Source organism: Myripristis murdjan, chromosome 9 (genome assembly GCF_902150065.1).
Source record: "Myripristis murdjan chromosome 9, fMyrMur1.1, whole genome shotgun sequence".
In the NCBI taxonomy this organism is placed as follows: Eukaryota; Metazoa; Chordata; class Actinopteri; order Holocentriformes; family Holocentridae; genus Myripristis; species Myripristis murdjan.
Genome location: NC_043988.1, coordinates 5435573 through 5507661, shown reverse-complemented (window position 1 = coordinate 5507661; position 72089 = coordinate 5435573). Strand labels below are relative to the sequence as shown.

The window sequence follows — 72089 nt, the reverse complement described above, 5'->3', positions numbered from 1 at the left end:
CCTTTTTGACCTCCTTCACTGATCACCTTGTGCAAAAAAAAAAAAAAGAAAGAAACGTTTATTTATATTTAAAAAAAAAAAAAAAAAACTCTTGAAAGGAAGTATTTAGCAGTGTACAGTTTGTACTTTAATGTGATGGCATTATCATTACAAAAAGATGTTTACAACAGCTGATGAACGCTAGGACCTGTTTATGTTGACTCAGTGCAATGACCCAATGCATTAGAGATTAATTTCAAACAATTCCAAAATTAGCCAGTAAACAAACAAATAAATAAATGAATAAAGATGGTAGCTACATATATCATTTTATCATTAATAAATTATTACCACATTATCATATCATTATCAAGAACAAAGGTTAGGAGAAATGTGGTGCTAATTTGAAGAAACAGTAGCGATAATAAAAGCACTGGTATGAGATAATGGCTAACAATAGTCTCCACTGCAGCCTCATTTGTAATGATTATATAACAATTAATTTTATGATTACTAATGTTTGATATACTGACTGATATACTGATGGTTTAAAATGCAACATATAGTGCCTTTAATTCAAAATATTCTTGAGCCATTTTTATCGTAGCCTAACTGGAAGATCAGCACAGTGCACAACACATCACAAATGTTAACAAAGCCTATTCTCCTTTTGAAATCCAGTTGCATGTGTATGATGTTGCACACCCTAACAGAGTGACCCCACCAGCTGTGAAACACATAAGCTTTAGATGTGAAGCACAGACAGCCCGGACAAAAGCGTGACTGCAGCAGACTGCCTGAATAGCCTCTCTTCCAGTGGCGTAACGCCTGACGTTTGCCTGCTCCGATATGGATCAGGCTGCAGGAGTAATCGGACCTTATCAGTTTTCCTTTTCCTTTATCAAGTTCCTGCCTGTAGTGATGGATGCTGGGTGTGTTTCAGTGGAAAGAGCTATTGTTTAGTACATGTCACTTTGTAGCTGTGAAAATGATTGCTTGTGTGAGAGAGATGTCACAAGTGGCCGAGTATGGAAACAAATAGAGGTTGACCAGGGTACTGGTCTGCCTATGTGGCTGTGCGGACAGGTTCAGTCCCCACAGCACCCAATGAGTCTATCAAGATACAATGTCAGTCTATAAATATGTCCAGGCTAAGGCTATGTTCAGATTGCAGGCAAATCAGGTTTGTTTCTCAAATCAGATCATTAAGACAGACTGTCCGCACTGTGATTAGTATCCATTATAATTTTGTTATCTCATTTCAATGATGTATTATGTAACTTGTGTTCTGTATACACAACATCTGTCCTGGCGGAGAGATCTGTCCGCTGGTGCTCACCCTGAGGTTTCTTCCAATATTTTCTCCTTATTAAAGTGTTTTGTGTTATTTCTTATCTGATGTGGGGGTCTAAGGACAGAGGATATAGTGTTGCTGTAAAACCCCCTTCAAATTCATAGGCAATTCATAGGCAAATTCATAACTTGTGATATTCGGCTATATAAATAAAATTTACTTGACCTATTTTGCAAATGATCAGATTATGCTTGTGAGCCCAGACATCATCAGCCTATCTGAATGGGTTACTGTGGTAACAACGTAGGCGACAGTAACAACGTGTTTTGGAAAACCGTGTTGTTATGTCATTTCGTGTTGTTTTTTGGCATCCTGACTTAGACTTTCTAAAATCTATCTGGATACAATCTGGATAGGCCAAAAAACAGATCTGGGCAGGCAGTCTGAACAAAGGCAAAGTGACCTTTGACCTGTTCCACCTATTGTAAGTTGTTCTGGATAATAATATAAATTGGATGTAAAATGAAAATGTGGACTGTTACAAACACTTTATTATGTAGTGCCTTGTATGGTGATTCTCTAAGTATGCCGTAAAAAGGAGGTTAATTGATAGGACACTTTGGTCTTGGTAGTCAGCATTATCAGGCACTGATACAGTAAGGCAGAAGAAATTGACTGAGGTCCAGTGAAGAATCATGTTCTTTTTCAGTGTGATCAGTGTTCACTGATCTCAAATAGAAAATGTCACTATATTTGCAGATGATCCCTCTATGTATTTGGTAGAAATCCAAATCTTATATCAGTAAATTCAGTGAAGAATTGATCAACAACAAACTAATATTAAATTGTTAATTTTTTTACTTGCATTCTTTTCATTGTGCCTTATGCAGGATTTGTTATTTCCTTCTGTATCAACTGAACCACAACAGAACAGGATAAAGTCAAAACTAAATGTTCTTTGAAGTGACTTTAGATCAGGGTCAATAACTACATTAAAAAACTCAGTAAAACTTGAAATCACTCATTTAATTTTTCTTATTTTTAGTCATTTAATTGCTCCATAATGTTTTGGGGAAATTAAGTTTTTATTGAAAGGCTAAACCTATCCCACAGTTCTACCAGCCATTAAATAGCTTTGTTGTGTGACCATGACCTAAAGAGTCTCGTACAATCTCATAAGTGACTCTGATGGTGCACGCAGGCCTTCCAACCCAGTAGGTCAAGCAAAACACTCTGAGGAGTATTATGACATTTTCCCATGCTGTACTCTCAGCAGCAAGGCATTTCTTCTGAACTTGAACCAGTGCATCCAATAGACAAGGGGGCTCATATTCTTACAAAAATGTCCTTAACACAAATAAGTAGAGAACATGGTCATTACAAACTTGGTGCAGACTGCATTTTCATATGAGGCCAAATGCATTTTTTTTTTTTATTTATTTGTTTGTTTATGATGTTTAAAGGTGACATCTTAAGTACAGTACAGCATGTGCTAAAATATAGATCACAAACACAGCATATAGTACAAGTTAAGTGATCATAAAACAAAACATATTAAGGCACACTTAATTCATTTGACACATTGCAAGTTAAGTCAAGCCAAGAGTGCAACCAACTGATTATACTCAGGACAATTAATTACCAATATAGCCCCCTCCTCCTCCTACACACACACACACACACACACACACACTCATAAACCAGGCTCACTAAACCTGCTCCAAATATTCAAACTGAGGTCCAGGTAGATAGCCACCTCACATTTATCATGGCAAGTTTAATTGTATAACACATTTCAACAACATGGCAATTCAGTGTGCTTTACATAAGACATAAAAGCAACATAGGGAATAACAATACATTTAAATACAATTAAAAAAGATTAGAAAAAGCTACAACAAAAAAAGACAAATAAAATAGGAGTGTAAAAGTTACTGTGCAATGTAAGATATTAATCAAAAGCTTCAATTTTAATTTAATAAAAGGCAGAAAACAGAAAAGTCTAGATTTAGAAGTGCGGAGAGTTGCAGGAGACCTGCAGTTTCCTCACTCCGTTGCTCCAGATATGTGATGCATAAAAAAAGAAAGCTGCCTCCCCATGTTTAGTTTTGACTTTGGGGACAGAAAGCAGACCAGTTCCAGGCAATCGGAGACGTCTGGTTGGTTCATAACGTCGCAGAAGATCAGAGATGTATTTTGGCCCTGAACTATTCAGCAGATAAAACAGATGGGGAGGGTGGAGGTTGGAGGTTGCATTACTAAGGCAAGCACAGTTAGACAATCCAACTGAATATTCTAGATGAAAACTCACCACTCACTTGCCATTATTCCATATCTAAGATGTGTTTGATAAATACTGACACAGGTGCTCCCAGCAGGCCCATTCTGACATGATACAGCAGGTGTTATCATATTAATGAAGGTTCTGTGCCATTTAGGTCCAACAGAGCCAGTTCATACTGTCTCACAGGAAAGACTCTGCTACACTTAAACCGGATTTGATTAATGCCATTAGTAACACCTGAGTTTACCTGCTATTTCATTTCACAATGGCTGCTTTGAAAAAGATTTATTGCTCAAGGAGTGATAACTTAATTAATGATTTTACTTCCACTATCAGCCTGTCACCGTCCAGAGTCCATTCAGTCTTAGTACACTTTCAAACTTGCAGTACATGGGTCATGCACTCATTGCCCTATAACATGTTATCTGTTTGCCACATTTTACCCTCTAAGCACTTTCAGCTGCACTGTATCTCTTCTCCAGTGTACTCCCAGGACTGTCATAACCCAGAGTGGTGCTATCACTGGGAAAGATTGCACCTGACCAGCCTAGATAGTGGCAACCCTTGGAACAGCACCAATAGCCACTCATTACATCATACATTTACTGTACTTGGCTGCATGTTGACTTGTTGAGGTGCTTTTGTGCGCAGTGTTAATTTTTACCAAGGAGGGAAAGAGTGCTAAAATATGCTCTTCAAGGATAGGTGGTGAACTATTACTTGAACTCTTAATGCTGAAATTCTACTAAAGTTTATAGGAACACTCCAACGTTTCGGGCAAAACACCCTTTCTCTGACCTACCTAAGCTGAGACAAGAATTTCAACACCATTTTTACATCTGTGCATCCACCGGTTTGGTTCCTTTGGGAAGCAAAACGTTGGAGTGTTCCTTTAGGTGCATCACTACATCATTGAAATAACTGCAGAAAAATCAAAACCATCCATGGCTTATTCTGTATTGTTTTCGATGTTTATTTCATTTGTCCCCGGGTAAAATTTCCGGCAAATGGTGCTGGATTGACTAACACCACAAAAGACAGGCCTCAATCAAAACAGTCTACTCTATTTGTTCATATAGTGGGGCGGCTTAGCTCAATATATCACAACAATCGTTCATTTTGTGATAAAAGCATAAAATTTGGTAGATGTGTTGGTGGATATATTTCAAACAAATCTGGATATTGGGCCATCACAAAAGCGCCCCCTAGTGGCCATAGCAGGCATTTGATTTGTTAAAATGAATAAAAATATAAAAATGATTCATTAAAATATTTTAAAAATGTAAATACACATTAAATTAAGAAAAAATACAGTTACACACACTCAGTTTCTCAAGCACTTTCTGCCCCCACCACCACAACCACCACTGCAAGCCAGCTAGCCAACGAGCTAGCTAGCATATAGTCAGGCCTGAAAATTGAAAAAGCCCCTTAGAAAACAACATGGTATGCATTTTTGAGGAAAAGCACTTTATCTGTTGTTTCTGTATGATTATTTAATGCTGAATCCATTTCTGCTGTATGCCAAGCTGTAAAAGTTACAATTTAGTCATAATTATTGATTAATTAGCATAATTATTGATTAGTCGCCCAAAGTTATAAATGGCTATCAGTTTCCTATTTGTCAATATTCTATATATGATTGTTTGGTATCATTGTAAAGGGGACCTTCTCAGCTTTCATTTAAGCCCATGGATGTCTCTTTCTGACAAACACAGAGGTCACATGACCTCCTTAAACCATAAATTACACACATTTTCCCACATTTTTCGCCTAAACTATATAGTTTCTTTTATCCCTGTGGGATCAAGGGATATCAAGGACCCAAAAGACAACAACCACAATACCTAATGGACTTTGAGGATTCAGGAAATGTATGATATACCCATACTATTTCTTTGTGAGAGGTTATTGTGAGCCTTAACATAGCAGTAACCGGCTCAGGCCCATTCACCTCCATTCATTCTCCAGCATTACGTAAAAACAACCTCACCAATTGTTTACTGTAGATATAATGATATTATTACTAATACAAATGTAATAATAATCAAAGGCCAGGTAGACATTTTTCATCAATTTAATTAATTAGTAAAAATTAACTGAACGTGGCCACTAATTATTACAAATTAGTGGTGTCAAGAGATTAAAAAAATTGAGAGATTAATTAATTATGATCTGTAATTAATTGATCTAATTAATCTCTTTTTTAATCTCACCTAAAATTGCTGAGAAAAGCCCTGAACTTGAGGTAATTCCCTTTAAATTCATTACATTATTGTAGCAGATCAGTCCGATGCGGGTCGGGGGGACGACCCCTCTTTTTCAAGACCCTTTTTTGGAAAAAAAAAAAAAAATTATATGGACAAAATCTTGTTTGAATAAAAAAGCCACCGGTCGGCATCAGGCGAGCCGGCCGCGGCACCGGGTCTGGTCTGCCGGATCTGACAGGTGAGCGGCGCACACATAGCCTACTGCCATATCAATTTTTGTTCATACGCGGCTGCAATGACTGCGCAATGCGGCCATTTGCCGGTAATCGCGGCATCAGGCGAGCCTACCTACTGGTTTACATATGCACAATACATGTATATTTGCTTAGACCCCCAATATTAGACGAGGGCGTTTTTTCAGGGCATTTTCAATGGAAAAAATATCGTCTTATATTCGGATAAATACGGTAATGTATTAACTTCGATCACGCAACCTTTTCTTCCACCTCCTCTCCTCTCCTCCACAGTCAGACACACACACACACACACGAGTCGCGACACCCCCTCTTCAACATGCGCTGCCTGTTTACAACGGACTCGGACTGTTGGGGCGGGTGTTAATCAAAACAAACCAATCATGTCTTGACCTCTTCACAGGTTGCTGGCCTCTGATTGGCCTGGCCTGTCTCTCTGACTTAAAAAAAAAAAAAAAGATCAGACTGGTGAGGCCAGCCGGACCGGACCGACAGCTGATTGGCCTGGCCGGCGACCTGTTTTTTAAAAAAAAAAAAAAAAAAAAAAAAGACGGGCAGACCACCGGGCCAGTGACAGGCCGGCACAAACACAATGACAGCCAATCAATGTCCACTTCAGGGTGTGACTGACCATTGTTTTCCACCCCCAACAACTTAAGCACAGGAAGCCCAACGCCTACAAACCGATTTTATAAAAAGTAAAATTAGAGATTAAAAATTAGATTAACTCGATTAAAAAACATAACGCGCTAAATATGACTGTAATTAATTAATCTCAATTAACGCGATAATTTGACACCACTATTACAAATATGGATGATAATGATTGGATCAAAACAGCAGCTTGGTGAAGGTCCGGAGGTGAATGACTCCACCATCATGGATGCAGAAGTGTTCTTCTGCAAATTATATGGTGCAGTCAACACAAACAACATCACTGAAGTCTGTTTGGACATGTTTGTCAAGAGCATGACCATAGAGAGACTGCCACCCACCAGAGATGCTCTGGAATTTCACATCCAGCGTGTTCACTTCCAGACTTTGGTCTGGCGGCAGGCCCACTTGCAGTACCCGGTGCTCCCACCCCCTGAAAATATGGGATGGAAGATGGAGGACAATGCGCTTGTTCCTGAACTCATGTCACTGCCTGCAGTTCCAGATGCCTGTGAGGAGCTAGTGACCTGTGGCTGCACAACTGGATGCCAAACCCATGCACTGCATCTTGTCAGTGCCGAAAGTCAAGTGACCTTTGCATGAATATGTAATGCACTGAAGAAGAAAAAATGTGATCACAAAAAAATTGTAATGCACTGCTGTTTTGATCCAATCATTATCATCCATATTTGTAATAATTAGTGGCCACGTTCAGTTAATTTTTACTAATTAATTAAATTGATGAAAAATGTCTACCTGGCCTTTGATTATTATTACATTTGTATTAGTAATAATATCATTATATCTACAGTAAACAATTGGTGAGGTCGTTTTTACGTAATGCTGGAGAATGAATGGAGGTGAATGGGCCTGAGTCGATTACTGCTATGTTAAGGCTCACAATAACCTCTCACAAAGAAATAGTATGGGTATATCATACATTTCCTGAATCCTCAAAGTCCATTAGGTATTGTGGTTGTTGTCTTTTGGGTCCTTGATATCCCTTGATCCCACAGGGATAAAAGAAACTATATAGTTTAGGCGAAAAATGTGGGAAAATGTGTGTAATTTATGGTTTAAGGAGGTCATGTGACCTCTGTGTTTGTCAGAAAGAGACATCCATGGGCTTAAATGAAAGCTGAGAAGGTCCCCTTTACAATGATACCAAACAATCATATGTAGAATATTGACAAATAGGAAACTGATAGCCATTTCTAACTTTGGGCGACTAATCAATAGCTATGCTAATTAATCAATAATTATGACTAAACGGTAACCTTTACAGCTTGGCATACGGCAGAATTGGATTCAGCATTAAATAATCATACAGAAACAACAGATAAAGTGCTTTTCCTCAAAAATGCATACCATGTTGTTTTCTAAGGGGCTTTTTCAATTTTCAGGCCTGACTATATGCTAGCTAGCTCGTTGGCTAGCTGGCTTGCAGTGGTGGTTGTGGTGGTGGGGGCAGAAAGTGTTTGAGAAACTGAGTGTGTATAACTGTATTTTTTCTTAATTTAATGTGTATTTACATTTTTAAAATATTTTAATGAATCATTTTTATATTTTTATTCATTTTAACAAATCAAATGCCTGCTATGGCCACTAGGGGGCGCTTTTGTGATGGCCCAATATCCAGATTTGTTTGAAATATATCCACCAACACATCTACCAAATTTTATGCTTTTATCACAAAATGAACGATAGTTTAGCTATGCCGCCCCACTAATAGGCAAACAAATAAAGGAGTCCAGATGGTGTGCAGTCCTGCTGCCCCTATGTTCAGCACCCACTGTTGTACTAAGTAACTCAAAAAATAACTCAGTTGCAGTAATGAAAGCAGACCCCTCCCCGTCTATGATAGCACGAAATGTACAAATGCAGTGTGAGAGGAATGGATTGCAGAAATAACATAAATAAGCATTTGACTATATTTCAAAAGCTTGAATTATACTGTATGCAGGGTCAAATATGTATAAATATCATTAGCTTTTATCTGCATTACATTAAAATGGGAAGCATCTACAGTACTGCATGAAGCTGTTAGCGCTATAAAACATGAACTTTACACCCAGGGCAAAGGGGGAATCCCAAGCAATTGTAGGCCAACATCACACATCACAGCCTCAGTATATGTGGGGGCAAACACAGGGGACTTTACAATGTGGTCTGGTTGCCAAACGGCTTAAATTGAAGTCAGGTCCCCAAAATAAACAGTCAGACAAATAAATAAAAAGAGAATTGATATATAAATAGGAGCTGAGGTCTGCTATTGTTGCTAGGTCGGAGTTTCCTTCTTCTCTGGGCCCTGGATCAGCTGCACCTGCAGGGCAAAAGGCAGGCGGGGGGGGAGGGTGGGTGTAGGGGATGGTGGTGGGTGGCGGCGGGGGGGGTTGTCGTGTTGGGGCAGGACAGGACAAGGGAGTGAGGGGCAGAACAATGGCAAAGGCCTTGTGGTGGAACTGGAGCGAGACAGCATGTCTGCAGGGCCGCCGGCCGCCCGGCCCCAGGAGGAACCTCCAGCGCCACACAGGAAAGGGCTTCTCTAGAGCTGTCTAACACACACACACACACACACACACACACACACATACACACACACACTGATACAGACAAAAGCGAACAAAGAAGACCACCCCATCCTGGCCAAGCCCTTGACTTGACTCTGCTGTAACTCCAGGGACTCATCCCACACAAATCCAAAGAACAGGGTGTCCGGTCAGCGCAGGCAGGGAGGAGGACTGGACAGAGTTACAGAGGCAGGGGTTACAAAAGGTCAGAACATTTCTGACCGGAGCAGGCCCTCCGATGTACTCACGTTCTGCTTACACAGCGCTGACTCTCAGGGTACTGGGGATTAATACAAGACAAGGCCCGTTTTTGCCGTTCATCTCATGTTAAAGGTAAACATTACATTTGCAATATGAAACAGCACAATCAGTGACGGGTAAAGTGCAGTATGCCCTCCCTCTGGTCATCACCATGTGATATCACAGCTACCACTGTATCAATCAAATACACTGCTGGAAAAACATTATATTTTGATGAACTCTTTGATGCACTGCAAAAACTCCAAATCTTACCAAGATTATTTGTCTTATTTCAAGTCAAAAATGTCTTATTCCTAGTCAAAATATCTCATTACACTTAAAATAAGACATGATCACCTCAGAAGTAACTTGTTTTTAGACAATTGTCTCTTGTTTCAAGTGAAAATTTGCTTGAAACAAGTGAAAATTTGCTTGTTTCATTGGCAAAATGTGTTTCTTGTTTCTAGCTAATTTTCACTTATTTCAAGTGAATTTTCACTTTTTCCACTGTCAAATTTTGCCAATGAAACAAGCAACTTTTCACTTGTTTCAACTGAATTTTCACTTGAAACAAGTGAGAATTGTCTAAAAACAATTGACTTCTGAGGTGATCATGTCTTATTTTAAGTGTAATAAGATATTTTGACTAGAAATAAGACATTTTTGACTTGAAATAAGACAAATAATCTTGGTAAGATTTTGCATTTTTGCAGTGTGTAGCTTCAGTAGCCCCAAGATGTCGCTGTTTTATGGCTGCAAATGTCTTGTGCATCATTTTATACACATTTCCCTGTAAGCGGGACATATTTGGTATCTTTGGAAACATAATATAAAGCTCTGCTGTACAGAAATGACAAACCCGCTGATGGGAAGAGCAGAGCTGAAGTGGTTTTTAACATAACACATCGGTTTCATACTGCTCATTGTTATGTATTCTGAGACCAAATGTTATATCAGCCTAAAAGGTGACTATACTGAGCTAAAGCTACACCATGCCATTTCGCCAGTTGGCAGCCAAAAATGGAAGAGGAGTAGCTGCTTGAATTTTGAGAACTTCAGAATCTAGGAATCCTTTTATGTGATGCCAGTAAACTGCACACATTATGTGCATGTTTACCAACGGCGGCTGTGTGATACTTCACGGGGATGAGAGAGGTAATTGATATCATGGTGAGTTCACTAGGAGCGCTTTCTTCTGCTGTTTAGGATACAGCTTGGATTTCACTCTCGACTCTTAACAGTGAAAGCGCCGAGCACAGCAGAACCTAACTAAACAGTTTGCACGTGGGACATTTAGTCTTACAGCCAACCGAGCACAGGGGTAGCGCTTCCTTTTTCTTGGAAAGTCAGTATTTTCTCACTTCAACCATTTATGGTCATGTTTTCCATCTGTTGGTGTGTGGTCAAGATGAGTTTGTCTCCCAGATAATCTATTTTTCAAATCAGTACAACAGTGCAACACTCAGGACAGGAAGGATGGCTGTAGCAATACCCAGCCCAGTGCTAAGCAGCCATATTTTGTTTTTTTTGCTTGGGATGTGGATGAGGCGTCAACATGCCTCTGCGGTCTCTCAGTGGGTCCTGGCCGGGCGGCAGGGGTCACCTCCAACGCAGGCCACTGACGCAACACCGGCATTGTTGTTAACATAAGGCCGGAGCAAATTACCTACCCAAGCAAGGGCAAGCACGCACAATGCACTGATTCATCCAAAAACAACAAAGAGGGCTGTTCTCACTCCATGACATCTGCAAAAATGACAAACGGTGACAACAGATGTGCCAAATTCCAGTTATCCCTCGGCGACGCAATGTAATGTGTTTGGTTTTCAGTGCGTTTGTGTTCCACTATGCTAATCCGGATGATGCCACCACACAGATGGAGCTCCTCAGGGAAAAACTGTGAGTCAGACAGACCGGCGCTTCAAAGACAAGCCCCATCAGTCCCAGTACCCATTCTTTTCCTACATTCCACCTCTTCTCACACATTCGACCCTCTTCCTGTATGGAACCTACCCCGCCGTAACCCTTTGACCTTTGCTGTGTCTCGCGTCACCGGCCAACCAGCTGCTCTTGACACATGGTGGAGGACTTGAAAGGGGGCGGGACAGGATGCCCGCATGCTTTGGACTGAACCATCAAATGCAGTCGATGGCTATTGACTGTGAGCCAGCGCTGAATGCAAGGGTGCTTGAGGGCTCCAGCAGATCTGAATGTGACACGCGGAACAGTCATTCATGGCAGGCTCTGCTTTGACTTTGGCTTAATGACTGGGTTACGCAGGGGAAGCCAATTTAATGATCCAAATAACAGAGGTATTGCTCGGCAAACATAATGCACAGTTCAGTGACTTCTTACCAGAAAGAGAGTGGACACTTCTTTTTTTTTTTTTTTTTTTTTGCTTTACTGTGTAGCTCTTTAGTTGCCATTTTCACTGTTTTACAACCATCTTGTCTTTTAGAGTAGAAAAAAGCCTCTGAATGATGATCACTTACCTGTTAAAGTTAAGTTAACTTGATAAACTTAACATGTTCCAACTTTAATTTACCAGCATTCAGTAGCTGGCTGCTGGTAATTTCTCTCCATGGTTGTTATTAAAAGCTTAAGGGCTTCTGGAAAGAAGCAGCTATGAGAAAATGTATTTTCTGGACAGATAATAAATTGGACCATAAGGATATACACAGACAAATCTTGGATCGCCCTCTGACGCTTTTTTTTGTCAGGAAAGCTCCAACAGCCTGGCTTGATTTAAGATAAGCTAATTTAGGAATCAAGTTTATATGACAGGTTTTTGTTAATGTGAGACTAGCCAAGTGTTAAAGAGCAGAGTGTTCCGGTATTTCATCAAATGGGACACTGAGTCATGTGTAGGGCTGTTGATTTTATAGCAGGATCTTCCCAGCCTAACGCTGACTAATCCTAAGCCTTTGTACAGCTCATGCTTAGTTCCTCATCAGGCACTCACGGTTTGAACCGGTCTGCACTGGAATCGGGTTGACTGACACTCCCTGTGCTGCGATCAGCCGCCTAAAGCCCCCTGCTTCTTACTACACCTCTCTGCACGGGAACAAAAGAAGTTTGATTTTTAACCCTTCAGGACACAGGTCACATCACTGACTGGCTAAACAGCCTGGAACCTGGTTTCTCCTTGTTTTGCCAGCGGTTTATAAATGAGATCCTCTGGGAGAAACATGTGAATTCTCTCTCACTTTTTATGACGTTTCTTTTTTTCTTTTCATTTTTTCATTGAAGACGGTCAGCACAATGCCTCTTTGAAGAGCTGCGAATTTTGTCCAGTCTTTTATCTTAGTGTCTTTTCCTTTACCATTCTACCAAGCGTATATCAAACCACTCCATTTCTCTGTATCTTCCTGTCGCTGTGGTAACGGTCCCAACACGGCAGGCCAGAGGGCTGTCTGCCACAGCGTCTGTTGACATCAAAGCATTTGCTGTTTCTAAGGCTTATGAAAGGCAGGAAGAGGGTGGGAGAGGACAGGCCTGAGTCAAACACATCTCACCACCGCCAACACAGCCAAGGCAGCCAAGACAATTGCCTTAAATATTTAGCTTTCTTTTCCTTAACAATTGGATAGCCTTAAAGGGGAAAGGGGGCCAATAAAAAGCCACCTGGTGCAAGATATATGAGCCAAGAAAAAGACTGTTTAAATGATGAGAGTAAAAAATAGACTTCATGTGTAACATGAAGCAGTAACTAATCATACGGGTTGACAATGGCCTCGGTGTATCAAATACAAATCAGTTACAGTTTCAGAAAAGCCCTTATTAATACTTCTAACCAAGATTCATGCCAGCCAAAAAGGTAGATAAACATAAACTGAGGTGGGTTTCTATTCCACTACATCCCAAAACACACCCTTTCTCAGTGATGTTAGTAAAACCTGACACACCTATTCAAACATCATTTTTGTTGTTCTCATAAAACATGGTTTTATATATATATATATATATATATATAATTTTTTTTGTCTTGATCTGGATTAAAAAAATAAAACTGGATTTTGAGGCTTTAAAATCATCTCCATTTTGTATTTATTGCTTTATTATTATATTATTCTTTTATTATTCTTAAACATTTATTTTATATTTCCTTTGTACAGCCAAGCCCTGCCTGAGTTTGTTTTAATGACAAAACAAAGGTCAGGATAGAGAGTGTGAGCATCTGGCTGTCTACAGTGTGGCGTAATTAGTTTCTGGCGTCAGCTCACAAACACGCTTTTCAACAGCAACTAGGTGATCATTCACCTGAGAGTTCACCACCCCAGGGTGACAGACACCTGAGATTCCTCTCTCTCCAGCATGCGAGAGCCAGGTATGGTCAGATGTCAGATGACGCATCCACAACAACCCAGGGAACTGGTTTGAGCCGGCAGAGGGACTATCAAAGCAAGCAGATTAGCAGGCATCCACTCAACTGATCTGTGTGGCTGCAGCTATAAGCCAGCCGCACACGCCCAACAGCCAACAAAACACTGTTTAAACATGTTCAAAAGGTCTAAAACAGGACGTGAGGGTAATTAAAGGTTGCTGTGATGGATGGGTAAATGTGTGGTTTGTGCTTTTTGCTGTGTAATAAGACGAGAAATGGTGGGTAAGGAAGGGGAGCCCCCACTCTGGTAGGCCTAAACCCTGTAATGCCACTTAGACAGCCGCTTATCTAGAGAGCAGGGATGATTAGATACACTTCAACACAAACACACGGCTGTGCGGAGAGCCATCCTCCCCCCATACACACACACACACACACACTCCACCCCATCCCGGGCCAAACTGGTTTACGCCGGTCTTGGTGAGGCATATGTTGCTGCTGAGAGGGAAACCCAATGAAGGTTAACCACATCCATGCGTGAGTAATTTGACCCCTTCAAACGTCCTTTGCTGCGTCAGAATAAAAGAAGAAGAATAATACACAGATGGAAATGTGCGTACCATGTGTTTTTTTTTTGTGAGAGAAATAAACTGTATCCCAGTCCTGGACTCCTTGACTCAGTAGTCTGCATTTTAAGTCACTTATTCAGACACATCATCTGTTCCACATTTTATTGTTAAGATGTATCTTGTTTGTAATGTTAGAATATGACATGCCCCCGTCAGTGTAAACATGTCAGTGCCATATTATGATTTTGATTGGTTAAGGCTTAGGGCCCCCTGTTTACGACCGACACAGAGGTCACAGCTTCTCAGTTAGATGTCTTAATGTTGTCATATGGCTGAAAACAAAATCATCATGAGAGGTCATTTAATCTTAATTAAATCTTACAATCAGATTTTTAGAAAACCCCATCAGTCTGCCAGGGGAGAAAGATACTTTCACTTCTTTACACTGCAGGTTCACTTTTTCTTTTTGCGATTTTCCCCCCATTCTATCCCACTGACGTATAATGACAAAATACAAAACTAAACATCCTGCCAAGATGACTATTTAGACTCTTGCTGTGCCACTGTATCATCTGACTGTTGCAGGTCAGCAGGACTGTACCTGTGTATCTTAATGACACCTTAGTTTTACTTTCTTTGGTAGGGTAACCTGACAGAAGTCATAATTAACCCCAGACTACCTGGAAAACGAAATTATAACCTGTAATAACCTCACTGGATGATAACTTCATGTAAGATAATATGATCTACAAATAGAGCTCCTTACAGTACTGGCTCCTCAAGAACTGCATTAAAACCATGTGAATGATGAAAAAAGAGAATGGGGACAAAAGAGGTTTCAGTTTATGTATACAATAATTTATTAAAAATGGCAAATAGGAACATTTCATAAATGCACTGAGCTATAACAACAAAACACATTAGTGGCCACTAATGAATAGTGAGATTATAACAAGGTGGAGCTGATAACAGAGAGAAGGCATGTTTTCAAAGGACAGGCATTTGTAATAGGCATGTTCTTCGGCACTAGACAGTCATTGTAGCTGTTCTCCAGCATCAGCAGTGTAATGTGCACCTGACTGAGGTGCGGCTTCAGAGTCACACATCCACAGGAATGCATCTTTGTTATCAAGTCTCAGGGAGGACGCTCGGGCCCTTCGGATTCCCAGTCATTCCATTTTGCTCCATGTGTTCACTTTGTATCCACAGGGCAGGACGCGCTGCTGTCACCTCCATCATCCACTGTAGTGACATTACTGTTGGCATCCGGGCGGCCGGCTTGACTTTCACGTCCACACCTTATCGATGCTTCTTTCCCCGGCGACAGGTGAGCCTCGGGTCACCTGGTCATAGCGGGAGCGCATTCACATTCAGCTCATTCGGAGCTGAGAGACAGAGAAAGGACACGGAGAGGGAGACGCAGCTCAACGCAGCCGGAGCAGCTGCCGGACCATGCCCGCGATCTGGAGGAACTTGTCCTTCTTGCGCTGCTTCAGAGCCATCAAAGCCTTGGCCGTCTCCTCGGGGTCCTGTGTGTAGGAGAAGATGCTCCTCACCCTCTCCTCCGCCTTCATGTCGCCCGTTTTCTGGAAGAGACGCATGAGCGCGTCCTGGTTGACGTTCTCGAAGATGTTGGCCACGGCTCTCTTGCGGTGCGCCGTGTCAAACTTGTTGCCGTGGACCGAGGGGCTGACCCGGCGGCATTCGGAGTGCACGTAGGTAGACATCTCGCCTCTGTTTCTCCGGTGGTTGCCGGTGTGTCTCCTGGCTTTCTCTGGTTGGCTTGAGGCTGCTCCAAATGTGGCCCCTCAACTCCGTTCAGTGCGCACTGCGTGGCAGGAGCGGTAGAGGCTGAGTGCATGAAGGAGAGCCGAGGCTGCGGGTTTTTATAGGGCTTGCTGTGGGAGGCTTGCTCTGACTGACATCACCAGTCGTAGTGTAGCTTGAAACTGAGCCAGGCGCCTCCCCTCTCCGGTAGCTACAACAATGCCCAACATAGCGCCAGCAGGAGCGGCTGCAGCTTTCCAATTATGCACGGGAGTGTGGACGATGAAAATGTAGAAAGCTCATGTCTGCTGGCTATTTGAGCGAAAGGAAGCATGCACTTTGATATAAATACAATTCACTACACGCTAAGCACTGCAAAGTCCCTGCGCCTAATATCATTTGGCACTAAAACTCACTATTGAACAGCACATTTCTGCTGCAATGATGACGAAGATTTAATTATTAAGTCAGTAATAAAATATATTTATATAGCTCGACAAACTATCAGTTTTTAGCCTAAAATATTGCTTCTATTTTGTTTGATGTTTGTTCTTCATTATAATGAAAATCAACACTAACAAATCTGGAGTCACTTTGTCTAAGACATGATAAGAGCCACTCCTTGCTGTAACACACAGTTCTATACTATGTGATAATGATAATAATAATAGTAATGGAACTATAATATGCACCTGCTCTTTAAAACATGACAAGTTTAGGGAACTGACTCCAGCTGGCACACAACATGGAGAGGCTCATCTGCATGTTCTGGGCTGTTTTTTTAGTGCAGTGGGTCTCTGACTGGTGACTGAGGGCCCCCAGGAGCTCTGGAGTGGGTTGCAGAGGGTCCCCGGCAAACATGGAATAGTTACAATTAGTCATAATTTAATGCACCAGAAATTATCTCACATAATGTACAAGTGCAGCTGTTATAACCAAAGTTTTTAGCCTTCACTTCCAGTTAAGACGCTTCTGCCAATCAGTATTGGATCAGCAGCACCGTTCCTCCCATGTGGTCGTGTAGGACAAAAGCTAAATGAGTCTGAATTAAAACATTCCTCTTTTGGTGGGGGGGGTCTGTCATATTAAAATGTTGGTGAACCCATGGACTAATATATTATGTGCAAACTATCCATAGTTTTTTTCTGCTGAGTATTTGGAATAAACAAAACATGCAATACATAAGGTATAATATGTGACAAGTGACGTACATGTCTGTAATGTATGATAGGTACATAATCCCAGAGGCTTCATCAGTTCATCCAGTCCGCACTAGTCTGACTAGTGCGGACTAGAAAGGCCAATGCGCATGAACTGATGAAGCCCCTTGGATAAGAGGCGAAACGTCTTCCTAAGACAAATACAAGTCCAGTTGCCTACGATTCAATTTTGCCCAAAGAGTACGATGACCTGGATAAATGAGAATATCCATAGACATAATCCCAGAGAAATAACAAATGCAGGCTAATACATCAGCTGGCACTCAACGTCTGGGATAATTTGACTCATTTGGTTCTCAGCGCTGAATCAGTGCGTAAACTAAGAGGCGGCTAAATAAAGATGTTTTCTTCCAGGGAATTCGTTCACTCAATGAGTATTTCCTCCTCTTGGGATTTCCAGCCTCCACAGAGGCCGTGGGTCTGATGTATATTTAGTTTTTAGTCCAACTGCTAATGCAACCACTACTACCACCAATTACTGCTTCTACTACCACCACTAATAAGCTCTAATTTTAAAGTGCTCCATGCTGTAGCCTGTTTCTTGCTCTGGTTACTCATGTTGGTGCCTAAAAAAAATGCGTTTTACTCACGATTACTGTAACAGCAACTCAGCCACAATAGATTAGATCTCCCTATTCCAGTTAGCACTCCAAAAAATATTATTTGGTCTCCAGTTTTGATTCCAGAGCGGAGGGAAGGTGACTTGTGTTTACAGAAACTCTTGGAGGGAGGGAGGGGGGGCAGGCCCAGCGGTCCAGCTCGACTGATCCGTGGTGATAAGACTTAAAGGCGTTCCCCTTCAAGACGCGAGAACGTAAACATAAACATAAACCTGGACCGTGACACCTTCGGTTCTCTTGCTCGTCCAAAATGTCATATTTGCCTTATCAATCTTTCCTGCGAGCGCTATTAAAGTTGCTAGGCCGAGCTCACTCCCATATATGGAAAAAGAAAGACAAGAGCCGTTGCCTGAAGTGCGTCAGGAAGTGTGTATTGTTCTCAACAGCTGCCTAGATTGATGTACCCAGGCATGGCATTCCCGGCATGTGGCATTGACTTACTGTGCTGAGTCGAACAATAACCCAGAAACCCTTGCTGAGTCTCAGCTGAAACAATACCCAGACCCTCACTGACGGCTTTGTTTTCCAGATCTGTCTGAACATCGCACCCCCACAGGATACCTGTCTGCCCCGCGGTGGCATGGCAGCTACGCCTGGAGACAGAGAATCCTAATGCACTTCCGTAAGGACAGTCGGTCAGGGGAAAGTGGCATATTTATGACCTCAGGGGTTGCTCTGAGGCTCCAAAGACGAGCAATGCACAATGAGATGTTGCGGCAGGGGAGCGGAAACAGGAGCCTTGAGCCACTGACCATAGTCTCCTGCAACACACCGAGCAGCCAGGCTTTATCATAACAAAAGAGATGCTAAATTTAACCGGGGTGAAAGGTTCTGTCATCCGTCTTCCTCTTGGGGAAGGGGCGAACCTCAGGAGGCAGTAGGTTTACTCCCTTGAGAATCCTTCAAAGATAAGGCTCCTTTTATAGACACTGAACATCTCACCTTGGCTAAAATTACATAACCTCAAGGCTGGCGATGTGAATAAATAGACCCTAAAATGTCTCTCAAACAGATTCCAGGTCAAAGATATGAACATTCATGGATAAAGACAAGATATGTTTATTAATAACTGAGGAATGTTGCCAGCTCTCGGGAGTTGTCTTGTTTAAGTAACACAGTCAACGTCCAACACGAGCTATCTTAATTTTGCTGCGTCTCCCCTCCTGTCATCTTTGTTTATTGCAGTATAGCTCATGAAGTGATAAAATGTGATAAGACATATCTAACATGTTAACAGTCTCCGAGACAAACCCCAGAATTATTTGCAAATATCTACATTTGACCCAAATCTGGTCTCAGACTAAATTTGCAAGAGACAAAATGCTACAGTATGAATTTAATCACACTTGGTGACAAAATGCCCCAGCATGATATACTGATAAGATGCCGAAATGCTGCAAAATGATCTTTGACATGCATATGGAAGAGAATTGGAGCTGTACAGAATGTGCCAGCCTCTAATTCTCTTAACAATCTGTCCCGTTTGATAGTGAAGAAAGCATTGATTATAGAGCCATTATTGCTTATCGCTAATGGAAGTCATGTGAGACACACTGATAAGAGGACAGGTCAGGTTAGCAGAGCTCGCTTTAGTGAACTGTAGGAACAAAACCAAGTCCAGACAGTGTTTCATCAATGCTGCTGTCCTCAGAAAAAAGCTTTGCGATTGCATTGCTAGCCAAGAGAAATGAGTCCACATTACTCACAATGCCAGAAACTAGATCCCAACTCAGTCACATTACTTCTGTGTCCCCTCTCTCTCTCCATTATTATGCTCTTTTAAATTAAAAAAGGGGGCATCAGCGTGGCCTATTCTATACCTGAAAAATCACAGGTATAATCCCCAGAGCAGCAAATGTGTGTCCATCAACTGTCTTACCACATGGACGGAGACAAATGGAGTTTCATTCCAAAATGAGACATCGCTCATTGTAATGATATTGACAAAATGACTTGTTAGGACAAAATGAAAACACTGTAATACACCTCTTAAAGGGTGAGATGATTTAAGCCAACTGCAGGATAACATTTTGAGACTCTGCACGGATACTAAATAATGAATCCCAGGCTGGGATTTTCTTATTACAAAACGCACATGTTTTGGGAAGCCTCGGTAGCCGCTTGCCGCTGGAAATTGTGTAATCCGAACATGTCCCAGATATCTCGCACGATATCAGCGTTTGAAAGACGAGGCAAGCAGAGAGAGCTTTATCAGAGGAACACACTTTTGGTGTGACTTTGACCGGTGATTCACTGTTGATCCCATAGCTGTCTGGGGTTTTGAATCTATATAACGCAAGGACAACATAGAGAAATCTTGATAAGCACATGGCATCGGTGCAGGCAGCAAGGGTTTTATGCGGGGCACAACAAAGAATCCTTTGCCAAAACTAGATGTACACCAGGGAAACAAACAAACAGCTGTTTCAGACGATGGGAGCACAAAGCTCAGTGGCAGCAAACTGAATTAAATGACGCATTCCATCGCAGTGGATACACGCCAGCACTGTGCCATATCCTGGGAACAGTAATGAATCCCCCATGACCGTGTGTTTACAGTAAGGGACTGCATGCCTTTATGGAGGCCTGTGTGTTTTTAATATCTGACTGCGAGTCTTACAGGAATCTATCACTGGCAGCAATCACCCAGCATGTGTGACAGCCTGTTTAGCAAGTGGCTGCTTATGTAACACGGCGAGGAAAGGACATTTGGAGAGATTGGGAGTCCCTAGGGGATTGTTTGTGTATGCATGTGTGTGTGCGTGTCTGTTTGTGTGTGTGTGTGTGTATTTTGTTTATGCATTCAAGGGTTTGTGTATTACACTGATTGTGACCACAGGTCTTGGTGTTTCTTCTCCAGAGGTAACAGGGTGCATTCTTACAGTGCACCAGACACATTCCTCTTAGATGTGAAGCATTACTCACATCTAACTGGCACTGTTATTGTGTCAGATTGTTGGACAATAACACAGGGGGGGATTTCGGTATTCATTAGGGAAAAAAAGAAAAGAAAAACAAAAAAAAACAAAAAAACACCGGATAATGTTCCATTTGTGGTGGTAACAATCCAGAGTTGTAACCACTAATCTGCACCAGGCTTCTCAGAAAAGCAAAAATTGGGTAACAATTTCACTTGAAGGGCATCGTGTGGCCTTATAAGCAGAGATTAAAAGCCCATCAGAAACAAAGGCAACTTTTTCACAATACATTACATAACCGTCAGAAAAATGACTTTGAATTTAAATTACTGTTATTAACAAACACATGCTCTATAAGGCGTTCAGCTCCCTCCAGTTTTTTGGAGCATTTCTCACCATTAGTATGAACTCGTGCTTGAAGTATGACACACACATGACTGCACTGAGTAAAATGATGTTAAAACTTGCGAAAGGCAGTGCAAGTTAAGCATTTTTTTTTTTTTTTTTTTTTTTTGATTGGGGTGGTGTGTGGTGGGGGTTTTTTCACAACCCGCTGGTTGTCTGGCACACATGTCTGGTGAGACAGCGCAGCACAATAGACAAGAGACTGAGGCAGGAAGGCTGGCACGCAATGCACAGGGCAAGTTCATGTTTCCTCCGCGCTCTGCTCCCCCCCCCCCCCTCCCTCCCGCTGCAGGGCCAGGCCTGTGCATGCAGATTAAATGTCTGAGCATCGCGCCCACATGGGCACCCAGTCAGCGCAAGGCAGCATTACACTGAAACCGGCTCAATCCGGCTGCCGCACAGCTCAAGGCTGGCTGTGCTGAGAGGGCCAACCTACATCTGTCTGCACGATGCTCCCCCGGCCCTTATCTCTGCCGACACATTCGGGCCCCACAGGATCAGGTGGATCATATTAGGGTCAGTCTATGGGCTATATAGGGGTGGCGGGTTGGGGGGTGAGGGAGGGCAAGGGGACATTCCACCAGTAAGGACCAGTAAGTTCATCTTGTGTAGCCTCCTTGCATGTTCTAGTTTGATGCATGAATGCTTAGAGCAAAGAAAGAAAAAACCCTTGAATTGTGGATAATAATGGCGTTTTGTGCATCAGCTGAAAATAAATCGGTGCAAGATGTAATTTATTTACTTAAGTCTCTGCATCACCAAAAAATGTATATATATATATATATATATATATATATATATTTTTTTTTTTTTTTTTTTTTTTTTTTTTTTTTTTTTTTTTTTTTTTTTTCCTCCTTACAGCTTTTTGCCACCCTACACCTGTAGCATGTAGAGTCACTCACCATTTTCCTTTGCTCCCTCTTATCCCATTGGTTTAATGACTCCCTGCTCATTTGTTTTCAACTGAGGCTAATCATTAACATCGCGGTGTTATAGAATATGTTTATGAAGACATAGGGTTACACATGGCTGGTGGTTAGGGATTGGACATGACCCGCGCGACAAGAACACTGTCATATCAGTGCAATTCAAAGCTCAAAAGTCAGCATGTGGATCAAAACAGCTGTAAAAGACGTGCATAGGCCTGCATACGTTGCTGCTGTCTGTTGTTTATCATTAGCAGAACAAGGCGGAGTGGCAGCCTTCACCTCTGGGTGAGGTTACCTTGGCTGCACTGCAGGTGACAGCTTACCAGCAGCTAGCTCAGGTGCCTCGCTGTCGCCATGGTGATGCAGGAGAGGGCAACAAGGGAGGGAGGAGGGAGGGAGCGAAGGCGGGAGGCAGAGAATTACTAAGGTTGTTTGGGTCACCATAACACTGCAGCAGAAAACAAGAAGTGACTCAATATTCTTGGTGGATTGTAATATCCTGTTCTACTGAACGCATGAAGGGACGATAGGAGTGACTCTGCATGTTTAGCCTAAATCTGCTACAAAATGTATCTCCTTCATGTTTCTGCTAAACTTTTCCCAAAGTAAGCAGCCGTATTTTAGAACTCTGATTATTCCATTCATATTGATATTGATTGATTGATTGATTGATTGAAACCTTTATTTATTCTCGGAAGACAGTTGAGGTTTCCCTCTTTTACAATGCCGCCGAGATACACTTTAAAATACATCAACAACAAATAGGGTATACCTCATACATTATAATGACAGGAAATACACATAATAAACAGAAGAAAGGGAAATACACATAATACACGTTAATAAATAAAGTTATAAAACTGGCTTATGCAAAATTAGGAATGCACCTGGACTTCAATTAAAACAGTAAACACAGTGGCTAGTGATAATAGAGTTAAATTCTGCATAAGTGGGTAGACTTTCCAGTTTTAAAAAGCTTTGGAGAGCATTCCAGGATTGTTCATATCATTTTTCTTACCTTGTATCCAGCCATTGTTTTCTATTCATTTGATTGCAACATGAAAATGAACTTTCAGAGACTTCAAACTTTCTTCACACCAGTATTCCATCACCGTAATAAAGTCGTCCACATGAGTTCTCCTAAAAGCAGCAGCACTGTTGTGTTTTGATGGTTAGAAATTGGGTGGAGTGAAATGGTCCCTCCGCCAGAAAATAGTCCTCAGGGAAACATATGCTTTACCCAGCGAATCATTCATTTTGTGGTTTATGAATGGGGACGACTTCGTTTGCTGCAGAAGTAGAACATTATAAAGGGGATGTTTCAACCAAAAATTCATATTTGAAAATGGAGGGCTTTTTTTTATGTTGTGAAATCTTTAGCGCCCTCACATAGTTTTCAAAATGATTTGTTGTAATGCAGAATATGGGTAAGTTGTAGTAAACAGGCCAAACATTCAAATTCACTGGTATAATCCTTTAACAGTTTGACTGAACCTCTCACTGCCAGCTGGCTGGAAAGCCAATTCAGAGCCACAGTCTTGCCTAATCTTTTTATAACATTGTGTAACTGCATCCAAAATTCAGTATTCAGTTGTCTATGGGGCACCCTGGAAATTTTTTGCCCCAAGCAGATCTGCCTTCTAAAAGATGTAATTACAATGAGCAGCTCCAATTAACATCTCACACCCCCTGAAAAAAAAAGAGCATTATACCCTTTTAATCCCGTCTTTTTATAGTCTTCATTTCTTTGGAGGTGGTCCTCCCTGAGTAGTCCTTTATATTCCAGTTAACATATTCACACCTGGCAGCTGCCCAGTCCAGCCAGTTTTTCACTGTTCACTGTCCAATGCTGGTGAAACAGCTGGTGGCTAAGTGCAGTTAGTCTTCTGCTCCCAACCCGCTGTCTCACTACATAAGTGGACGGATGTAACATGGTCAGATGTGCTGACCCCATATTAAACCAGAGTGCAGCGCAGAACCAACATGGACTGATGGGTTTTGGTCCAGCGCCAGGTAAAGGAAAGTGCTGGCGCCGGTCGACGACAAGCCTATTGTTCCTCCTGGCGGGAGAGCAAGGTCATCTGGAGCAGGAGCCTTGATAACTCGCAGAGAATATACACCCTCTGAAAGGATATGTCATGTTCTCGTCTGAGGAGATACATTCGTGTGGCGATAAAACACACGTTAATGACAGAAGTAACGGAAATGCAGGGTTGGAAGGAGTACAAAATGTCTACACATGTCCTGTCACCTCGCTGAAATTTCACTTAAGCAGAAATAAATGACTGGTGTAAAAATGTAACCATAAAACAGGGGTCATTCAAAATCTGCCTACAGTAAGAATCACTGAGAAAGACGCACTTAAAGCAAAAAGACATGTCACATTACCAATTGCAGAGGCAGATAGGACAATATCAACGTGATACTTCACCTTTTTATATTCCAGGAATGTTCTAAAAAATATATGATTTTGAAATATATGATATCAGTATTGTCTTAAAAAATATGTCCATTCCAGTTATTCAGTAATGTTATTAAACTGATGTAACTTTTGCGACTAACAAGTTATCTAGTAATACTAGCAAGGTGAAGATGATTTTTTTTTTTTTTTTTTTTTGTGAGAATTTAGTGAGAATTTAGAAGCCACCAGTTCCAGTCACAGGATTGGACCTACCGCTGAGGCTGAGAGGAAAACACCACTTACGCTAAATAAAACACCTCTCATTTGCAGTCACTGGAGAGATGAATTATATGGCGAGTCATACTGGGTGAAAGGTCGGGAATGTCCTGGTGCTTTAAGGAGGCCGCCCTGCCGCTATTCAGACGGTAAGATGATGCTCTACGCTGCAAAAGAAATCATGTTTACGAGCGGCTCACTTGACATCATTTGGTATAAAAACAGCGAAAGGTCAAACCATGAACCAACACAAAGCTCCTTCACAGCCCAGCAGAGCGTTTTACACAGCCTGCATCTTTTTAATAAGATAAATGTGCCACCCACATCAGTGACACCACAAATGCACTAAAGAAACCACCCCATATTAAAACCATCGAGCCCACACTGCTGCATTGAGTAATAGTGATCGAACTGGATGGATTTAACAGAAAGGGGAAGTCTATGAGCCGGTCTTGTAGGAAATACTATGAGCTCAGGGAGGTTTAGCGGTGCTTAGCGTGGCAGCTTGGATGTGGAACTGAGAGCCGCGGCGAGTTTCAGCTCCCAGCTGGTTCAAACCGGTCAGCCGGCGAGAGAAATCAATCTTGCGGATGACTTAACTCCCCACAAGGGTCTTGGATATCCATCAGGCCACGCTACACAATAGAGAAAGCGGGTCAGAGAGCAAATATCAACACCAGGTAGAAAAAAAACAGGCGCTGAGGAAAAAAAAAAAAAACACACACACACACACACACACACACTTAAACCTTGGGCCTGTTGCACTGGCTTGAACCGCTTCGTACCATAGCTGACAACAACAACAACAACAACAACAAAAGAGAAAAGCAGAGAGAAAAGAGAGTGAGTGTGTGGGTGAGAGATAAAGGAGGACAGACGCAGAGAGAGAGAGAGACAACACTGAAATTAGGTCAACAGTCACTCCAGCCCCTGCAGCATTAGTCCACTACTCTACGCACTTCAACACTAATGCAGTCATCAGGTTGGGAATTTAGCACCAACTAGAAGAGACTGGTTCTAAATGGATGTTTTGCAGCAGAGGAGGCATCACCCTCCACACTCTGGCAACACGTGTTGCAGGCCTAAATAACAGCTGTGTGTGTGTGTGTGTGTGTGCAGCTCTGTCCCTCATCGCCGAGCTGTCAACAACATCTTCTCTCCAACCAAGATGGAGCAGGAATATGAACACCACAACACAGAGCTCACATTTACATTTACACACGTGCTATTATACAACTGTCAAAGACTGATTGCAGAAAAGAGAAGGCATGAGAGCAAAACAAGTCCAAGCACATGCCATAAATACAGTGAATTTTCAAATATTTGGAAAGCTAATCCTTGGCAGAGATGCACTGCAGAAGTGGAGTGTTTTGCACAAGCGCATGATGGGATTGCACAAAAACTGAAAAACCATGCAAAAAAATAAAAAGACGGACCTACCCACAGTGCAGCCCGTACACTGCTACATACTTACAGCATGTTTACAATATACAATATATCGATGCATGCAAAGAGAAGGGAGGAAGATATCAGCTGGAGGACAACGTAGAGAGGCTTATCTGTTTCTTTTGTTTTTTCTAATCAGTGTTGCTCTAACTGCGGTGCAGGGGGCTTCTAAGCATCCATAAGTAGAAAAATGGAGAATTTCACTATAAATGAATTCACTACAATGATCGCAAATAGAGAATGTGGTCTTTTACCTTGGAAAGAAGAAACCTGTAATCTGGTGAAAATTATAATGCTAAAAAGCAAATAAATAAATAAATAAATTTGAACTGTAAGGTGAAGGTAAGTCAAGTGGCCAGACATTGCTATAACTAATTATGCATGTCATTTTTTTTTTTTTTTTTTTTTTTTTTTTATTTTGGTCATTTGTGTAATTTTCCTTTTTTTTTTTTTTTTTTAACCCATTCTCTGTTTATTTATGGGGACTGTGCACTATTGGCTTAGGATGGCAGTGATCATCTGTCAACTGAACTGTTTCTTGTTGTCTGAAATGTGTACTCATCTACAGTGTTTAAGTGTTTGTTTGTTTGTTTATCTACAACAGCAAGCACGTATGCCCAAGACAAATTTCCCTCAGGACAATAAAGTTGATTTGATTTGATTTGGTTGATTTTTCGTGGGTGGCATGGTGTATGCCTGCGCCTGCTGGGCCACCATAGGAAGACCCTGCAGCCACCTTTCCATCTCTCATCATCATCAAGGACAGCCTGGCAGCAGAACGGACTGCACTGTCCCTGGCAGGGCTCCATCAGCCACATGGTGTGATGCTGCTGGACTGTTTCTATGTGTGCAATCAATAAAGTCACATTTTTCCACACAGGGGCAGTCAAACATTCCAGCTGTCCTGACGCACCCGGCCGGCCCTGCAGGCCAATCAGCCCTGAGCGTGGGTGGGCAGATGCGCGCTGAAGAAAAATCCATGTGAACAACTGATTTAGTCAAAATTCTAAATGTTTTTTATCCTCCAAAAATGGGGGAATAAGCCAACAAGGTGAATGAGTTCTGCTTGTTTACAATACAACTTGTTCCAACTTTTCTGGAATAAAGTGGGATCCTGATGCTGGCTACTTTTCAACATAGTGACATTGTTTCTGTAAAACTGCAGAAACTGGTATTTTCTCACCGTGATGTGTCTTTTTTATTTTCTCTTGTTTTAACAGAAAACTTTGAGACACCAGAACACCAGACCAAATGACTCTCCCACAGAGCTTCTTTTTGCAGGGTGTTGGAGCCGACCACAGGCAGCTGTCACTCACTGCAGCTCAAAACCTCTGTGCTTATTACATGAAGAGGTCGCCCTCTTGTGGTGATGTTGGAAAGAGGAAACCCGTAACCATGAGAGGGTTTGACTCCTGCATGGGAGGTGGATAGGTGCATGCATTTTTTTTTTTTAACTTATTTACTACTGATTTTATGTGACTGATTGTGCTGTTTTTTACTGCTACTGCGGCAGAATCAATTGCCCCTCGGGGACAAATAAAACTATACTACTAGTTCTATATGTGAGCAGGGAGAGTCTAAGGCCAGGTCATGTGTAATCACTGGCTAACTAAAACTCATATCTGCTTCAAGGCTTCCAAACTGAAAGTGAATTATGCTCCTGATCTCAGAGGACTGATATTATTATGAGATGGAAATGAGAAGGAATATCTGAACCCCAAAATGTTGAATAAGATGAGCCAAATGTCAAAGTCCTTTAACTCAAGAGTTAGTTCCCATTGTATATCTTTTTCACTGGAATTCCTGGGAAAGAGACAGTGTAATCAGCTTTTGCTGCACTACACGGAGGCAGTTTTACAGAAGCAACACTTTCCACTCTCTACTCCTCAGTCTCTCAGGAAGAAACACATGGAGGAGGAGAAACAGTAAGATCTTGAAAGATTTGATATATTCAAGTAAGAAAATTAATTTAAACCATTAAAACCAAAAGAGTAGGGTTTTTTTTTCTGCCTCATTGCACAATATGACCAAAAACCAAGAGTGGGTGCTGACAGGGCTGTTGATCGATACCAATGACTCAACTACGTCTTGTGTAGGAGGACACTGGTTTTATCAGTGTTGCTGCAGTTCCCACTGGTTGCCAGAGGGGGGCGATAAACTCATAGATTGAATCACATCAGAACAAACCACTATGTATAATGTTTCAATGTCTACTGGTCCACTGGTGTAAAACTGATCCAGTATATTGAGGACTACCATTACAAACTGGTGCCTCAGACCGAGAACAGACTGATAGAATAGAATAGAATAGAATAGAATAGATCTTCACTGTCCACAAGCAGAAATCTGTCTTGTGCTTCACAAGGGTTAAGAGAATAGTAAACAGACATCCAACAGCAAATAAAAACATCATGTAAAATAACGCTCTACTGCACAGCCTGTCTTTCAGGCAACAGAAAGCCTTTTTCTTGCCCATGGCCACAAATAATATTTTATATTTTCATTTTGTGCACCAAGCAATATTTATATGATGGTATGATGAAGGGAGGAGAATTGCAGAGTTTAGCAAACTTAAATGATAAAAACTGTATGTTATAAAACATATTAATGTTCAAGATGCATAATGGATACATTTTTATTAGTTTTTGTTCTGGTTGTCTGTTTGTAATAAGTCATTTTTATTTCACTGACTCAGGGCAATGTTATGCAGCTGGGACTACATTTCTGGGTAATATTGTGCTCAGTTGAGAACAGGTCATTTTTTGCAATTGTTGATCTTTTTTTTATTACTATTACTTATTTCTTCCATTCTGTAAGATATTGAGGACAAATAACATTTTCATAACATTAAATAAATGTTATGGAAATGCATTATTTTCCTCCCTTTTTTGTTATATTTTGGGGTTCTGGTGGTTGGGCATGCAGTTAAAAGAAATTCATAACTTCATTATGAGAGGTCCCAAACAAGATTAAGAATAAATATGGCATCATACTTTTATTCCATAAAGACTGTCTGATGAAGGTCTGAGGACCAAAACATCACTACAATAAATATTTAATGCAAGTTATTCAGTGTGCGGGATTCCTCCTCCTATTCCATAAAGAAACAAAGTAGAGGAATAACATTAAAAAAAGACATTAAAGAAGCATTTGTTTGTTTTGTTTGTTTTTCTCAGGTTATATGAAAAACATTGTATTAGCTATTGTAAGTTTTTTATCATGTGATGCACATTGTATAATTTGATTGTTTCTTAAGCAGCTGCTGTAAGGTGTATGTGCATTGTGATTTATGAACAATCACATAAAAGCAGTCAAATTAAATTTGAAAAAGCAGCAAATAAAATAAAACGAAAAAATACAATAGAATGAATAAGAAACTAAAACAGAACATTTATATCATCGCATAGGAACAGCACATGTACACATGCAGCCTCTGAATTTCAAGCATTTGTGTGATTTAAGCATCCTTTACGCGCAGTGCTTTTTTCAGCACACATTCCTAGCTGCTCCTACAACTGTGTAGCGCCTCCCAGAGGGCAGCAACTAAAACTCAGCAAACAGCAGGTGCAATTTGTTGTGCCTCGCATCTGGCCTCCTCCTAATAAACACAGGACAAATGTGTTTAGTCTTGACTAATGATGTTACTGGTCGTACTTACAATTCTGGTTAATTTATTCCTGTTTCAGGCACCCAGGTTTCCTTACCAGACATTAAAAGATAAAACACTTTCAATGAGACTTTTGTAAACCATCCTTCAACTCTTATCTGACATTCAAATTTCCTTAAAAGGAGCAAATGTTGCATTGCTTTCATAAAAAATCAGCATTAGACATTTAGAGGTCTCTAAATGTTTGCTCTCCTCTCCTACCTGTACAGGAAGGTTATTAACCAAAACTGGTAGGAAGGAGCTGGGAGGTTAGGGCTGCTAATAACAATCTTTGTCTTTGTTTTGTTTCATTTATCAACAGAGCACTATCCTTGGACCATTTATGAAGCTCACCGTAAAGGTGACAGTATGCAGCATGCGTTGTTTTCCTGATTAATCTATTTTGCATCCAGGAAGTGATTTGTTTAGGGACTTATGAATTCCTGTTACTATGGAGCCTAGTGAGGATATAAAAACACCTGAGGTGACCCCTGACTACAGCCCAGGGAGCTCATTAAATAACCAATGGTCTAGATGGATCTGATGGTTATAATTTAACACAGGTTAGTTGGAATGCACAATGAGAGACAATGCTTCCCTCTGTGCTCCTCTAACGTAGAGACAGAGTATCCCTTTGCTACTTTGCACGGGGACATACATGTTCCATTTCAATATTAACCCAAACCTTAACCATAAACTCCTGTATGCAGAGTTGGTCAGGTTCCCATTCACTGTACAACCTAACAGCACATTGTAATAAATGAAGTAAGTTACTTTATCTTGGAAGAAGGTGGAGTCACTCATTCCCATGAATTTAACCAACTCAAAAATGCAGTAACAACTCAGTCCCTTTGAGTTCACTTAATTTTTTGGAGCATTTCAAGTACTGGTCGCATAATTCCAGTTTGCTCCATCCGCTCATCTTCTTCAAGTTGACTTTATATTAAAAATCACTGATTCTTGGGAATTTGGATAAAACAGGTTTTAATTTTGAAAAAAAAAAAGTGAGTTAAATTACAAAATCTAAAGGTATATCATTATAGGCCAAGGTCTTAGCTGTTCAGCAATGTACCGGTGCAACCAACTCATTTTGCATTTTTTTCATAAAATAGGCATTTTTCTAGTTATTAGGCTACTTTGTTTTTGTCAACACCGTCACTGTAATGTTTTTTTTTTATTTGAAAAACATATATTTGTATTAAAAGAGACTAATACTTAAATAATTCAACAGCACCAAAGAAACAGGGCCATTATCTCCAAATGGAGAAAACTTGGAACAGTGGAAAATTTTGCCAGGAGAGGCCGGCCTACCAAAATTCCTCCTAGCACAGCAACTACTCATGCCTACACAAAAACGGAATTCATAGAAGAGTAGCAAGGTGCAAACCACAACTAACCAAGAGGAACATTGCTGCTTGCCTCACACCAGCGCACACTGAAGCCCTTTGGAATAATGTCAAAAGTGGAACTTTTTGGAAGGCACAGGTCTGGCGTTAATGCAAACACAACATTTCACAACAAATCATCATACCACCAGTCACACATGGTGGTAGTGTGATGGTGTGGGGATGCTTTGCCGAATCAGGGCCTGGGAGACGTGCCATCATTGAAGGAACCAGGAATTCTGCTCTATACCAGAAAATTCTGAAGGCGAATGTCCGGTCATCAGTCCGTGATGTGAAACAGAAGCGTAACTGAGTGTTACAGCAGTATCCAATGATCCAAAACACACGGGTAAGTCCTCCTCAAAATGTCTCAAAAGAAAAAAAAGAAATAAGATTTTGGAGTGTCCTGTAGTCAACGTCTTGATTTGAACCTTGTTGAAGTGCTTTGCCAGGACCTTAAATGATCTGTTCATGCTCGAAAACCCTCCAATATCACTGAATTACAGCAATTCTGCATGCATCAATGTATTTTTAACTTATTCAAAACAAATCGTACAACATATTACAAAAGGCAAACATCAGAAATTTAAACTACTCCGACTACGACTACAATTGAATCTACTACTACTGTTACAACTGTTATATCTGTTATGATTAACTAGCAACATGAATCTAATGAATGTAAATGCAATACATAATGCAGTAACAGAACATTACACAACTTTTTTTTTCTAAACACTTTTTTAAAATTGAATTCCGCCAAACTAGAATAAAGATAACAGGATGAACATGTAGCTGTATCACATGAAAACATTTAGTCTTTGAATTTCATGCAACCTCATTTGGAGGGCGACTACCACCCCCCCATCCAGGAAGCTAAAGTGCCCTCTATAGTCCCAGAAATGATAGGAAGTGCCTCATTGTCTGCTTCACCTGAGGAAAAAAAAAAAAGAAAAAAAAGACTGAATGCCCACTAGGGTGCCCCTTCATGCAATAAGTAAATAATACTCACAAAGGAGGAGTGCCCTTCCAGTGGATGAAATGTGCTGCAGCTCTGTAAAGGCTGTCCCTACATGTGTGAGAATGTGGGATGAGCCTCCAGTGGAGAAAATGTGATGTGCTGCTGTAGAACAGGAGCCCTGAAAACGGGAGAAACGGGAGGTTCCTCAGGTGTCTTTCTGATGAAGAGAACTCAGAAGGTGTCCTCTGAGATGGCATTCCAAGTGAGAAAACACCATGAGGTGCCCGTACAATGGAGAGAAAAAAACAAGCCAGTGGGGGAAAAAAAAGAGATGCAGCACTCTATAATCTCCATTCCAGGTGTCGTGTGGGGCCGGCTTTCCCAAAGTGAGCCTGGCACAAGAGTCTAGTCTAGTCATATATTGCAATACATTTTTGCAAAGGGCCAATAAGTTAGGCTAATATCTTGCTAGCATTTTGATGTAATCTCTAATGTAATCTGCACTGTTGCTGTTGTATTATTTTTCAAAGTCCCCTTTAGGTCAGTTGTTAAAACTTCCATCCACTCCACCTGTACAGGTGTTCAGTTTCAGCCCCTCTCCACAGTTCAGATGTCAGAGGGCTCCCACAGTATGAGCTGTAAGCCTGCATGCTGCTGCAGTGTGGCGACACACTGTCTTCAAGATGTCAACTTTTACCAAGTGCACATTACCAAAGACGAATGTGTGTCCACTGCAAGTGCTCATATGGATAACTCTGTCCCATTTTTAGCCTAGATGTTGGCTAAGGAGCTGTTTAACTTAACAGGTACCTTGCTTAGCCAATTCTATGCTAACCTCAGTGTGGAAACCTATTCTAGAGTAATTTGCACAAAAAGCCTATAGGACTTTAAAGTTTGAAGGAGAAAGAGAAAATCAAAACAGGTTCAAAAGGAGAAAAGTGCAGCCAGAGGCGGCTTGTGTTTGAGCTGCAGCAGTCAGGCTGGACAGAAGGATAAAGGTCTGCATGGCTGTCAGTCCTCTCCCTGCAGGCTGCGTGCTGGCTTGTGTTGCAGAGCCTCAGCTTAGATTATAACTGGCAGTCTGGTGCATACGGAGCAGTAACATAGTCAGGAACGCTCTTTAAAAAGTGCCTTAAACTGCCTAGTTTTTATATTTGGGTTTTATAAATGGAGTTTGGGAAAAATTCAAAAATTCAAAATTCAAAATTCAAAGAAAAATTCATTCAAGGCAAGAGGGCTACTGGTAGTGCTGTGTTCTTTTGTGATACAGTTACAACACAACATTATATACAATACAATTATATTCAGTTATTATGATACAAATTTTGTTATTTGTTTCAAACGAAGACTATTTTATCATACATGATGCGTCACAGCTTTCCGTGCGCTGGTGGGACAGCATATCATGCAGCAGGTGCCCTTTTTATTCTCTCCCCCCTGCCCTTCAAACAGCCTAAGTCCACCACTGTTACACACTCCTCTGCAGGCTGAGGAGATTCTTTGACATTTGGACTGACGAAACCTCTACAAAATATAGAATAAACTCACAAATACCCTGTGAGCGATCTGAAAACAAGGCAGTTTTTCTTGGCACATTACATGACATTTTGGTCATGTGATATTTTGCAGTGATTTGTATATGCATGGAGAGCGAACAAAGGAAAGTGAAATCTCTTGCTGACATTTAGTTTGAGAGCAGTGCAATGGACAACACTCACAATAAGACATTGTTGGATTAGGCCCTGTCCTCAGTTAACCTTTTTGTTATGAGCATCAGGATTTTGACATCTTAGAAATCTACTCATCCTGTATTTACCCCATGCAAGAATGAAAAGACGCTCAGCTGTCCAGAAGACAGATTTCATATAAACTAACATGTAAGGCAGGGCTATTCAACTTCAATAGCAAGGGGGCCAAATATGAAAATCAATGGGGGTAGAGGGGCCACACATACAATATTTTGTCAATTAATGTCCGATGTCTCAAAAAAAGCTCAGCATAGATATTTTATATGTCTATGGCTCAGAAGTATCAGTTACTCTGCATTACATGAAGCTTCACTACACTGAAGCTACCCTCCAGAGAAATGCAGCAAGCTGAGCTACAATACAGTGACAACATGTAACTTAACTACATCAAAGCTACTATTTTTTATTTTTTTTTAATATCGAACCAACTTCATTTCAAGTCATTGCTATATTAGTGATCAATAAAATGTCAGTCATACATAGTCAGGCAAAAAAAGTTCAGTTCAATAGTTGATGAAACTGCTATTTGATCAGTAAAATAGTTTCACAACTTAAAAGATATTTGATTTAGAAAACAGCAAAGTTACGACCACGCTACTGAGAAATGTAGTTAAACTAGAAACATCGCTACTTGTAACACCGCTACTGCCCAACACTGGAAATATGTACCTGTCTTGCAGGTACTGTGTGGTGGGCCACAGAAAAAATACAAAGGGCCGTGTCCGGCCCGCGGGCCGCTAGTTGAATAGGCCTGATGTAAGGGTTGTAGGAGGCTTGTAGCAACTGATAGGTAAATACATTTCCAGAAATATAATATAAATTGTCACATTTTTCTCTAAATTAGTTGAAAACATGATGTCAGTGTCTGTGATGTGATAAATTCCTTTTTACAGTATGAACAATAACTGACCTGTCATAAATTAAAACTCAGTTGTCCCTGTTTTTTAAACAAGGCTGCTTGAGGCTGAAATGATGGTGTAGTGGTTTCTGGGTGTGCACCATTGGATGTGTACAATATGTGTCATGTGTTATGTGCAATGTATGTGCAATGTTTTTGTCATATGCAATATGGATTATGGGCTATTTATTGTTGTGAGATTATTTTACTGCAACTGTGGAGGCATTTACATGTGCAGCACTGAGTCCAAGACAAATTTCCTCATTGGGACAATAAAGTGTATTGTATTGCATTGTGTAAAAATGAGCTACAGTGCATGGTTATAAGAATAAAATGAATGTAATAATTCTTAGTTGCAGTCAGTATTAGCCAGTGCTATTACAACATCAAATAAAATACATTACACCTCTTTTAACCCTCCTGTTATGTTCAAATTTACTAACATCTTTTATAGTGGGGTCAATTTGACCCCAGCAGTTTAAACCTCCACAAAATTATTATAATTAAAATTGTTACCAAAGTTTATGTCAGGTACTTTATGTTTCTTTGTTGACAACCTAAATAGCCCTTTAAATAAAATATAACTACCCCACCCCACCCCACCCCCGCCACACACACACACACACACACACACACACACACACACACACACACAAACACACCCTCTTATACATCCAGTATTCCTATTACGCGACTATGGAAAAATATGTAAATCACCATAAAATCTCACTGATTGACCTAAAATTGGAAACAAATATCTTTTTGGTGTTTTAATGGCTTTATATTATTTCAGATAGAAGTATAGATTTTTGTTATTTATAACCGATGTGTACAAAGTGTGTACAGGACATTGAAAACATATCATGTGAATTTCATGTTTACCCGGTAGTACCCATTACATTAGGAAAACTCATTAAATATGAAGTTAAAAAAATGACATTAATCATTTATTTAGAGACATTAAACATTGAATGGGGTCAGAATGACCCCAAACATAATAGGAGGGTTAAGTAATATTGTGATGTATTGACATTATCTGTGAATTATTTTTTAACAGCTTTTATTGCATTTTCAGCCTATCTAGAGTCACAGTTCATGACTTTTTATTATGTATTATTTTTTACTTAATAAGTTATTACTATACAAGTTATTTTCCAACACCAATTACATTGTCACAAAAAACTCAACTGCCACACAAGTGTACACTTGAACCCAATGACAACGGCAATAACTACCTAGTTCCACTTTATTACAAAAAATCTGGAAACTTACAGTGAATCATTACATCGTGTGTGTAAGAGATTTTTTTCCCCAAGAGAGCCGTAGTAGAGTGTTGGGGGAGGGGGTGGGGGTGGGGGGGGTTGTTTCTCAAGTATATGTGTCGGGTACTTCATGTGTCTTGTTGACTTACTCAATACCCCTTTAAAACAGGGAAGTTTTTTTTTTTTTTTTTTTTTGACAATTTTAACTGGCATATAGTACATATAATTCATCTATATCATCCAAAACAACTAAAGCAAATGCGTGTAAAATGTTGACATGTTTCATACAGCTAGCCTGGGGTCAAATTGATCCCAATGAAACACCTGTGGGTACCAATCTGTCCAGGACATCAAAAATATAGCATCATGTTAATTTTATGTTTACCCATCTGTCCGCATTCGATTAGAAAAAGTAATTAAATATGAGGCCAAAAAAATTAGTCATGTATTTGGAGATATTGAACATTGAATGGGGTCAAATTGACCCCAAAGATAATAGGAGGGTCAGCATTTATTATTATTGCTTGCTAGCACCATGTTTTACATCCTCAGCCATATGAGATGACAATGCAACTGTGAGATGACTGGATAGGTCAAGACGGGTCACTGCACATATTTCTGCCTATGTGCTGAATTATGCTGCTCTGCGCTGAGCGAACTTGTACATTGGCCTTATTGTCTTCTCAGACCTTGTCTGTGCCTCGGGCTGCGGTCCAAGCATGTGTTCAGTGGGTGAGGGAAGGAAGGCCAGAGGACAAACATCAACACTGCCACAGGAACTTTTCAGTCTAGTCAAGTTTCAGTCTCCTCTTTTGGACAATTTTGACAGTTGATGCGGTCACAATACTGTGAAAGATGAAGTTACGTACTGTGTGAATTTCCTGCATGACCAAGGCACAGTGCGTCATTAGTCATACTGCAGACCGAATCATGTCATTTATGGAGAAAAAGGAGAGCCACATAATCTCTCTCTAACAGGAAGGTAGGACAGACCAATCAAAAAAAAATCTGTCTTATCTATGCACTTTGCATGCACGCAATTTGTATTTCACTTCTGTCTAAAAGCATCATTTCTTTGTGTGAAATACTTCTGATGCTGAGGAGAACTGTCCTGAAGTGGGGTCAACAAAACTTTATGTGGGAGGCAAGTTGTAGTTGTAGTTTACGGGACTGACTGCAAGTCAAGCATTGTTAGTGGTAATCTTTCTGCATTCCTGTGGGGGAGGCAGGGGCGTGTTCAGGCCCGTCGTGAAGAGTGTTGCAAACTTAATGTCAATGAGGAAGTGGCTGTGACAGGTGGAGGAGGGCAGGCGAAGGTGTGGCCTGGTGCACAGCAACACACGAGCATGCAGGCAAAAACTATAAAGCCTGATCCAGACTGTCATCGGCACTCTGTCACAGTGACTGTCCACACTGGGACAATGACACACACACTCCTACTGCGGCTCTTCATCCTCACTGCCTCACTCAAGCTGTCAGGTAAGTCACCGGATACTGTTGCCTCCATTCAGCACAATGACTAATTAATAACTAAAGCCTAGATAGCTATTCACCTCCCGGAGCTCTTTATTCAACTGGGTTTCACTGGTGTTTATGTGGACTTCCTTAACAGGAAACTGATGCTTTCATGGTGAAGTGGGGGTTCTAAAAAGAAGACCAGATGTAATGTACTGTATCATAACGTCAGAGATGTGGCGGTAGATAAAAACCACTGTATGACAGGCAGCTGGTGATCATCAAAAGGCAAAGTACTACCAATGTGAACGACTTTTCGTTTTAAGAAAAACATTCATATATGCATTTGCACAGTCTCCATATAAATTACACCAGGTTGATTCCATTAGCTGTAAAATATATATGAGCACTTTATGTCAGCCCGAAAAAAAATGGGTTAACTGCCTACAGTACAAAAATAAAATGTACATCTGGCTGAATACTTCTGTTTGGGTCACATGTAAGGAAGGAAATGCATTCTGTGGTTTCAGCCAGCGTCCATGAGAAATTCTTACATGACTGTGAAAAGACTAATTGCATTGATAATGCCTTGCTAACAGCTAATGCTGCTTAGATTTGACTGTGTGTGTACAGCTCATCCTGTCAGGTTTATCTGATCACCTGTAATCACACACACAATCACTGCCACGCATTGTCAGCGCCGTCATTTGCATGAAATATTGATTTATAGGCCTATGGAAATGACACGGAATGACTTGAAATGTAAATATTGCTGATTTTGGCGACATGGTGTCGAAGCTGGACTTTGGATCACAACAAAGCCACACCCCTCCCAGGTACCTCTGCGTACCTGGTTCATGAGAAGACATGAGTCACACAGACATGTCATACTTTATCTTTACTGTTGATACGCACTCGTAGCGTTCACTGGCTGGGAACCACCGGGTTTCTCGCGCAACTCGTGTTGGAAAATGTCCTGTGAAGATGATGCAAAGCTATGTGCAACCTAATTTAGTTAGGAAAGATAAGGGTGAGATTGCTACTGCGGAAACTGACTGTAAGACACCGTGTGTGAGAAATATTGCACTGCAAAAAATTTCCATCGTGACAAGTCATTTAGTCTCTTAGTCCGTGTTGAAATGCCTGTGGGATGAGATTATCCCACTTGTTTCCAGTGTGGGTTCACTTGTTGCAGGAATTTAGTATAAATATGTTAAAAAAGACAGAATCAGCCCGGTAGTGTCAAAAAATGATACTTGATTCAAGAAAATGCTGAGAACTTGTTTCGTTTAAAAAAAAAAATGGAATTATCTCTTCCCACTGACAGATTGTTCCACTTGGTTTAAGAGGGGGAAAAAAAAGATTTTAAGACTCAATATCAGACTAAATGAGGGAATACACATGCCAACGCTGACCACTAACTACATGACACTCTTGCCAAAAAACAGTAGTTATAATTGAACTAGTCTAATGAAAGCAATGCCACACAAAGCCTTCTGTTCACTGCTGATAGACAATCAATGGGTCCTTTCACTGATAAATAGTTTCCATGACAGAGCTTCAGGTATTGTGTTGTTACTGTACACACTTCATATTAACGTGTCAGGGGGTGGTAGACACAGATTATAAGAAAGCCTATAATTACTGTACAGGTTGGTTGCCCAAGGGTTTTGAAAGGCGCTCAGTAAATAGCAGCGGTGGGCGAGCAGACAGTTCTGCAGGAATTCATCTCAAATGTCATTTACGAATGAAAAGTAGGCTGCTGTGCTGAAATGCTTTGTAAAGCCATATATTCACACTGTGGGAAAAAGGGGGTAAAGGTTTTTATCTCTAGTATCTCTAGAATGTGAATCCTGCTGTTGTGCAATCATTTTTTAAACCAGTTAGATTTCAAAAGCAACTTTTTTTTTTCTTTTTTTCTTTTTTTTTTTTTTTTTTTTTGCTGTCAATCACCATAGAAGGTGTCTCTTTTTTCAGTTGTTGATTTTCTAGTTGTGACATGAAACTCTATAAGCCAGACGCTAAATGTTTTTACGCTGTTAACGTTGGTTGCCCTTATTGGTATTATTATTTCCTATTTGTTGTATTTAGTGAATTGGCAAGAATGATAATGGACAATGATAATGGATAGTAATGTTGGATAGAGAACCTAGCTATGTTTGTCTTATAATAATGTATGTTTTCTGTCCACAGTCAGTCTTGGCCCTGTTCTCGATGGCGTGACACATTATGAGGTGGTTCGACCCGCCAGACTTCACACAGTCAGAAAAAGAAGCGCAGAGGTAAATTTGCCTGGTTTTGCATTTCAATAACCGAACAACGTCATTTCCCAAATACGCATCTCGGTATTTGCATAAGAATAAAACCACTGTATGTGACCGTGAAAGACAAGAAGAGACTCAAAAGTTTCAATGAAAAGTTTTTCTTTTTTTTTTTTTTTTTAAAAGTAATAATAATAATTTCTAGACACCTCATCTAAATAATTTTTCTTCCTCAACAGCACTCAAGACCAGACATTATGAAGTATGGGATGAAAGTTGGAGAGAAAGACATTGAAATGCATCTAGAGAAGAATAAGTAAGTCCTGACTTCCTTCAATGTGTGCCTTGGAAACTTTAAAACTGGAAGGAAAAAAATGCCAATAATTAATGGCAAAATAACACAAAAACAAAGGTACCGGGCAACATATAATCACATAATGTACAAAAATAATATATTATAACAAATAATATAATATAAATATTAGAAAATGCATCATGTATATTTGTGAGGCACCTTCAAATGAACATCTCTAATGCATTTTAACATCAAAATTGTATTAATTTTCAACAAATTTCTCACTGGGGATCTTTCAATTACTTCCATTATCAGTGAATTTCTGACTACAGACTACAGTGAGACTCACTACCTAGAAGATGGCACACCAGTGACCACGACTCCTGATATTGTAAGTTGTCTGCATGCACAGAAGCTGTAATTTAAGTAGACACTAAATACTTAAGTCATATAGTTTGATCATAGACACTCAAAATCCGGCCTTTTTCTGGAGATGTGATTGCGAAATATACATTTTGAAAAGAAAGAAGTCAATAATGGTTTGTTTTATCCAGTGGCCCCTGGCCTGAATCCCTTGAATATGCCTGATATAGACCCTCAACTAGTCCAGTCCAACTCAAGTGTCCCAATTATCATGACTTGTGACTTCACTTGGATGCAATATTGATGAATCATGACTAGAGCAAAGTGCTAGGAAAAGCATCAGAGTAAGACGTAATCACAGAGATAGAAGGGATTTTAAAAATTTTCAATTCACCAGAATTCCTCTCTGCCCTCCCCAGGATCACTGCTACTATCACGGCACGATTGTGAACGATAGTGAATCAACGGTCAGCATCAGCACTTGTGATGGACTCAGGTGATCCTCATCCCGCTGACAACTATTTGTTGCATTAACTTCTAACTATTTCATTCAAAAACACATCACTCACACATTATTGACTGCCCAATGAGATCATGTATGTCCCTGAGAAATGCTAAAATGATTGCTCCAATGTGCATGATCTTGGTATAGGGGATATTTCAAAACGTCTGCCCAGAGCTACCTGATCGAGCCTCTGTCCGGTGAGGATGAGGGGGATCATGCAGTGTTTAAATACGACGAGCACAAGAACAAGCCCATGGTGTGCGGGGTCACCAACACAACCTGGAGCAGCGACTTTGAACCCCCAACCAGCCGCAGTCGCTCCAGATCCTCGGTAACGTCACCTCCATGTAACCCTTAAGCTTCAGTGACTCAGTACCTGTGATGAAATGTGGCATTAATAAATGAACCTTAAAAATAACCATGTAATTTAGTCTAGTATTTACATGGTGGTCTTAAGGGGGATTTTTTGTCAAGCTAATGCAAGAAAAAAAATCTGGCTTTTGGACATTTGATCACTACCAGTGCAATGATCAACCTCATTCAGCCTTCTTTTAATAAACTGGTACTATACTTGGCTTCTTCTAGAAAAGTCCTAAAACAAGTGAAACTCCACTGGTAGAATTTATAAAAAGATTAGATATAATTAAACTCTCTCCATCCCTGTGAAGACATCAGGTCAAACATTATAATATACAGCAGGGAACAGAAACAATCAGATATAAGAACACTTATAGAATGGAAAATAACAGAGTAGAACCAGAGTTTACAATGTTACAGTGTTACAGTTTCATTTAACAGACACTTTTATCCGAGGCCACTTACACTTGAGAGTTAATACAACACAAGCAACATGAGTAACTGTCATAAAGCTATGCTCAAATTGTTTTACTTGGCACAGTGCAACTGCATGACTTGTTTTAGACTTCCAGCCTTTACTTTGTATTTAATGGTTCCTCACTGGTGCCTTTCATCGGCAGGGAGGGAGCACAGAGCTGAATTAGGCAGTTCAGGAAGGCAGGAGCTGTTTTAGTTGCTGTTTTGTAAGCAAGTATCAAGGTTTTGAGTTTGCTGTGGCCAGCAGCTGGGTGCCAGTGGAGGGATATGAACAGCAGGGTGACATGCTGTTGCTGACAGGAAAGACAGGAGGAGTGGGGTATTGTCGGCATAGGTTAGAAAATGAATTCAATAGATTATTAAAATCTTTGTGAAAAGTAGGACTTTAAAATTGAATGACAATAAATGAAATGCTAATGTAGTAGGAGAGATAACAGGTATACATGTTCCAGTGTAAATAAATTACAATAATTTTAGCACTGCTAATGATGCTTTATTCTTTTATCCACCAGGGTCCCTCTCTTTTCCAGCGGCAGAAGTACCTTGAGCTCTATCTTGTTGCTGATAACCGTGAGGTGAGAAAAGGGGCGTTTTCAAGTTCAGAAAAAAAACAGAAAACTATTTGAAAGCCAAACCAGAGCAAAAACTTTTCTGTGGTTGACAGCTCACATGATCAGAAATGCCCTCGTGATGCCACCCATGTCTTACTTTGTCATTAATGATTAACACCCTTCAGACCCAGGTCATTTTTTCGCACCCAGAGGTATTATGCACATCTCACATGGGCATTAACCATGATGACACTGTATGAGGAATCAGATTGCTGCTGAGTAAAACCTGAGAAACAGGATGTGGATTTGTTTGACGCTGTGACTTATGGTTTCAGTACCTGAAGTGGAACAAAGACCAGACGGAGCTGAGGAAGAGGATATTTGAGGTTGTTAACTTTGTAAACATGGTGAGTCACTGGTATTGCTGATTATGACAAAATTCATCGACGGGAAAGACACCCACTGACTGCGTGACTGACTGAAAAAAATTATAGATTTTTGTAATAGCAAAAATAAAATAATTCCTGGAAAAATAGAATAAATATGCAATTACATAAATAATTACATAAAATTAAAAAAAAAAAATCTAACAAGGAATTTAGTGTGTTTAGAATGATTATTTTTATTATTATTCAATTACCACAACTTTACCTCAAGAATTAGTTTTTTTAAAGAAAGAAAAAAGAGGAAAAAACAACAGAAAAAGAAAAAAGAAAAGACATAAGGATTGTAAAAAAAAAAAAAAAAAAAAAATCCTAACACTAACTCTAACATGAAAAACGATAAAAAATAAATAAAAGGAATTTTGTTCAGGTGGTGCCAACCCACAGTCTCCTGGGTTTCAAAGGGTTTCAAAGATAGACAGTAAAAGTGGAACCAACAGGTTGATTTCATGTTTAAAAAAAAAAAAAAAAAAAATCATCCAAACATTCCCCTCACTTTAGAAGTGATGGCCGAGCCCCTGGCGTCAGCAATCTGAATATCACTTCCTCTCCTAGAAATGTTTAGTCTTGTTCTGATGATGAAAAATCTAAATCATTTCAGTCATGTCTCAGCTCATTGAAAATAATGATGTCTGATATAAATACACGTGTTCCTCTCGGTGTCGGCTGCAGGTGTACAAGCCCCTGAACACCTTCATCGCCCTGGTGGGGCTGGACGTCTGGTCCAGCAGAGACTTGATCTCAGTGACCGCCCCGGCTGGGGCTTCACTTGATGCCTTCAGGACTTGGAGGAACTCTGAGCTGGTCAAGAGGAAGAAGCATGACATCGCACATCTCATCTCGTAAGAAAACCCCCCTACACCTGTAGATCAACACTCAAACAGGGTATCTTTTAAAAGGTCAGAAGTGGTTCTATGTTCAGTATCTAAGACCCTCAAAGTATTAAAATGTCTCAACTACAACATGTAATGACAGTTTTCATTGCACTGCATGTCCAATATTAGAAGAATCCACAGCAGGATTGGGTCTACAGCCAGTATCATATCAGTCCATGGCACACCAGTCAAACATTCACACACAAGAGAGAACTGGCACACCAAACAAACACCTATTTTGCTTGTCTGCCTTTGTTGGGATTTGTTTGATTTGTGTAGTACAATGTACTCTAGCTGGTTGTAGTTTCTTACCTCTATCTGTGTACTTTCAGAAATAAGCTGGTTTTGCCTTTCTCTGTATTTTAGCTTTCAATTGTTAATAATTTTTAGGTCTATTATTCTAACTAACTATATGGGGTCAAGCACAAAGTAGAAACACATTGTTTTCATATGTATTATGTTTCTTCTTCTTCTTCTTCTTCTTCTTCTTCCTCTTTTCCTTCTTTTTCTTCTTCCTCTGTTGCTGCTTTTTCATGATCCACCACTTCTAATGTTCTACTTGATCACACGGTCAAATTTCCTCACTATAAACAACAATACTTGTTGAGTAGCATATCCACCAAAATGTTACACTAAAATTCCATCGGGGGCGCTATATTAAGTCATCTAACTTGAAATATAAAATTGCACATATGTTCAGGCGGTTAGATGTCTGGATGCACCACACTGGAGGGATAATTATGTCTCTTTGACCACTGGCATCATGCGTCTTGATTTTTTGGTTTTGGTAATTGTTATATGATGCTTTGTTATGCATCTGATGCTTTAAGTATCTGTTGCTCTGACACCAAACTTGCATGATAAGACACCAGCAGACAGACATGTGGTATATTTAGTGGGAATTAGCCACATCATGGTTTTTATTTCTTTTCCACAGTTTTGGTCTCATGTTTTCACTCCATGTGTTTCAGAGGTATTGACTTTGAGGGAGCAACAGTGGGACTGGCTTACGTTGCGACTGCTTGCTCAGGTCACTCTGTTGGGGTAGTGCAGGTAAGTTTTTTTTCCGGGAGACAGGAAGATTTGTCCCATCCATTATTTATATGGAATGATTCATGATTGCACTTAAATGTACTTACTCATGATTGCTTGTAATGTTGACAGTGTATAATTAATGCTCTTTCAACCAGTAGGTGAAAAAGCAACAGCCTAGTCATTGTGGTCATTGTGCTGCAACTACTCAATATGAGTGTTTCAATGTGTTTAACCTTGCTTGCCCCTGAGTCAACTTCCCCATGATTATTTCTGCAAATACAAATGTCCTTAGTCTTTATGGACTATGCATGAGGATGATGCATTTACATTATAAAGTATTGCATTCATATTTGTGAAAATGTAAATCTGCGCATTTCTCCATTGCCACATCTCTCTGTTTGAAAAAGCGGCAATATAAAATATAAAAATGCATTTTGTGGAGGAATATATTATCTGAAGGTCATCATTTAATACAAATCCCCCTCCACTCCAAAATGTGTTTTTCTTATATTTATATCACCTAAAATGTCTGACCTTGACTACACTGACAGACAGTTTTCATGAGTGTTGTGGGACAGGACTTCCTGGTTCTGTGTATTGTGTCAGCTTATAAATATTTAATATTTTTCAGGGGCTTAATAAGTGGCTGAAGGGAGACTAAGTAATAATGATAATAAAAATGAATATACTATATATGAATTATTTTTCAAGAGTGTTGTTTTGTTATTTTGTAATGAAACTCCAATGTGCAGCACATGTCTAGACTGTGTTGAATAGAGGAGATTCACAGTGGAAACATGAAGCATCAGCAAAAAGTGTTGCTGAAAATCAGGAAGCAAGAGTAATGGAGGAAGCAGATGTTTTATTATCATTCTCTACCAAATAAACCCTAAGTTACACTTGGTTGAAAGTAAAATGTCCTTCTTAAGTGAGATCGAGTGTAAAGGGTTTTGCTCATTTTACCTGTTGGTTGTTTGCTTGTCAGGATCACAACGACCAGGCCATTGCAATCGGAGCCACACTGGCCCATGAGATGGGCCATAACCTGGGCATGAGCCATGACGCCAGTGACTGTGTTTGTTCTGGTGATAGCTGCATTATGTCGGCATCCCTCAGGTACGCTGAAAAAAAAATCCAGAAAAATCTTGGTCAGAACGTGTGCTTTTACATTTAGGTCATACAGTGATTCTGCTGGTGGAGGTTTAGTGTTTTACATGCTTGCAAGGACGGGTTCTTATGTACTCTGAAGTGTTTAAAGTGCAAATGTGCTGGTCTGCTGATACACGGAGCTAACATTAGCTTTTTGTTAAATAGTGATATGGCTATGTAGAAGAATGCTTGGAACAAATCCAGGCATGTTCTGTGGGGAATGTCAAAAGGTGTTCTGGGAAATGCTGGAAACCACTAATTGAAGTAGTGGTAGAATTCAACATTGCAGACTGAGATAAAAAAAAAAAAAAAAAAAACAGATACAGAATAACTCCTTCCGTTTCAAAGGCTTTTCCACCCGCCAAGGACTGGTGGACTCAGACTGAATTGCCCTACGGTGATAAATAAACTTGTTTGAGTTGAGTTGAGTTGAAAAATTAGTCTATTCAAAAACCCATATTGGTTTAACCCAGGTTCAGAGAGTTACCCTAGAGCTAACAAGTAAATTGTGTTGTGTTTCTCAGCTGGGTCATCCCCAAGTCCTTCAGTAGCTGCAGCAGTAACAACTATGAGCAGTACCTGACGTCTCGGAGTCCCGGCTGCATGCTGGACAAACCAGACTACAACGATGTGGTGGCTCCTGCATACTGTGGGAATGGCTTTCTGGAGAGAGGAGAGGAATGTGACTGTGGCTCTGTGGAGGTAAAGGAACCAAAGAAGCATTCAATATTTTACTCTTTTGGTTAAATTTGATTGATTTTGCTTGGGGGAGGGGGGTTGGAGATTTAAGAAAACCAAGTGCAAACCCTCAGAAAATAGGAGACACTGCTACCTACTGAAAGTGCAAGTATTTCAGCTGCAACACTACTTCACGAGGACAGCTTTACATGCTGAGGCCCCTTTATCACTGGAGTGTCCTGTGTTCACTGGAGGTCAGGAGGAACATCTCAACTCTCCCTTTTTAGCCTGTCTTGCTGGCCACAGTGCCTGCATCATGCAAGAATGACAGCAGCCTTTCTGAATGGACAAACTCAGAAAATGTAATGAAGCAAAATATTTGCAATACAGCGTATATAGGTACAATAACTTGTACCTATATACACACTGGTGTTGTGTGATGTTAATGAGTTGAGAACAGTTTCAATTTGAATGCCATCACCTACAAATACACATTGTGTGGGCAAAAAGAGATTTACATATAATTTACATATGACCATGACAGACACAAAGATGCTAACAAATCTGTTAACTTGCCAGAGCAAAAATAGAACATGGCTGGATATGTGTGTACTTGTCAGTATTTTAGTCTGGAGACTAACAGCCAACAATGCAGTGCCTCCCTTCTGTTGATTTTTGCAATCCAAAACTGCTGAGTCATATAAAATCAGGTGGTGGGGTGTGGCCAGAATCATTGCCTCCTCCATCTTGGATTTCCTCACTGAACAGGGCTTCTATTGGCCAAGCACAATTCTGCCATATGAAACCTCACCCAAGTTGAACTCGGCATGAAAGAAAGGCAAAACTATTTTTGTCCCTGGCATGGATTTGAATGGAGCGCCAGTGTGACTGTGCCGTCTGCAGTTTTTTTTTTCACTTACTGTGCATTCGGCTTGTGCATTTTGCATCGTTGATGTGAGCTTCAGTTTCTTGTCTTTGGTGACGTTTTCTGAGGGCAGACACATGGAATTGTAGGGAACTGATCCAGGCATGTTCATTTAGAGGAAGGAATCTCTGCAGTTGCTATTTAGATCATATCAACAGTGAGAAACTTACAGCAGGCTGGTTCTTTTGCAGCATATGATATGTCAAATGCTGTGAAATGTCACTGTGAATGGAAAGCATGTCCCTCCTACAACAAATGGCATTTAGTGTAGGTGATTCCACTGTGACTGCAGTGTATGTCTGCCCATATCCACCACAAGGTCAGTATTTTTGAGAGTAATACTGAGCACTTTTACTATCTTGACTTGACTAGTTTTCTTGCCCAGAGGTGTCCTGGAAAGCAGGTTACAAAATACCTCTGACATGCACCAACACATTTTTAAGGCACTTCCAAAGAATTAATTGTTGTTACTTATGCTGTCTTATTTCAGGCCTTAAGGGAACAAAAACTAGACAGTCTGAAAGGGTGTGTATATAGAGCTTTTATAACAACTTCCAATTATCAGTGACAGGACGAATGTATTCTAGTGAAGTTCAGTGGAGCTATGAATGTGTCTGGACCTGTTTGTCAGCTAGACAAAACAAACTTGCTCCACTGGTATTCACATTGTGCAGGTACATGCTCAGGATAATGAAAAAGATGAAAACACAAAAAAAGATTTTTGAGGCAGACATATGCACAAGAATACAGATCTTCACAAGGATACCTCATTTAGTGAACCCTGCAGCTTTTTACAGTATTGAAAATTGAGTCAAATGTTAAATCTGAGTGGACAGCTGTAATTCTGAAAAGCAGAGAGCACAACATCTTCCATGCTACTAATACAGGAACATTCACCACTTTACCTTTTCATTCACTTAGGACTGCATCAACCCATGTTGCAATGCAACAACCTGTAAACTGACCGCTGGTTCACAGTGTGCTGCAGGAGAGTGCTGTGAGAACTGTAAGGTGAGTAAATGACAGTACCTGCTGCTTTTTTAGTTTTAGCATAATTTATTATGTCTGATGCACTATTTTTTGTTCTTTTTGTTACTAATGACTATTTCATCGCATTTATTACACATGCTGGGATGATTTCTCCTGGGATTTCCCCTCCTATTTCCTTAATATTGCAGCCCTCTAGTGGGCATTTGACATACTACACATATTTTACTATTTATTGCACTGCTCAACTATGATGGCTCAAACATAAATCAAACTTTGTAATTTTCTCTCTCATTTTACCTGCAGTTTATTACCACATTTTATGTTGGACATATAATGATCTTTAATTCAATTTCTTTTCATCCCTGGGTTTGTTTGGGGAGTTTTTTTTTGAGGGTCAGGGGGTGTTGTCCTGTTTGTTTGTCTAAATAAATGTGAAGTTGACCATTTTCATTTCATGATGTAACGACAAATAACAGGCTAGGTAAACTACAAGCTGCACCTTTATGAGGCAAACAACTATCAGCAGAAAAAAATTAATTCCACTCTCACGAAATGTTTGATATTTTATTATTTTTCCCTGAAAGGAACTTACACTTCCTCAGTTTGTGATGTCCACTACCTGCTGCTCTCACTCAGATTTATATCAGCCTAAAAAGCTGCTTTAATCTGAGATGTGGTAGGTATAGTGAACTCCGGTGGATTTATTCTCAACTAAAACCCTGGACATCACAAAAACCTGATCAAATCCCAAAATTATGACCCCCACATTCCCACAGATACTGCCTTGGTCCAGAGAGTGCCGTAGGAAGCAGGATGACTGCGATCTGGCAGAGTACTGTGATGGGACGAGCGCCAACTGTCCAGAAGATGTCTTTGCTGTGAATGGCCTCCCGTGCGATGGAGGAAAGGGCTACTGCTATGACGGCCTGTGTCCTCAGAGGGCCGACCAGTGCATCAGGATGTATGGGCCCAGTAGGTATCCCAGAAGCCCCTGCCTCTAATGGAACACTTTACAAGATTGTGCTCTTTTGTGTCTTTTTGGTGTTAGAGATATATACTGTAAGACGTGCTAACTAAGACAGCAGCATACGTCTGCTTAGCATTGTTTTTGTTAGCTTGTATTCACATGTAATCCGCCCTTTCATCAGATGCTGAGGTGGGCAGTGACCACTGCTTCAACCAGAACACCCGAGGTACCTACTATGCCTACTGCAAACGGCCCCAAAATGACAAGTACATCCCTTGCCAAAAAGAGTGAGTCCTATAAAATTATAGCATATTAGTTCCCAAGGGTACTTTATTAATATATGTAGTTTTCTGGAGGTTTGTCATTCAGCAGGATCAGTAGGAGTACCAAAGCTCAAACATACACATAGCACAGCTTGGTCACACAAAACATGATGAAATATAAAAAGTTAGGTGAATTTTAAATATATAGTGACAACTTTTTTTTTCCTGCAGAGATGTGAATTGCGGGAAGCTCTTTTGCAGCAAGGGTAATGAAAACCCAAATTATGGTCGCATGGTCAGGTTTGGTGAGTGCAAGGCAGCTTTCTTCGGGGACATAGCCAGCGACAGGGGCCAGGTGGACACTGGGACTAAATGTGGAGACGGAAAGGTAATGGGAGCTTGTTTCTCGATACTGTTCTCACTATGGATGAGAATATTGGCCAAATGCACTATATTCAACTTAGAAATAATGTCAAAATCTATCCATATGAAATTCTTTGCAGCTGACAGTAGTGTCACTGTGAGATGAACTAATCAACCTGTATGAAGTTGTTCACCCCCTTTTATTGTGTCCTGTTTAAGGTATGCAGCCAGAACGAGTGCATGGATCTGCTGAGCGCCTACAAATCACCTAACTGTTCAGCAAACTGCCCAGGGCATGGTGTAAGTACAGATCAGCCCCGTCCAGTCTTTCAGAAATCACAACCGCACATACTTTAATTGCAGCTGCAGCATACTTAGTGCATGATACATGTACAATAAACAATATGACCCACTAGAGATCCATACTGATGGTAATGAAATATTGGTCTCTTTTCTTCAGGTGTGCAATCACAGAAGTGAGTGTCAGTGTGAACCTGGGTGGAAGCCTCCTCACTGTGATACGGAGGATGGAAGTGGCCTTTCCACGGGTAAGACCTCACTGCCTAAGATCATCAACAAATATAAGATATAATTTGTGTCATTTCAACCCAATAATTATCAAACTCAGATGAATCACTTATGATGAACCTTCAAGTCCAACACAATCCACGTTTTCTTGCAGAGGCTATTGCAGGCATCTCAGCCGTCACTGTACTGCTCGTACTGGGCGCCATTGCTGGGACTGTAGCATACATCTGGAAAAAACGACAAGGCCCTGGACTGCCAACGTGAGTATTAACGTCACCTGATTGTACTTCATGATGTGAGTGTGTTGTGGAAGCAGCAGGTTAAGCCTCTCTCTCTTCCAGCAGTGCACACACACAAAAGAAGCAGCATGCCTTGGACAACCCCACTTACCACCCCACCCCCCCCATTCAACACGTTCCAGTGACACAGGTAATGAGCAAGAATATATCACAGGTGTTGAACTGGAGTAACATTGTATTTCACATTAACAAGCACTGGTGCCCATAATATCTCAATCTTAGGTGGTAAGAACAAAGCCCAAAGGAGCTCCACCTCCACCACCTCCAGCAGGGAACAGGCCTAAACCCCCCATCCAGAGCTACACAGCTGCACGCCAGGTATCTGATTTCTAGATTGGTGAATTTGGAGATGTCAGTTGCCACATTACACACATTTGTAGCATTGACTCATTCGGTTTGTGCGGCCAAGTGAGATCAATGCCGGTCAAACCAGGTGATACCACCTAACGGCCCTGAGACACCTGAAAACACAGGTCTCTCTCTTCCTTCAAGATACATTCAATGTGTTTTGTTAGAAGTGAGAAAATAATCCTAACAAACGGTTTCAAAGGGTTTTAAACTTGAACTGACCTTTTCAAGTTATACCTTGTAATCTTATCCAGGTTTTTTTTTTGTTGTTGTTGTTGTTCATCAGGCTGGTTTTTGTCAGGTAAAGATTTAATCTTTTCTCTCCCCCAGGCTCTGAGACCAGTACCTCCACCAAAGGTCTGATACCTGACACAGTGCCACCTACAGGAAAAACAAGGAAGATTCTCAGCTGTGTCCTCATCCCCCAGTGTTGCTCTGTTGGCGACCCAGCACAGAGTAACTTTACAGGCAGGCATTCACTCAAGACCTTTTTTGTTCCTGAGAGAATGAGATGAGCAAACTGAATAACTTTGGGTTGAAGCGACGCACTGAGGACTTTGTGTTACATGGATGTAATGTTTTCTAAAAGGGCACTTTTTGATACTGAAGGGTCATGAGTTTCGCTGGAAAAAGCTCTGGCCTTAAATATGAGCCATTTCATTTTATACGTTTTATTTATGTTTCTTGGACATGATACAAAATACCATGTACATATATATTGATTAATAAACAGTATTTCAAACAGTATTTGAGTCATTTTAGTACACCAAAAAATGCTGGGTTAAACAACCACACTCTGTGGGACAGAATACACCCAAGGCCTACTGGATGGAAAACTGGAAACTGGAAAACCTTTTTTTTTAATTTACTTGTTTTTCCCAACTGTTTCTCAACCCAAATATCCACGCACAATGGATTGATGAACACCCTCTGGATTTGTAGTTTGTTTTTTCAATCATTTTCACCTAAAACCTTTTTGGTGTTTTGAAATATGAATTCCATGAGTAAATACAAGATACTTTTGTTGACTTCCACACTATGGAAAAGTTCACATTAAAATTAAGTCAAGGTGGGAGTTGTATTTTACTCTACATGGGATTAGTGTTTTAACTCCCACAAGAGTTCAGTTTGAACTGCTGAAAAGAGTTAAAAGATCAACTCCCAGAAAAGTGTTACTTCAGCTCTGCTCTCATAGTCTGTTCTCTTCATTTCATATCTTTCCTCTTGGTTGCACTGCTTCCAGTGTTGTATATTTCTGTTAGAGCTTTTATCCAATCATATTTCAGCTATCGTGTTGTCAGGTTCCAAGAAATCTGCTCCAAGGCCTTCAAAATCAACGGTGAGGTTTAAAGTTACGGAAACAGACAGTTGCGATAGCCAGTCAGATTTTGAGTTGGCGACACCAGGGCCAGCTAGCAGGTATCACGTTGAACGTGACACGTTCGCGTCCTTTGATTGGATGCACACTAGTGAGAGGCAGCGCTATTCAGAATAACCAAACTGAACCTGGAGATCCGTTACCTACCTGAATGAGCCAAATCTTATAGATCTACTCGCTGTTTTTTTTTCTCCAACCCACAATGGCTGTAGGAGGAAAAGAGATACATTTGGTTGCAGCTATACTTGCAATGCCATTTTCAAGTCGGACCTTTCAAGAAAAGCTGGATATCGTGAGGAGAGGTCGGCCAACCCCCACTCTAGCTAGCCTGTCCCAGCTGACTATTAAGGTAATGCAATGCCCAGTTATACTGCGTTAGTGCGTTCCTGTATAAATGTATGGTTTCTAGAGCCATGGTGTCATAATGATGGTATTATGAGGTGGATTTATTCAGGTAGAACTAAGTAGGACATCACTGAAGGCCTCGGTGTGAAATGCACGGTCCGCCACTGTTATTTGATGGTCTCACATGTCCGCTCAGAGTTGATGTTAACTCACACAGAGTTTATTCCAAAGCCTATTTGTGTGTTTGTGTGTGTGTGTGGATGACAAAAGGTCTACAAAAGGCATGTAAAAAGAAAAAAATACTTTATATGATTTTTTTAAAATTAAGAACCAGTGAAAGTGAGGGAAAATATAAGTTGTATAAAAATAAACTGATATAAATTATGAGACTACCGAAGATGGAATACTACAATAAAATATTAGATGATAACAAAAACAACATTCAAATGACTTGGAAAATAATCAATCATATTATTAGGAACAGATGTTATCCCAGATAGCAAAATACAGTGATTCAACGTTGAATTTTGGTCAAATTGGTTATTTTTGGTTGAGGTTGATAAATCTATGTTGATTCAATGTTTAATTACAGCTACCATTTCAACATTTGAAAAAAATGTTGTTTAAAATAAATAGACATGGTTTCAACGCCGGGGGGCGGGGGCATAGACGCACAGCATCACGTTGAAATACGACACATGCATGGCCCGACGTCATCATTAATCAATATAGGCCTAGTTCAAATACATTCATCATGTCTTCCTTTTAACTAAAAGACGTTTTTGTAGGCTACCATGTAATCAGACATGGGATGTTTATTTACCTTAAGTTTCGGAGGTAACTTCCTCCTTCAGAAAGGTCCAACTGACAGCCGGAGCGGCACCTGTTAGATCCGGCAGACTTGACCTGACCGTGTGGCCGTGCACTGTGCGGTGCCAGCCGGTGCTGGCCGGCATCAGGTCTGCTGAATCTGACAGGTGTGCCGCGCATACAGACTGCCGTAGGCTACTTTCATTATAAACCGACTTTTGTTTATACGCGGTTGCAGCAGCACAGCTGACAACACAGACAACATGGTTGATTATTGATTGCGCAATGCGGCGATTCGCCGGTAATCGCAGTGTGTGCATTAAACGATTTTGCGGAGGCAAGAGGAAAGTTGCATGATTTACACCGTATCCACGTTCGCGCTGCGTGCGTGACCGTGCATGTGCTCGAGCATGAATGCTTGGGCGCGGTACAAACTTGGTAATGTGAGTAGCCTCTAACTCATTCATTTCATTTATTTAGATGTAATAAAAAGGTCTTAAACTTCATTAAATTTGTAATAAAAAAAATGAGCTGATACCTTGTCCATTTGACATGGTACATTTTACACTTTAACACACTAACCACTTTCTCCATTATCTATTCAGATTACCTGCCTGACATTAGTCGGAGGGTCCAACTCGGACATGATGATCCAGCGAATGCTATTCTCTACCGTGACAAACAGTCTAGCCAGCATCTTCAACTGGGCAGGAAAGGGACAGAAGAGGGCCTTCAAAGACACGCTAATGCAGGACTGCATGTTTGGTGAGCCTGCATCTCAAAAAACTATTGAAGTTAATTTATGTGTATTTTAAATTTGATTATCACAATTAAACAAGATTGGATGCGTTTTCCTCACCATGAAATGAAACATAATCTACATAGATAAAAGAGTCATTCCATGGTGAGGGAGATGCATCCATTCTTAAGGCCGAGTGAAAATCTAGTACAGACTTGTCGACCAGTGAAATCAAGCTCACTAATTCTAATAACTGCCATATGTTTGAACCATAGTGATGTCACTGGTACACAAGTTTTGAGCAACCCCTGCAGAACTATATAACACCCAAAAGAGTAAAGTGATTATTTTGGGCTTGAATGAGGCATATTTAAAACCTACAGATGAAGGTTGAAAAGTGATGTAATGGTCCTTTAATAATAACATTGTTGCAATGTAGAATCAATGTAATTTCAATGCATTTATAGATGAATCAATATTGATTCAATGTTCGGATTGATTGACAATTCTACATTATTTCAATGTTGAACATAATGTAGTTGAATAAATATTGAATCAATGTTGAGACTGATTGAAAATTCAACATTATTTCAATGTTGATCATAACGAGCGCTTTCAATGTCATTTTCAATGTCTGACATCAACGTTGATTCAATCTTAAGCCATGACCATATCTCAATGTTGATTCAATGGATTTTTGCTTTCTGGGTATACATCTGAATTTCCAAATTATTTTATAAACAGTTCTTGTGACAAAGTGGAGAATTTAAAAAGCATTGTTGATGACTTTAATAAGTTTTTTGTGGGAGTTGGCACCACTCTGGCCAGCAAAACTGTTGTGCCTGATGACAAAAAAAAGATATGTTTGATGATCTGATAAAGGGTAATGTAAGTTCTAGGTTTCTCTGTGGGGTAAATTAAACTAATATAATTGAAATTGTAAGAAAATACAACAACAAAAAATCAACTGATATAAGTGCCATTGATATGATAATAATCAAATATTTAAAAACAGAGATAAGCACCATATGAGTAACTACAGACCTGTGTCCCTTCTTCCTCAATTTTCTAAAATACTAGAGAAACTATTTGTTAAACAATTGGATCTTTTCATTAGTAAACAGGATTTATTGAATGAACACCAGCATGGTTTCAGGCAGGGTAGAACTACTACCTATGCTGTGATGGAAATGATAGAAAAAATAACCAGGGCAGTTGAAAATGATGAATGTTCTATTGGAATTTTGGAGATGTATTTATATTGTTGGGGTAAAACTCTGGAATGATGCTGATGAAAATATACACTACTCACAAAAAGTTAGGGATGTTCGGCTTTCGGGTGAAATTTCAGGTTGAACCTAAAATGCATTATAACCTTTACAGGTGAACTTAATGTGACCTTCTGTAAACTTTTGAATGCACATGTCCAACTGTTCAGTGTTTCAGTACCTTTTGCACAAGTTGCTGTTCTCTAACAAGGAGCTTAACGGCAAAATTCACAACAGGTGTTTGATCCATGAATCGACCAATAAATTTCCTGGTTCAATTAGAATTGGTATTTAAACAGTCCTCCTCATCATGCTGTTCACATTTTGAGATCATGAGACCAAGACGACACCTAACAATTGATCAACAGTACCTCGCCATTGCGAGGCTTCAAACAGGATGTTCTCAGACGGAAGTGGCCACTGAGCTTAGAGTGTCACAGAGTGTCATCAGCAGGTTGCAACAGAGATACAGAGAGACTGGAAGAGTCACAGAAAGGCATAGAAGTGGACGTCCTTTGGCCACATCCCACACTGGTGACCGCTTCATTGTGAACAGTACCCTGTGGAACCGCGATGATGAATGCCACTCAACTCCAGGCACGTTTAAGGGAGGTGAGAGGCACCCAAGTGTCACGTCAGACCATTCGAAACCGTTTTTCATCAGCATGGTCTGCGTGCTAGACGACCTGCAAGGGTACCTGACCACACCACCAGGCACAGGTGTCATTGTCTTGCATGAGCCAGGGAGCATTTACACTGGACGAGGGACCAGTGGGCCTCAGTGCTGTTCTCTGATGAAAGCCGATTCATGTTGAGCAGAAATGATGGCCACCAACGATGTTGGAGACGTCAAGGAGAGCACTATGCATCAGCCACTGTTGTCACCAGACGAGCGTTTGGTGGTGGTGGTGTTACTGTGTGGGCAGGTGTGTCTAGTCAGTACAGAACTGCCCTACACTTTGTGAATGGTACAGTGACAAGCCCATACTACCTGAATAACATCATTAATCCAGTCATTGTGCCCCTGCATGAACAACACAGGCCTAATTTCATCTTCATGGATGACAATGCTCCAGCTCATCGAGGTCGCATCATTACAGAACGGCTGCTGGAGACTGGGATACCTCAGATGGAGTGGCCTGCACTTTCTCCAGACCTGAATCCCATAGAAAACCTATGGGATCAGCTGAGTCGCCGTGTAGAGGCTCGGAGCTCTGTACCCCAGAACCTCAATGTCCTGAGGGCCGCCCTTCAAGAAGAGTGGGATGCCATGCCTCAGCAGACAATAAGTCCACTTGTGAACAGCAGGAGACGTCGTTGTCAAGCTGTAATTGATGCTCAAGGGCACATGACAAGTTATTGACACTGACATTTTTTGTTGTGGTATACCCACCACTGTTGTTGGCTTTTGTTTCAAGAAATTGTTTGAGATGAGGAAATCACCAGTCTATGCTTCTACTTAAATGCTCTACTTTCATGATATAATATCACTGTAGCGTGAACTTTTTACATTTTCCGTAAATTTCACCCAAAAGCCAAATATCCCTAACTTTTTGTGAGTAGTGTAAGAATGTGTAATTCGCTTTTGGTTTTCAAAAAATGGTTTATAATTCTATTTTTGAGAGTTATAAAAGTGAAGGATGATTATTGTTGAAACTGGTACTATTATTATTACTAAATTCTGGAGGGTATAAGATAAATGGATAAATTAAAGGATATGCATATAAGCTTTTGCTTCAACCTATACCTTTTTCAGTCACCACCAAATACAGAGATTGTTGTCTGTTCATAATGTGGTTTATATTGTTTAGTATACATAGATTATTTTCTATGTATATTGTTTATGTAAATGGCATTGTGTGACTGAAATAAAATACTACTACTACTACTACTACTGTGTGTGTGTGTGTGTGTGTGTGTGTGTGTGTGTGTGTGTGTGTGTGTGTGTGTGTGTGGATTTCAAGTTCAATTTTTTTTTTTTTTTGCAAAAGAATTATGAAAACAGTGAAAAGACAATAACAAAATAACAAAATGTATGAGATGGAGAATGGCATCGATCCAGAAAATCACCACTACAATAACACTGACTGCAGCTGTGAGTACTATACAGATGAACAATTTAAAAGAAATATAATAATGAACGGAACGCTCTCAATAATATACTTCAACAGCAAAAGTCTGAACAGCAATTTCACAAAAATTAAGGACTATTTGAAACAATTCACCATGTTTAATGTAATTGCAATATCAGAAACCTGGCTGGACAATGAGAAGGAAACTGATGTGAAACTTGAAGGCTATGAGGTATTTACAACGAATAGAGTAAACAAAAAAGGAGGAGGAGTGGCCCTATTTGTGAATAATGAATTACGATGTAAAAAAATACAGTATGTCAATAAAAATAGAAAATATTATGGAATATAAACTAAGAATATAATAATAAGCTGCATCTATAGGACACCAGGATCCTGTATTGAAATGTTTAATGATAATGTTATTGAGATACAGTACAGGCCAAAAGTTTGGACACACCTTCTCATTCACTGTGTTTTCTTTATTTTCATGACTATTTACATTGTAGATTCTAACTGAAGGAATCAAAACTATGAATGAACACATGTGGAGTTATGTACTTAACAAAAAAAGGTGAAATAACTGAAAACATGTTTTATATTCTAGTTTCTTCAAAATAGCCACCCTTTGCTCTGATTACTGCTTTGCACACTCTTGGCATTCTCTCGATGAGCTTCAAGAGGTAGTCACCTGAAATGGTTTTCCAACAGTCTTGAAGGAGTTCCCAGAGGTGTTTAGCACTTGTTGGCCCCTTTGCCTTCACTCTGCGGTCCAGCTCACCCCAAACCATCTGGATTGGGTTCAGGTCCGGTGACTGTGGAGGCCAGGTCATCTGCCGCAGCACTCCATCACTCTCCTTCTTGGTCAAATAGCCCTTACACAGCCTGGAGGTGTGTTTGGGCTCATTGTCCTGTTGAAAAATAAATGATCGTCCAACTAAACGCAAACCGGATGGGATGGCATGTCGCTGCAGGATGCTGTGGTAGCCATGCTGGTTCAGTGTGCCTTCAATTTTGAATAAATCCCCAACAGTGTCACCAGCAAAACACCCCCACACCATCACACCTCCTCCTCCATGCTTCACAGTGGGAACCAGGCATGTGGAATCCATCCGTTCACCTTTTCTGCGTCTCACAAAGACACGGCGGTTGGAACCAAAGATCTCAAATTTGGACTCATCAGACCAAAGCACAGATTTCCACTGGTCTAATGTCCATTCCTTGTGTTTCTTGGCCCAAACAAATCTCTTCTGCTTGTTGCCTCTCCTTAGCAGTGGTTTCCTAGCAGCTATTTGACCATGAAGGCGTGATTGGCGCAGTCTCCTCTTAACAGTTGTTCTAGAGATGGGTCTGCTGCTAGAACTCTGTGTGGTATTTATCTGGTCTCTGATCTGAGCTGCTGTTAACTTGCGATTTCTTAGGCTGGTGACTCGGATGAACTTGTCCTCAGAAGCAGAGGTGACTCTTGGTCTTCCTTTCCGGGGTCGGTCCTCATGTGTGCCAGTTTCGTTGTAGCGCTTGATGGTTTTTGCGACTCCACTTGGGGACACATTTAAAGTTTTTGCAATTTTCCGGACTGACTGACCTTCATTTCTTAAAGTAATGATGGCCACTCGTTTTTCTTTAGTTAGCTGATTGGTTCTTGCCATAATATGAATTTTAACAGTTGTCCAATAGGGCTGTCGGCTGTGTAGTAACCTGACTTCTGCACAACACAACTGATGGTCCCAACCCCATTGATAAAGCAAGAAATTCCACTAGTTAACCCTGATAAGGCACACCTGTGAAGTGAAAACCATTTCAGGTGACTACCTCTTGAAGCTCATCGAGAGAATGCCAAGAGTGTGCAAAGCAGTAATCAGAGCAAAGGGTGGCTATTTTGAAGAAACTAGAATATAAAACATGTTTTCAGTTATTTCACCTTTTTTTGTTTAGTACATAACTCCACGTGTTCATTCATAGTTTTGATTCCTTCAGTGAGAATCTACAATGTAAATAGTCATGAAAATAAAGAAAACGCATTGAATGAGAAGGTGTGTCCAAACTTTTGGCCTGTACTGTATATGATAAGCTGAATGATTTATTAAAAAAAAAAAAAAAAAAAAAAAAAAAAAAAAAAAAAGATTTTTGTTTGTGGGGACTTCAGCATAGAGCTGTTAAATCCACATAGTATCCACCATAGTAAGACGAAACAGTTCATTGATACATTATACAGTATAAGTTTATTTCCTGCTATCTTAAAACCAAATAGAATAACAACGGACAGTGCAACACTAATAGATAACATCTTTACCAATGTAACTGAGAATAGAATAACAAGTGGATTGCTACTCAATGATATAAGTGATCACCTTCCTGTTTTTACAACCCTACAGTACTCCTCTCAGACCAAAGCCCAGAATAATGCTGACACTTACAAGATGACCCAACATAGAACACCAGAAGCCATAGAGGCTCTTAAAAAGGACTTAAGGGAGCAAGGACAGAAGTTTATCTAAATAATAATCCAAATAAAACATATGAGGAATTTCTGTCCATTTTTACCATTTTTCTGTCCATTTTTACCACCGTATATATATGACAAACATTGCCCTACAAGAACAAAAAGGAAGAATAAATATGAGGATAAACCCTGGATCACTAGGGGACTAGAAAATGCCTGTAAAAAGAAAAAAAAATTATATAAACAGTACTTAAAATCTAGAACAAAGGAAGCAGAAAATAAATACAAAAAATATAAAAAATAAATTAATAAGTATAATGAGACTCAATAAGAAGGATTATTACCACAAACAATTAGAACAGCACAGAAATAATACACAGGGTATATGGAAAGTGCTCAGTAGTATAACTAAAAAAAGGTACAGGGAAATTAAATTATCCAAAATACATTATTAAAGATAACCAACTAATCATAACCGAAACAATACAAACTGCAAATGAATTTAACAATTATTTTGTCAATGTTGGTTATAATTTAGCAAAAGAAATTGTGGACCCAGTACTGGAAAATGATGTAGATGAAAATATTATTAACATAAATCCTAACACCATTTTTCTGAAGAGAATTACAGAGAAAGAACTAACTGAGGTAAACAATTTCAAGAATAAAAAATCCACCGACTGTAATGATATTGATATGGCATTAGTAAAAAATATTATAGATAGTATAGCTAGACCTCTGACCCATATCTGCAACCAGTCACTTCAAACAGGTATATTTCCAAACCAAATGAAAATAGCAAAAGTCATTCCAATATACAAAAATGGAGATAAACACAACTTACCAAACTACAGACCAATTTCTCTGCTCCCTCAGTTTTCAAAAATCTTAGAACTATTCATCCATAGATTTGATCATTTCATAGAAAAACAAAATGTATTAAGTGAACACCAATATGGGTTCAGAACTAATCAATCAACCACAATGGCAGTAATGGATCTGGCAGAAAAAATAACAACAGCGACAGATAATAAGGAATATATAGTAGGGGTATTTATAGATTTAAAAAAGGCATTTTACACCATCGACCACAATCTACTCCTGAGAAAACTGGAGATATCAGAGGGATAGCATACTCATGGATACAATTAAATGATGAAAAGTCTGATCTACTGAGGGTTACATGTGGGGTTCCACAAGGTTCTGTGCTGGGTCCAAAGTTATTTATTTTATATATTAATGATATTTGTAATGTGTCCAGGCTGTTACATTTTGTTTTGTTTGCTGATGATACAAATTTACTTTACACAGGATTAGATCTGGGGCACCTTCTGGATACAGTGGAGAAAGAACTTGAAACCTTGAAGCGATGGTTTGATATAAATAAATTGTCATTAAATTTAAATAAAACCAAATACATAATATTTGGATATCGAAAAATTCAAAATCAAACACAAATAATGATAAATAATACTGAAATAGAGAGAAGGTCTATGAAAATAAATTTTTAGGTGTTATTATAGACCACAAACTAAACTGGAAACCACATATAAATCACAAGAATAAAATATCAAAATCTATCGCAATATTGAACAAAACAAAATACATTCTCAACAGAAATTCATTACATCTATTGTACCGCTCTCTCATAGACCCATACATTACTTACTGTGTGGAGGTCTGGGGACACACTTGCAAAACAGTCACAAATCCAATTTTTATATTACAAAAAAGAGCAATAAGAATAATAAACAGAGCTGCTTATCGGGAACATACAAACATACTATACATAAATTCACACATCCTAAAATTCATTGATTTGGTTGATTTTAAAACTGCACAAATTATGTATAAAGTGAATAATAACATGCTTCCAGAAAGTATCCAGAATTTCTTCCAGATCAGAATGAATAAATACCAACTGAGAGGGATTTGCATGTTCAAAAAAACAAAGGCAAGAGCAAATGTAAAACAAAGATGTATAACAGTAAAAGGTGTAGATTTATGGAATAATTTAGAAATAGAAATGAAATTATGTAATACACTTAACAGATTTAAAAAGCTATTTAAAAATAATATTATTAGTAAATATAAAACAAAAATATGAACACTAATGTACTTATGAACTGCCTTGAGACCCACTGTATGTATACACATATTTTGTTTTGTGTCTTTCATTTACTTTATTTTACTATTTAAGTGAACTGACGAAAGCTTAGTAATGTAAGAAGGATAGGCAAAATAAGTTAAGGCTTCAGCCTATACCTTTTCTGTCAGTGTCTATTGTGTCTATTCGTATATATGTACATATATATATGTATTTGTTTTGGTTTTCCACTGAAAGGAAATGAAATATTATTTACTGTTTAAAAATATGTGCATAAGATATTGCCTATTCATGTGTATTTGATTTTTGCAACTTGAAAATGATCGAAATAAAACATTCACTTCACTTCACAAGGCAAAGTGATATCCTAAAATGTGTTCCACAGTCTGTCTATAAAGTGCACAGTTTCCATTCAGTCCAGTTCATTTCATTTTATTGTTGAGGCGCTTTACAGAGACCAAGGTGTGATGTTGAGGTCGTCGGTCAGTCCTCCGCACGGTGACAGCAGCAGAAGAGGGTCCTCACTACTCTGGAGCAGAATTTTCGGAACCCCCTCATACGTTTATTCTCTGCAAAAAAGAAAGTTTTGGAATATAATTAATATTATTATTATTACTAATAATGATGATCACCATAACTCAGTCGTAACAAATATAATATGAAGCAGGAAAAAATCATTTAAATGATTACAATTTGGCCATATATCTTGCTTACTTTTTTTCTTCATGCTGTTGGTGGTGTCTGCTGGCTGCTCCGTAACAGTATCCATGTCGACTGTGACAGCGGGGACAGAATCCATGACGACTGGGGCAGTGGGAAGGGAAACCACGTCGACCAGGGAACCAGGAGCGAGTTCGGCCTCGTCCTGGGAAACAGGAACGGACACGGGCTCGTCCTGGGCAGCAGGAACAGAAACTGCCTCGTCCTGGGCAGCAGGAACGGACACGGGCTCGTCCTGGGACACAGGAACGGACACGGGCTCGTCCTGGGCAGCAGGAACAGAAACAGCCTCGTCCTGGGCAGCAGGAACGGACACGGCCTCGTCCTGGGAAACAGGAACAGACACGGCCTCGTCCTGGGAAACAGGAATAGAAACGGCCTCGTCCTGGGCAGCAGGAACGGACACGGGCTCGTCCTGGGAAACAGGAACGGACACGGGCTCGTCCTGGTCAGCAGGAACGGAAACGGCCTCGTCCTGGGCAGCAGGAACGGCAGCCATGTTGACAGAGGTACTGTCAGTGCCAGAGACAAGTTCTGCATCAGCCGATGCTTCGTCATCTGGCTGAGCAGGGTCAGGGGCAGTGACTGACGTCTGGACGTCACCCTCATCCTCGGGCTCTCGGCTGGCATCGGAGAACGAGTCCTGCTGTGTGCAGACTCGCATGGCCAGGAGAGAGTCCTTCACACTGCATCAAGAAAGCACAATCAATTAATCAATCAGTCAATCAGTAAATCAATCAATATATTAATCAGTTAATTCCAATTCCTTCCATCCATCCATCCATCCATCACTCAAACACCTTCCCACCATTTGCCTTGTCTGCTAACAGAATAAAAGTCCCCCTCCAGTGATTTCATGACCTCAGTCATTTTCAAAAATCTTCCTTAAACAGTTCATCTCAGAAACTGATGTGTGATTATCTCACCAATCACAATGAAACCAATGATTGTCTTGCAAGACGTGTTTGAGATCACTGGATGTGCTGTGGTCAGATGGTCATGGTGGACTTACATATCACTGATCTAGAGGAGTTTCGAAAAACACTGAGGCCAGGAAATCACTGGATAAGGGATTTAACACTTACACACACACACACACACACACACACACACACACACACACACAGATAGGCACACTTACTGAGAGTTGTCACCACACAAGTTCAGGTGGTTCATCTGGATGAATGGATGCTCCAGAGTGTCACTGGCACTGATTCGCTGGTCAGCCTCCAGATTGAGCATCTGTAGAAGCAGATCAACGAACGCCCTCATGTCTTCTTCTTTAACATCTTCGGCTGCGTTCGTCAGGCTTTTCTGGATTTGGAAAGAAAGACGATGACAGTTAAGTCAAACGCAGGCTTTAGCAGCTCATGGAAACATGTTGCTCAGAAAAGTGAACCTTTTCTTGTTCAGTCTTTTCATGTACTTCAAAACAGGGATACTTACCTCCAGCAGGTCATTGAGTTCATCGAAGCTGAAGTAGTTACTGTCCCAGGACTCAATTCCTGTTTCATCCTCATACTCCTTTGGAGTCTAAAGAAATATAAAATATGAGATTATTATTTTTGCATGTTTTAACAATTGAGAAAGCATTCTTCAGGATAAAATGCTATCTATCCAGGCAGGGCCGAAACAGGTGCCTTATGTTACCTTTAACCTCCAGACGGGCGGGAAGCAATCTGTTTCCTTGATGAAAAACTTGCCCGTGTACAGCCCGGCATCGAGCATGTGGTCCCCTGGCTGACCGTGTGTCTCCATGATGAAGCGCATCTGGAAAGAAAATATAGAGTCATGTTAGCTTTCTGCATCAAGTCTCCACATGGGTTTGGAGATTTGTCAGTGGTGAAAACAGGTGAGGTATAGTACTTACTGCGTCATATTCATTGGTCGTAGCATAAACGTGGTCTCCCAGGATCATGAAAGCCATTACACATCCCAGAGCCCACATGTCAATGGCCTCAGAGATTGGCAGGCCCAAGTGGACTTCTGGAGATCTGAGGGTGGAAGACATAAGAAATGTTAACAAGCTTTGAAAACAGCACATCAACAGACCTGAAATGGTACCAAGCCAGATATAAGAACACACTCTGTGAGAAGTCAATTAGTGCAACAGTCTCCCCTGTAGCTGCAGAGGAATGATGAAACCTAAACCTCTCATTTACAGCAGAGCGGTAAGTGGTTCAGGTCTCAGTAGGACTTACCTGTATGCAATGGCCTGAAACATGCTGCCCACCTTCACACCTGTGGCAGCAGTGGCCAAGCCAAAGTCAATGAGCTTGACTCTGAAGGGCTGCTCCTTGTGATTCACCAGCATGATGTTGTCTGGCTTCAGGTCTGTGTGAATCACGCCGATGCTCTTCAGGGCTTGAAAGGCTGTGGCCAGCTGCAGGTACAAAAACAGAAAAAAGGTCATATGACAGATCAATTTAACAATGATTTGAATTTTGGAATAGAATTTTAAATATTGTAATCTTTCAAACGAATCATACAGCCACAAAGTCTGTGCTGTAAGATAGATACTGTGCTGTACCTGCTGCATGACTGGTCTGATCTCTGTCAGAGAGAGGGGCTGGCACTGTCTCTCATTCATGAAATCTTGAAGACTTTGGTCAAGCATTTCAAAAACCAGACAGGCGTGCCCCTGATGCACGAAGCCCTCGTACCAGCGCACCAGGTTACACCTGTCGGGATCCAGACAGCGCAATCTTTCCAGCATGGCACACTGAGGAAGGAAGATGAGAAGTTAGCCAAGTTCATAGACAGGAAAGAATGAATGTATATGTTATATATTTTAGCATAATGATTACAAAGACCAAAATGTCTTACCTCTCTCTGCGCCTCTCTGTCAGACTGAGGCCCTTTTCTGAGGACCTTAACTGCCACCAGTGTCTTTTTTTTGTCCAGTTTAAGGCATTGGGCCACTTTTCCAAAGCAGCCCTTTCCCTTAAACTCCAGCACCAGGTAGCCACATGAGGTGCCAAACAGGACATCATTTTGGACCACCTGAAATTCCACCCGAGCCTGGAGGACAGGTGGAGGTTCAGAGTGGTTGATGATCCTGTTGGGCTTCCTCTGTTCACGTGGTACCTGCGGGTCCTGTGCAGGAACGACGGCAAAAGCAGGTGGCAGCAGAATGTTCAATGAACTGGACTCCTCACTGTCCCGGGCTGCAGGGAAGTCTGCTGCAGCCAGGGGAGGAGGAGGAGGCAGGAAGCCAGCGGTCAAGGAGCTCATCAGCTGATGGTCCTGGAACCCCTGGAACTGCCCTGGAGCCATGTTGGGAGGTGAGGCAGGGAGGTGGACATCGAAGAACCTCGACCTTGACCTCATGTTGATTTTTGGGAAATATGCTAAATGTAGACAAAACAAAATTGTTAGATTGAAAGTCATGCAGTCCACACAGCACATACAGACACATAAGAGAAAGAGAGAGAAAGCTCTGGTGTGAACAGCCAAACTCCTGCACACGCATGAATTTAAAAGTTTTAGACGCATAAAAATGTATGTGTTTAAAAACAAACAAATGATAAATATAATGCAATGATCTTAAAATCTCTGCAGGATTGTCAAAATTGAACTGATATTACTTTTTCTTTGATTTTTGTGAATATAAAAACATGAAGTCAACCCTCAGTGAGCACAAAAGGATACAGTGCACTCTTTTGGTGTCATTTTCCACTCTAGTTTGGTTTTATATATCTTCATATTGTTTTATAGAAAGACATTTTTGGGGAGGAATATTTCACATAAAGTTCATATTTGTGTGTGAACCATTATTTTTACACAATATATTTTGATTAAAATAATGACCTCTTGGGGTCAAAGATGATCAGTAATGATTGGCCCTGTTTGGCCCTCAGATTGGCTGTGATTTTTTAAAACGGCCCCTTTAGTGACTGAGTTTCACACCGTGCTCTATAGTGATTTATAAGAACTGTCGTACCTGACATCCAGTATTCAGCGGCTGAGTCTTGCTGAACTCTTGCTGGATTCCACATATTCCACATGGCGTTTTCCTCCCTGATGTCTTTACTAACAGGAAACATCCTGTTAGTAAAGTGAGTTAAGAAAGTGAAGTTAGTCTGCGCTCACCAGCTGTTGATTGTATCCTTTCTTTTGTCAGGATCTAGTGTCAACAGTTGATGGGGGCACTGATGGGGGCAACGCTTAGGCCCTTGATTTATGCCCTCTGCATATATGATTTTGATGATGTCATATGTCATGATGATCTCAAGGATCTATAGAACCTTTAGAGGGAGGCCATTGTGATGTCATCAAAGGCACTGTAGAATCTTTTTTTTTTTTTTTTTTTTTTCATGAAAACATCTTTTTGAATGGTGATATAGTTAATGTTGGTTCAGGTAATATTTTAAAAATGAGGACAATGACAACATCTATTACTTCCATATACGTCTGATGTGGGATCAGTGTCTATTGAATTAATTTAGAAATTAATTTAAAAAATGTTCATTTTTTGTGCTTGACATAAAACATGATTAGCATTATAAATTATATTTCCTCATTTCCTTCTATTCCCCAGTCTAAGTCTTGCCCTTGAAAGAATGTTTCATAAAGGATAATTCCACTATTTTTCACACAGCCCTGTTTTTCCACCTTCTGGGGTCCAAATGACTGGTAAGGACAAATTTTGTAGGAATTTGTCCAACAATGAGCAGAACGCTTCAGTGGGAAGCTGCGAGATGAGCTGCAGTGTAATCAAACAGGGCATCTGACCTGATAAATAACATCCAGGAAAAGAGCTTGATTTGCTGCTGACAGCTTCAGCTTGTCAGATTGAAGGAGCCCTACAGAGAGAGGCCACGGCTGTATGACGAGAGGCAGTCACACTCAGTTTATTTACTTACAGATATATACATATATCTGTTATGTTACAGCACATATATCTGTTATGTACCAGCACATATATCTGATATATTACAGCACATATGTTATGTTACAGCACATATATCTGTTATGTTACAGCACATATGTGTTATGTTACAGGAATTGTGTGGGCCACGTTGTTAGCTCTTCCCTCGGCTCTGAAACACATCAGTGTTGAAGAGCTGAGCTACATCCATGAGCCCTGTTGCTTTCAAAAAGCCTTTCAGAACCCATTAGCAATATTCAAAATATGTTATTTCAAAACAAGGCCCTACAATAATACTGGGAGCTACATTCTTTTACTACAAGACAAACAAAGCAAGCGCATCCCAAAACCTCATATTGATAATAGTCTATGGAGCATCAAAGTGTGACGCTTCATTATCCTGATGTTTTAGATATGGTGAATCTATATGACTTCTACACTTTTTGGATGGCTATCTTTTTAGGTGTGGTCCAGTTTGCTATAATTGCTGGCCTGTGTCGGCAAACTTAACCTTTCTTGTCCTCCCATTCCAGTTCCACGTATTTCACTGAGAGATTCTACTGTACATATTGATAATCAGTGTCGGGCAAGCTACTTGGAAACGTATGTGGGCCGTTTACGTGATGGCATGCCACATGTGGGCCGATTCTGGTTGGTTTTTATGTGGCCCAGATCTGTCTTATATTAACTGACATACAAGGGTCTTACCTTTCACAGTTTTTTTTTTTTTTTTTTTACCTTGACCGCTGTGTCACACATAGCTACCCCAAATTATATATACACTACTAATTCAATTGAGTTTATAGTATTCTGTGCATTTACACTGATAAACACATCCACAACACAATGAGCATCAACACTGACAGAAAACCTTTATTTAAACCGATGGCCTTAACCTTATTGTTCAGTTATCAAGGATAACTTTGGTTTTTTGTGTTAAGAAATATCATATTTTAAAAGAAAACGTTCACTGTCAGATTCCTGAAAAACCGTCCTCTGATTGGTCGTGATATCTGCCTGACAGCCAACCAACCAATGAAACCACGGCATGGTCACCACTGAACAGGCCGGGCTGTGTTCTTCGCTCTCATTGGTCATCCCCCGACATGTGCCCCCGTTTCCTGCGCTCTCATTGGCTGTAGCTACTTCCTGCTGTAGACCGCGCACAAAATTGAATGTGTACTTGAGAACGCACCACTTTGAGGAAAAGAGAAAAAAGAGGAGCAATGTTTATTAATATTTTGATTAAGAAAAAACTTTGTGACTTAAGACACGGTGCACATATGTCCATGCAAGCTATTATGTGTTGTAAAATTATTTTGTGGGTAACTTTGACCATGAACCCTGGCCTCCAGAAACAATACTTAACGATGTGCATTCATTCATCACATAAAACAGCAATTTTTGTAAAACCGGGGCATATTTTCTAGAGGAAAAGGTTTTCCCTCTGATGTCTTGAGTTGAGGCAGAGCCGTCGAAAAGAGCAATCAGTAAGTGGTCCTTGTTCCTTTTGACTCTTACAGGAGGTGGTAGTGCCCATTTTAATGACAGGATTGAGTGCACATTCTTTGCATTATGTTGTGCATAAACTCTTGTTCAAGTTTAGATCATTGTACTACCTTTTGTGATCAGATACAGTTTTTTAGTCTCTCCTCATTTTGCTCTCAAGTGGTGAGTTCTTAACAGATAAGAAATGAAAGTAACTTAAAAAATGACTAAAAGACTTTTCATTATCCATAGGCAATGTATCACATTGTTATTTTTGAGAAACCTAATGAGGTGGAAGCAGGACTGTGCGGTCCATAGGGCAGGTTAGCAACTTGTTTCAGAGATAGGCCTAATTTAAGCATTCAGCTAGAGTTAATGTCAGTTAACGTTGCTCCCATCTTAGAGAAAGTTAGAAAGAAAGACTCAGTAGTGTTGGAGGGAATGAACAGTAGGCATTAAGCAACATAATTAAATATATATATCTTTTAATGTTAAGTGTGCTGCTGTATAAACCACTCACTGTTTACCAACCAGGCATAATAATCAATATTATATAATATACAATATACATATAGTGTGAATTAATGTTTTCCAATTTTCAGATTTGTGCAACTTGTGATGTAACAGTTGCACATAGGCCTAGCCTACTCATACAGATAACATTAGAGTAATATATAACATAACTCGTGAGAAAAAAACATCTTGACAACTGTCCTGCAGAAACCGGTTGAAACCGTGTCCTTTGTCGGCCAAGCATGTCCCAAAATAATCAAGAAAAAATATCTTTTCCGTTCCCTAATTCCTCCATTGTACCGAAATTGCACTGAACCATGATTTCAGTGTACTGTGCCAACCCACACTACAAACTCACTTCTTAACCCTTTAGGCGCCGGAGTTTTTTTCCCGCAGCTTCTCCCGCGTCTGCCACGACAACTGCGGTTGTTTTCATCCCCGCTACATTCACCCATATTTGCAGTGTTATGAGCCCCCCTGCCACCTCGACCACGTCCCTTGCTTGGCGTTCGCAGAATGCTTCCACCCCAGCCACGCTGAGGTTAAGCATCCGCTATACAATGTGCTGATTGTGGACTATGGCGCTTGCTTGCGCTTGTCGCAATTTTGCGACTTTGGCGCTTAAAGGGTTAAGATAGAAAAGCGAACTATGCCCTCTGTGCGCAAACACACTGTCACATCGAGTAAGCCAAAACACTTACTGTGTGCTGACAAACTGCTGCAGACTTGAACGCAAACTACACAGTGCACAAACGCTCCATACACAATATGCAAAATCTACATGTGTTTAACTTGAGGGTATTGTGACACCTTTCTAGTATCGGTACAACTTAAAACATGATCCACATGCACACTTACCATATATTACAAAACAGTTTTAAGGCCTTGGTATCTCTCTTCCCATTTCGGCCCACAAAGTTGTACTGCCTGGATCGGCCATGGTCTAGGAGGAAGGTCATCATCCTTCTTGTGGCCTCGTCCACAGTACTCCCCCCTATGTCAGCCAGCGCTGCGACCTAAGGGGGAACAAAGTCAATACAAAGCAAATTTATCTATATTGCTACTTGGAGTAAACCACACAACATGATAGAACTGTCAGAGGCATGGGTGTGAGAACACTTGGGAAGCTTCAGATCAAATTCACTGCTAGCCCCCCAATAAAACTGAATTGAGTTGCACTAGCCTAGACTTAACATACATACCAGTTCAGACATGAAGTTTGGGTTTGCCAGTTTTTCTTCCATGATTTCCACATCCCTAACTGTCTTTAGGGGAAAACCCTCTGGGGTGGAAGAGACGGTGGTACCAATGTTGGCACGCTGTTGTAGAAGCGTTTGTGGCATCCTCCCTTGGATTCTTTGGGTCTCTTTCATCTTCTCAAGGACTGTTAAGATGCGAACAAACATGCTGTCCCTGATTTGTGTTCGAGGGGTTTCTGGTGGTGACATGGTGATGGGTTGAGCCACTGGGCCATCTAAGGTTACCCAGAGGTGATGGAGGTGTAGGCCTGGTGTATGAAGGCGGTGGAGGTGAAGATCTGAGGGTGGATGGAGGCGGTGGAGGTGAAGATCTGAGGGTGGATGGAGGCGGTGGAGGTGATGATCTGAGCGTGGATGGAGGCGGTGGAGGTGATGATCTGAGGGTGGATGGAGGCGGTGGAGGTGATGATCTGAGGGTGGATGGAGGCAGTGGAGGTGTGGGCCTGATGGGGCTGCCAGACTAATCGTCATCATCCTCATCCTCACTGGACAAAATCACTCGCCTAGGAATTGATAATATACGAGCACAATGACATTACTCATTCATTACACTTAGTGTATCATTGAGTTAAAGCATTTTAAAAACAGTTGGGTAAAAAATATACATTTTGGACAACAGGTGACACCACTATACATCAGTACACATCTGTGGAGATATAGTTCTCTACACCCTGGATACCAGAGAGGCCC

The 72089-nt window shown here is 40.4% G+C and overlaps 2 protein-coding genes and 1 long non-coding RNA gene across 3 annotated transcripts; 2 read left to right on the top strand and 1 right to left on the bottom strand.

The window, feature by feature from the left end:
- Positions 1–15214: 15214 nt before the first annotated feature.
- tcima (transcriptional and immune response regulator a) lies at positions 15215–16246 on the bottom strand. The gene has a single exon (XM_030059208.1). It carries the CDS (start codon positions 16103–16105, stop codon positions 15803–15805), a length of 303 nt encoding a protein of 100 aa, XP_029915068.1. The 5' UTR covers positions 16106–16246; the 3' UTR covers positions 15215–15802.
- A 5632-nt stretch (positions 16247–21878) lies between these two features.
- On the top strand, positions 21879–27788 carry LOC115365769 (uncharacterized). Its single transcript, XR_003928787.1, has 4 exons — positions 21879–21901; positions 24969–25063; positions 27241–27411; positions 27581–27788. It is a non-coding gene; the product is annotated as an uncharacterized LOC115365769 (long non-coding RNA).
- A 9668-nt stretch (positions 27789–37456) lies between these two features.
- Positions 37457–52109, top strand: LOC115364646 (zinc metalloproteinase-disintegrin-like brevilysin H2a). Its single transcript, XM_030059172.1, has 22 exons — positions 37457–37739; positions 39909–39997; positions 40216–40292; positions 40587–40662; positions 41054–41130; positions 41287–41470; positions 42486–42548; positions 42860–42931; positions 43640–43809; positions 44814–44895; positions 45863–45993; positions 46551–46728; positions 48551–48640; positions 49396–49591; positions 49768–49873; positions 50081–50237; positions 50432–50512; positions 50673–50760; positions 50895–51000; positions 51085–51169; positions 51262–51357; positions 51718–52109. The coding sequence occupies exons 1-22, from the start codon at positions 37607–37609 to the stop codon at positions 51748–51750; spliced, it is 2370 nt and encodes a 789-aa protein (XP_029915032.1). The 5' UTR covers positions 37457–37606; the 3' UTR covers positions 51751–52109.
- Positions 52110–72089: the final 19980 nt, after the last annotated feature.

Excerpts from the sequence above, each read along its gene's own strand:
- tcima (XM_030059208.1), bottom strand. The coding sequence starts at position 16,105 with ATGTCTACCTACGTGCACTCCGAATGCCGCCGGGTCAGCCCCTCGGTC.
- LOC115364646 (XM_030059172.1), top strand. The coding sequence starts at position 37,607 with ATGCAGGCAAAAACTATAAAGCCTGATCCAGACTGTCATCGGCACTCT. Across the intron at positions 50,238-50,431 it reads CTAAATGTGGAGACGGAAAG|GTATGCAGCCAGAACGAGTG; the intron begins GTAATGGGAGCT and ends GTCCTGTTTAAG. Across the intron at positions 50,513-50,672 it reads CAAACTGCCCAGGGCATGGT|GTGTGCAATCACAGAAGTGA; the intron begins GTAAGTACAGAT and ends TCTTTTCTTCAG.